The sequence below is a fragment of the Camelus ferus genome, chromosome X, assembly GCF_009834535.1.
Source record: "Camelus ferus isolate YT-003-E chromosome X, BCGSAC_Cfer_1.0, whole genome shotgun sequence".
In the NCBI taxonomy this organism is placed as follows: domain Eukaryota; kingdom Metazoa; phylum Chordata; class Mammalia; order Artiodactyla; family Camelidae; genus Camelus; species Camelus ferus.
This window is the reverse complement of record NC_045732.1, coordinates 51,949,499-52,021,587: the sequence shown is the minus strand read 5'-3', so window position 1 is coordinate 52,021,587 and position 72,089 is coordinate 51,949,499. Positions and strand designations below refer to the sequence as shown.

Here is a 72,089-nt window from a genome sequence, read left to right as displayed (position 1 = left end):
AACAGAATCAGATTAATTCTCTTGCCAAAGGTCACAATGCTAAGTGTTTGAATCTGGATATAAACTCAGGTCTTTTAGGTCTAAAATTTATACTCTTTCCTGTATGTCACTGATGGGAAACAACTTATCAGACATATATAAACCTCTACCTTTCATTGTGTGACTGTGATGTTTTTCTACTTCCAGATGGTATTAATAAATTAGATTATGAAGTCTCAGAGCTTTGTTCTGGTTGGCTTATAGCGATAAATAGGCATTTATATAAATAGAATACTCCTTAATTTACAGGAAATTAAAGAAATTGAATATTTAAGTAAAATAAAAACTATTCTTGAAGAAACCAACTCAGAAACATTATACAAATATAAGTTTATATAATTTATGTAAAACTTTGGCACATGTGTATAGTCTAATAATTTTGGCTTAATAAAAATTAGCCATGTCTTCTCTGATTTATCAGTTAAGTGTAATACAAGCATATGCTTTTATTCTACTATTATTCATACATGTTATTGGACTTTACAGGTTTTCTGATCAATTAAACTAGCATTACTTTTATTTGATGCTTAAGATTGTGAAAAAAATATATGTTTACATTGAATCAATTGGAATAATTATTCTAATTAACTTTATTTTGGTAGTATTTGTGGTTTGCCATATGTCAGCTTGAAGATAATTTTGGAGATCTTTAGGTAACTTAAAATCTTGGGCTGATAGTGAATTGAGTTAATTAACGGACTAATCATTTCTAAGTAAAATGAAACTGATTTCTAAGCATAAATTTATATTTATATGGTTTTTTCATATTTTAATATTCATAGTTACAACTTTGGATCATGGTAATATGTTCATTTTTGCCACTTTGAGAGATTGTATATGGAATTGTGTGGCTGTAAAAAGTTGTATTATGTGTCTTCATGAGCTCTGTTAGTATGCTAAATGCTGGTCTGTGATAGGCAATTCTCAATTACCCACCCCTCAGTTTTCTTTGTGAAATAGAAGTTACAGTGGTTAAAGTTATAATTAATATAAGTGGTTTGACTATATTTAAGAACACTATATTTGGAGAAATATAACTGTGTTCATGCTTTTGTTTTTCAAGGACAAGAGTGATTTTATCATGAAGAAGCAGTGGGTTTTCAGGGTGTTTTTGTTTCATTTTGTCTTATCTTTGTCTCCAAGCCTCTTTAAACACTTCAAATGTATTGAGGACTGACTCCAAAGAGCTTTTTTCAAAACAAAATTATTTATTTATTTTTAAAGTCTTTTTTAAACTTTTTTTTAACAGAGGTACTGGGGATTGAACCCAGGGCCTTGTACATGCTAAGCACACATCCTACCACTGAGCTATACCCACTCCAACCAAAGAGCTTTTGTTGGTTATATGTATCAATATTTATAATAATAGAAATTGAAACTGGGACTTTTTTAATGTTTCTTCATTGATTAATTTGAATATACCAATGATAAATGTACTGCATGTTAATAACATCTTAGTAATATTATGAAATTTGTCCTGAGCTCACAGAACTCCTGAGATAAAGTATCATCTTTTTCCACAATATAGACAAGCATAATGAAGGACAAAACTTGGAAATAAATTTTTTCCTTGATTTATAATACCAGAGTCTGAAAAGATATGAGATGTGTTAACATCTTAGCAAAGTTTACTTTGTTTTGATTAGCTTTTTTCCTTGGTTTACTGTTTATAGTCTTTGATCTATAATATGGAGGATTTCCCACTTCATCTCCTCTCCCTGCTCATGTACTCTCTCTAGATAGCAAAGCTTTTGTGTCTGGCTGGAAAAAATTTCTGATTTATTTTGACTCTGTTGCCTTGATTACTTAAGAAGACAAAGATTTCTCACTTAGCAATGAACTAAGGTTCTTTTTTTTAATTGATTTATAATCATTTTACAATGTTGCATCAAATTCCAGTGTAGAGCACAATTTTTCAGTTATACATGAACATATATATATTCATTGTCACATTTTTTTCTCTGTGAGCTAAAATAAGATCTTGTGTATATTTCCCTGTGTTATACAGTATAATCTTGTTTATCTATTCTACAGTTTTGAAATCCCATCTATCCCTTCCCACCCTCCACCACCTTGGCAACCACAAGTTTGTATTCTATGTCTGTGAGTCTGTTTCTGTTTGGTATTTATGCTTTGTTTGTTTGTTTTTTAGATTCCACATATGAGTGATCTCATATGGTATTTTTCTTTCTTTTTCTGGGTTACTTCACTTAGAATGACATTCTCCAAGAGCATCCACGTTGCTGCAAATGGCATTATGTTGTCAGTTTTTATGGCTGAGTAGTATTCCATTGTATAAATATACCACCACTTCTTTATCCAGTCACCTGTTGATGGACATTTAGGCTGTCTCCATGTCTTGGCTATTGTAAATAGTGCTGTTATGAACACTGGGGTACAGGTGTCATTTTGAAGTAGGGTTCCTTCTGGATATATGCCCAGGAGTGAGATTCCTGGGTCATATGGTAAGTCTATTCCTAGTCTTTTGAGGAATCTCCATACTGTTTTCCACAGTGGCTGCACCAAACTTAATTTCCACCAGTAGTGTAGGAGGGTTCCCCTTTCTCCACAGCCTCTCCAGCATTTGTCATTTGTGGATTTTTGAATGATGGCCATTCTGACTGGTGTGACATAATACCTCATTGTTATGTGACCTTCTATGCTTAGTTTAAAGTTTCTTATTGTCATTTTTAAATGGGGGAGACAAGTATCATTTCCTGGGCATTCATAACCCTATCTGAAATGTTCAACTTTCCTGACTTTTGATTTTTGTCTCTCAGAAATTGAGTATTAAATGTAAAATAAATTAAAATGAAAATCTGATTTTTTTAAAAAATTCTACTATCCTAGCAAAATTCAATTATATAATACAGTGTCATCAACTATAGTCACCATGTTTTACATTAGATCCTCAGATCTTATTCATCTTATACTTGAAAGTTTATGCCCTTTTGCTAACCTCTCCCAATTTCCCAACCACCTAGCCCACAACTCACTTTCCCACTGTCTATTTCTATGGGTTTTTCTTTTTAGATTCCACATATAAGTGATACCATGCAGTATTTGTCTTTCTCTGTCTGGCTTATTTCTATTAGCGTAATACCCTCATGTCCCATCCATATTGTTGCAAATGGAAGGGTTTATTTATTTATTATGACTGAATAATATTTAATTGTATATATGTACCACATCTTCTTTATCCATTCATCTGTTGATGGACACAGTCTGTTTTCATATCTTGGTTACATGTTCAATGAACATGGGAGTAGAAATATCTCTTTAATACTCTGTTTTCATTTCCTTTATATAAATACCCAGAAGTGGGATTTCTGGAACATATGGTAGTTTTGTTTTTAATTTTTAAAGGAAGTTGACTTCCACAGTGGCTGCACCAATTTATACAGTCTCACAACAGTGCAAAAGTATTTGCTTTTCTCCACATCCTCAACAAAACTTATTACCTCTTGTCTTTTTTTTAACAAAGTAAATCAAAATATTTCAACAGGTAACCCATACTAAAATATGAGTGATATCCTTTACATTATTATTATTTTTTAACATTTTTAATTGATTAATAATCATTTTACAATGTTGAGTTGCAAAACTAGAACAAATCATAATAAATTTATATGGAACCATCAAATACCTAGAATTGCCAAAGCATTACTGAAGAAAAAGATAGAGGCTGGAGTAATAACTCTCCCAGACTTCAGACAATACTATAGAGCTACAGTCATCAAGACAGCATGTTATTGGTACAGAAACAGACATATAGAACAATGGAACAGAATAGAGAGCCCAGAAATGAACCCACAAACTTTTGGTCAACAAATCCTCGACAAAGGAGGCAAGAATATACAATGGAATAAAGACAGTCTCTTCAGCAAATGGTGTTGGGAAAACTGGACAGCAGCATGTAGATCAATGAAGCTAGAACACTTTCTTACACCATACAAAAAAATCAACTCAAAATGGATCAAAGGGTTTAACATAAGACAAGATACAATAAACCTCCTAGAAGAAAATATAGGCAAAACGTTATCTGACAGACATCTCAAAAATATTCTAAAACAGTCTATCCAAGCAATAGAAATAAAAGCAAGAATAAACAACTGGGACCTTTTGAAACTTACAAGCTTCTGCACAGCAAAGGAAACCATAAGTAAAACAAAAAGACAACCTATGGAATGGGACAAAATTTTTGCAAATGAAACCGAAAAAAAGGCTTGATCTCCAGAATATATAAGCAGCTCATATGACTTAATAAGAATAAAAGAAAGAACCCAATCCAAAAATGGGCAGAAGACCTAAACAAGCAATTCTCCAAGGAAGACATAACAATAAACAGGCATACCCCTTGTCTTTTTATTGTTAGTCATTCCAACAGATGTGAGGTGAGATTGCACTGTGGTTTTGATTTGCATTTCCTTGAAGATTAGTGATTTTGAACACCTTTTCATGTACCTGTTGGCTATTTGTATGTTTTCTTTGGAGAAATGTTTATTCAGTCCCTCTGTTCTTTTGTTTAAAATCAAATTGTTTTTTTCTATTGAGCTGTTTGGGTTCTTTACATATTTTGGATATTAATCCTTTATGATATATATGATTTATAAATATTTTCTCACATTCTGTGAGTTGCCTTTTCATTTTCTTGGTGGTTCCTTTTCTACAGAAGCTTTTGTAGTTTGATGTAGCCCCAGTTATTTATTTTGGATTTTGTTACATTTGCTCTTTTTTTCCTCCCCATTGCCTCCTCCTCTCAACCCCTGGCAACTACCATTCTACTTTCTATGACTTTGACTAAGTTCCTCCCTGACCAGCTCTGTTCTTGCTTTCTTTCTCACTTTGCCTTTTCTAGGTCATCTCATCTATTCCTAAGGCTTTGTTTACTCTGCACTGCATGCATCTCAATATTTTTTCTTATCCCTTGACAATTTTATAATTATTGAAAGAGCTCTTTTAGCCTTAAAAATAGATTTTTTTTCAAAATCATGTACTGTTTTTGTGAATATAAACAAAATCAGTTGATCCAAGTTTTTCTAAAACTTCTTCACATTAGGATTGTGACTTTCCACTTAGAGTTGTCAGAAACAATAACAAAAAATATTAATCAGTTGATCTAAGAAAGAAATGGAAAATTTTATTCAAACCAAATTGAGAATTATAACTTGGGAAAAGCCTCTCAGAAAGCTCTGAGAACTGTTCCATCTGTTAGAGGTCAAACCACAGTTATATAAGTTGTTGAGAGAGGGCTGTACATTAGATGACATATTATTAACTAAGTTTACACAATCCAGATATATGCATTCAAAGTGAGTAATGGATCATGGGTCATAGTGGCCTTTTACAAGCTTAAGAAGGAAGGTTATCTCCTAAGGAGTTGTGACCTTTGATAAGATTAAGAAGGAATGTTATCACCTGAGGAGGTCTAGTTAATGCAAATGCACAATACCCACTAAAAAGGAGGGAAGAGACCCAAACTGGAAAAGAACAAAATTAGGTTTAAATTTTCTTGTCTTGTCATACAATATGAATTTTATTTCATCAGAGTCAATGATGTCTGTACTTTCCACAGAAGATTGCCATAGATTCCAGCATTTCTTAGAAGAGTCCATAAAAGAACCAAAAGTCATTGACTTTGAGTTCTTAAGCTGCCCTTCAGCTCCTTGCTGCTCAAAAGCCAATACTCAAAAGCCAAGAGACAAGTTTTGGTTGGAAAAGAAAGATTGCTTCATTCATAAGATCAGCAACTTGGGGATAAGACATACCCGTATCCAAAAATCAACTCCCTGTTGTTTTTCTTTTGATGTCAAATCCAAAGAAAATATTGCCAAGATCAGTGTCAAAGAGCTTAATGCTGATGTTTTCTTCTACGAGTTTTATGGTTTCAGGTCTCATGTTCAAATATTTAATTCATTTTTAGTTGATTTTTGTGCATGGTGTAGGGCAGAGGTTCAAGATATGTTTTGTACCAAAAACTGTCTCAGATATTCTAAGTCAAACTCAGAAAAGATCTGTTTTCGTTTTTTTTTTTTAATTTTATAAAAAGAGAAGGACTAGAAATAATTGTGGTTATTTGATATGTTACTGACAGAGATGTGCATGAGAGTTGTCAAATCCAAAAATATGCTCAGCTTTCCCTAGATTAAGTTCCTATGGGTAAAACATTATTAACATTAGTATTTAAGAAATTATTTGTACCTCATGGAAAGTCCCTGGAGATTTGTCAGTGCCTTCCGTTTCACTAATATGTTTTGCTACTTCACTAATACATTTTAATGCCTGGGAAAACACTGAAATCATATTTAAAATTATTTTGATTTTTCCTATATCTATCAGAGTCCTGAAAGTGATTTATTGTTGTTAGGCCATAATTAAAATGTTTACTTGTTCTCAATCTTATTTCTTCTTTTTTTTTTTTTTTTTACAGTAACCATTTTTATTAGTCTGCTGTGAATCCTTTCAGTATGCATTTACACAAGTAAAAACAAATACAAATATATATTATTCCCTCCCCTTTTCACAAAAGATAGCATATATGTGTATATATATATATATATATATATATATATATATATATATATATATATAAAAAACTATGCACCAGTTTTTTTAACTAAATAAATATATCATAGAAATCCACCATATCAGTACATAATGAGCTTCCTCATTCTTTTCTACAACTGTATACTCATCCTCTGTATGTGATAGATTATTTAATCAATTTCTCATATGGACATTTGGGTTCTTTTCAATGTTTTGCTCTTTCAAACAATGCTGCAATGTATAACCTTGCACTTATGTCATTCTGTGTGTCTGTAGATATATCTGCTGGATAAACACCCAGAAGTGGGATTGCTGGGTCAACGGTACCTGTGTCTGTTATTTTAAAAGATATTGCTCTCTATAGGACTTTTACCATATTGCACGCCCACCAGGAATACATAAAATGTACTATAGCTCCACTGTCTCACCAATGAGTGTCATTTGACTTTTGAATTTCGCCATTCTGATGGGAAGGAGAGAGTATCTGTGTTTTAATTAGCTTTTCTTATTATGAATGAAGTTGAACAACTTTTCATATACTTAAGAACTGTTTGTATCCCTTTTTTAGTGTGCTAGCTGTTCATGTCTTTCACCCAATTCTCTACTGGGCTATTTTTCTCTTTCTTTTTAATTTCTAGAAGCTCTTTATATTTAGGGAGATCAGCCCTTTCTTTACGATATGAGCTGCAAATAGATTTTCCCAGTTTGTCATTTGTCTTTTGACTTTTGTCATGCATATGTTTTCTATTGCAGCTGAATTTACCAATCTTTTCTTTTGTGACTTCTGGAATTGTTTTTTCTTCCTTTTAAAAAAATTTAAAAATTTATACAATTTCTAAAGTTTACTTTCCATTTAAAGTTATTACAAAATATTGGATATATTCCTCACGTTGTACAATACATCCTTGAGCCTGTCTTACACTCAATAGCTTGTACTACCAATTCCCCGACCCCTATATTGCCCCTCCCCCTTCTCACTACTGGTAACCACTGCTTTGTTATCTATATTTGTGAGTCTGCTTCTTTTTTATTATATTCACTAGTTTGTTGTATTTTTTAGAGTCCACATATAAATTCTATCATACAGTATTTGTCTTTATTTTTGCTTTTATTTCCTTTACTTTGGGAGAGGAATCCCCCAAAATGTTGCTGTGATTTATTTCCAAGAGTGTTGTGCCTACCTTTTCCTCTAGGAGTTTTATAGTGTCAGTCTTATATTTAGTTCTTTAATCCATTTTGGGTTTATTTTTGTATATTGTGTTAGAGACTGTTTTAATTTTATTCTTTTGCATGTAGCTGTCCAGCTTTCCCAGTACAACTAATAAGTTTTGCTGGGAAAGTTAAAGAGACTTTCTTTCTCTGTTGTATATTCTTGCCTCCTTTGTCGTAGATCAATTGACTATAAGTGCATGGGTTTATTTCTGGACTTTCTATCTTGTTGCTTTGATCTATGTGTCTGTTTTTGTGCCAGTACCATACTGTTTTTATGACTGTAGCTTTGTAGTGTAGTCTGAAGTCAGGGAGAGTGATTTCTCCAGCTCCGTTCTTCTTTCTGAAGATTGTTTTAGCTATATAGGGTTTTCTGTGTTTATATACAAATTGAAAAATATTTGTTCTAGTTCTGTGAAAAATACCATTGGTATTTTGGTATGGTTATTTTAATAATATTGATTCTTCCAGTCCAAGAACATAGTATATGCTTCTATCTGTTTGTGTTGTCTTCATTCTCTTTCACCAGTGTCTTAGAATTTTCAGAGTACAGGTTTTTTTGCCTCCTTAGGTAGGCTTATTCCTAGGTATTTTATTCTTTTTGATACAATGATAAATGGGATTATTTCCTTAATTTCTCTTTCTGATAGTTTATTGTTAGTGTATAGATATGCAGTAGATTTTTGATGTTGAGTTGTATGAGCTGTTTATATATGTTGGATATTAATCTCTTATTGGTCATATCATTTGCAAATATTTTATTTCATTCAGTAGGTTGTCTTTTAACTTTGTCAATGGTTTCCTTTGCTGTGCAAAAGTTGTTAAGTTTAATTAGGTTCCATTTGTTTATTTTTGACATGACACATAAACAACCAAATTTCCTTGTCAGTTTGATTATCCTTGCTATTAACTTTCATCAGGTCTTTCGCTTTTGAAAATTATGTGTAGTAAATTAGCCACAGCCATTTTAAGTCTCTGTCATCTACAGATATTTTTGTTTTACTCTGATGCATCAACTGTAGTCCAGAATTAATATCTTCAACTGAGGGAAAATATCTCAGAGCTCTGTGGAAAAGAATTGTATTAGGTACTTCAAAGTGTTGATGTCTTAAAGAGAATGCTCACAGAGAAAAAAAATGTGACAATGAATATATATATGTTCATGTATAACTGAAAAATTGTGTTCTACACTGGAATTCGACAAAATATTGTAAAATGATTATAAATCAATGAAAATGTTAAAAAAAGAGAAAGGACTTATATATTTGTGATATCTCAGTTACTGGATTCTCATGACATCTCTTTTTTCCCCTCCCTTTTCAGTTTTATTAAGTAGAATAATTACAGTTCAACTGCACATACACACTGTATTGCTTGCAAATACATATAAACAGTATACTGTACATTTTTTAGTTTACATATTAAGTACTAATTACTGTTTCTAAGAATAGATTAGATCTTTAGCTTTTTAAACTTACATAGTTATCAAAGGAATAAAGCCAAACACAAAATAAGAATCAACAGAATGTTGTAATCCAATCACAAAGGACAGTCAAATGTGCTTACAGATATTCAAGAAATCAATCATCTTAGTTATAAATAATAAGTAGTTCATTTGTGTCCTTTTTACTATTGTTATTATTTTTTAGATTCCTCATATAAATGATATCATATGGCATTTTTCTTTATATTTCCATCCCATTTCACTTTGAATGACAGTCTTCAGATCCAGCAATATTTCTGCAAGTGGCATTAGTTTATTCTTTTTTATGTCTGAGTAGTGTTCCAATGTATATATGTACCACATCTTCTTTATCCAGTCATCTGTTGGGGGACATTTGGGTTGTTTCCATATCTTGGCTGTTGTAAATAGTGCTGTTATGAACTTTGGGGAGCATGTGTCTTTTAGAATTTTTTTTTTTTTTCTGGATATATGCCCAGCAGTGGGACTGCTGGATCACATGGTAAGTCTATCTTCAATTTTTTAAGGGACCTCCTTACTGTCCTCCACAGTGGCTGCATCAATCTACATTCCCACCAACAGTGTAGGAGAGTTCCCTTTTCCCCACACCCTCTCCAGCATCTAATATTTGTAGACATTTCAATGATGGCCATTCTGGCTGGTGTGAGGTGATACCTCATTGTAGTTTTGATCTACATTTCTCTGATGATTAGCAATGCTGAGAACTTTTTCATGTGCCTTTTGGACATTTGTATGTATTCATTGGAGAATAGCTTGTTTAGGTCTTCTGCCCACTTTTGGATTGGGTTGCTGGTTTCTTTGACATTAAGGTGTATGAGCTGTTTGTATATTTTGGAAATTAGTCCTTTGTCAGTCATTATTTGCAAATATTGTCTCCCATTCTGTAAGTTATCTTTTCATTTTGTTGATGGTATCCTTAGCTGTGCAAAAGCTTTTAAGTTTAATTAGATCCCATTTGTTTATTTTTGCTTTTATTTCCAATACTACAGGAGCTGGTTCAAAAAATATGTTGCTGTAATATATGTCTGTGAGTGCTCTGCCTATGTTTTCCTCTAGGAGTTTTATATTATCTGGTCTTACATTTAGGTCTTTAATTGATTTAGAGTTTATTTTTGTGCATGGTGTTAGAGAATGTTCTAATTTCAGTCTTTTACAGGTAGTTGTCCAGTTTTCCCAGCACCACTTACTGGAGAGACTGTCTTTTCCCCGTTGTAAATATAAAGGGATTGTTCCATTTTTTAAAATAATTTTGTTTTAGGTGGGTAATTAAATTCATTTATTTATTTATTTTAATGAGGGTATTGGGGATTGAACCGAGGACCTTGTGCATGCTAAGCACACACTCTACTCCTGATTTATACCCTCCCCCAGGATTGTTCCATTTTAACTGTCATAAAAACACCTGGTGGTAGCACTAATTTTTCGAGTTTACCTAATTGATCTGTGTATCAGGCTGAGGAAGGAAGATAGTTGAATTGATCCTAGATTAGGTATTTTTTAATTTTAATTTTTTATGGAGGGATAATTAAGTTTTTTATTTATTTATTTATTTATTTATTTATTTATTTATTTATTTATTTATTTAATGGAGGTATTGCGGATTGAACCCAGGACCTTGCACATGCTAAGCTTACATTCTACCACTGAGCTATGCCCCTCCACCCCCTATCCTAAATCAAGTTTTTATCATGGTAGCCTCAGAAAAAATATAAACAAGAAATGAAGTTGAAGGAGCTGATGAGAGTGGCTGACTTCATATACTGTGGGATCTAGTTTTATCTATTCCCCGTACCCACTTCTAATCATTTTGAAGCAAATCTCAGAATCATGTATCATCCATTATTTTTCTTTAAAAGATAAAAACTATATTTAACCTACCAAAATACCTTTATCACACATAAAATGAACAATTTCTTAATATGATGAAGTATCCAATGTCAAATTTCCAATTATTTCATAAATATTATAATGCTATTTTAGCAGCTGTTTATTTGAATCAGGATCCAAATAAGGTCCACATGTCGCAATTGCTTGATATATCTCTTGTCTCATTTAATTGGTAGAGTTCTGCCTTATTTCTTTTTTTTCCGCTTGCAATTTATTTATTGAAGAAACTAAGTCATTTGTCTCATAGAATTTCCTAAGGTCTGGATTTTAATGACTGCATCTCAGAGGTATCATTTAATATGCTCCTCTGCCCTCTGTGTTTTCAATAAATAAACAGCTGGATGTAAAGTCTTGAGCTGATTCAGGCTTAACTTTTTTCAGGAGGGGCAAGAAAACTTACTAGTTTCTTTTGCATTTTTCCATCAGGGTCATACATTATATGTCTGGCTGTCTCTTTTTGAGATGTTAGTAGCCATTGATGTTAAATGTCTAAATCCATTAATTAGAGTTGCAAAATGGTAGTATTCTAATTGTAACATTTTGTTTTTACTTTTTATCTGGAATACTTCTTTAATGAGAAACGTCACTCCCACCTACTATTTGTTTACCCTTAGGCACACTTTATTTAAGAGAGGCAGGGAAAATATTGATTCTTTCTCTTTATTTACCAACTTTCAAAATGTCTGTTTACTAGCATCCTCCATCTGTGACCAATTCATTTTTTAAAAACTTTCAGTATGATCCAATTGATTAATATATTTCATTCCATGACAGTTATCCTTATGGATGATCAAATTATCTCTCTTTGGCCTGTGGGAGTCTGTTCAAGTTGGCTCCTAAGTCCTTTTGACACAGTTCCCAGTAGTCTAATAATAGATTCTTCATTTCTGGTATGACAAGATGTTCCAGGGTCATCTTGTACACTTTTTTCCCCAAACCTTGAATTTCTCCAGCTAATACTGCTGCATTTTAGAGAGAATTGTTTTTTCAAGACCACAATCTGTGTACTAGGAATGCTCCTTGTTCCTGGTTTTGTCATTATTTCTTGGTATTTTCAGTAGACAGAGCTAAGAATATATTTTAATGATCAAATACTTCATGAGTTCATGCTGATATTTAAAATGCAAATCCCAGACCACAGGTTTGAAATTAACCTCCTTGATCTTATAGTTGTATGTGTTTTCTCCAATATTGAGAATCCCAATTCTCAGTCACCAGAAATTATAAAATTAAGAATTGTTTGCATTTCTCTTTATGTGAACTGACTGTTCATTTCTCTAGTCCATTTTTAAAGAGTGGTTGGTCTCTTTCTTCTCTATTTTTAAAACATTTTATATATTAGAAATGTTAACCCTTTGTTGATGCTGTAAACTTAATTTCTTCTTTTTCCAGTTTTGCCATATGTCTTTTTTTCCTTTCCTTATGGAGTGTCATTTGTCATGCTAACTCTAAAAAAAAAAAAAAAAAACAAATAAATTCATATATGTTTTCCCTTATTGCTTCTGGCTATCAAGTTATAGTTAAGAAAACTTTCCCCTACCCCAGATTAATATAATTTACCTATAAAATTCTTCTAGTACATGTATGACTTAATTTTTTACACTTAAAATATCTGATCTTTATACAATTTGTCCTATTGTATTACCCTTACATCAAAAGTCCATCTTTTCTCTGCTGACTTGAGCTCTGCCTAAAGTAGAAGAAGTTGATGCCCTGTTGATATCCACTTGGCCTTATCACTTCAGTGCATACCAAGAGGATTTCCAATTATCATCAGCTACCTTTCTTTACCTGATGATTTGCTTTGGCCACCAGAACTATTTTTTGCCAACACACTGCAGGCTGGACGTACCTGGGAATTAACATCCCTTAGAGCAGCCTACAATCAATGACTAACCAAACTGCTGGCAAAATAATCTTCAAGGGGGATAACTATGAAGCACATCTTCTTTCCAGAGTTACCCAGCAGGAGTTAGTTGAAGATAGCCACAGAGGTAATTGCTCGATAACAAATGCTTTATTGGCTGCCTCCCTTTTCCTGTTTTATTTCCTCATCCCTTTCTGGTATTTCTTAGGATCACTTCACCAATAAATATTTGCCCTCTAATCTTTGTCTCAGGCTCTCCTTCTGGGGGAATCCAAGCTATTACACTTTCTTTATCACATGCTAAATTTGCATATTTTATTGGATTTTTCACTTTCATGAATCTAATTATTCATACTCAGACACTGTATTGTTTTAGTTATAGGGGCTTTACAGTTAGTGTTAAGATATGGCATGGACAGCTCCCCTTGCCCTTTTGTCTGAGTTGTCATAGTTATGCTTAAATGTTTAGTCTTCTATATGAGCTTTATAACCATCTTGTCTACCTTTGGGGTGGAAAAAACCTATGGCATTTTTATTGAGATTGCATTAAATTACTGATTTAAAGTTAATTGAAATTATTTCCTTTTTCCTTATTCAGGAACATGCTCTGTTTTCCATTTACTCAAGTCTACTTTTGTGTTTTTAAAGAATATTTTATAGTTTTCTTCATAAAGGTTTTGGACATTTCTTGATAAGTTTATGCCTAATTATTTAATTTTCCTTTATCTTATCAAAAATAGGGTATTCTCTTCCATTATATCTTTTATAACTTTTGTATGTGTATATATATGTATATATATGAAATTATATATATATATGAAGTGTATATATATGAAATCTATTTTTTCCATATATGAATTCTATAACTTGTTAATTAAGTTCTCTCATCTTTCATAGTAGTTTTTTTACATTGGTTCTTTGAGTTTTCCAGATATTAAAGTATACCTTCTATAAATATAAATCGTTTTACTTCTTTCCAATTCTTATGCACCTAAGGAATTTTTTTGTTGTATCATAATAAGGAAATAGCCATAAATTATTTTTTAAAAATTCTTCTTAATATTTTTAGCATGATTGAGTGTTAGATTTTGTGAAAAGCCTTTTCTGCATATATGGATATTATCATATGACTTTTCTTTTTATTAATAATGTGAATAACATTCATGGACCTCCTAATATTGAACCACCCTTTCTTTCCTGAAATAAGCCTTACTCAGTTGTGATATATATCTTTATGTGGACTGTAGGATTCCTTTTCCCAATATTTTATTATATTTTAGTAAATATCTTTGCAGCAACATTCAGGAATGATACTGGTCTATGATTTTCATTTTTGGTATAATCTTTGTCAGATTTGGGGATCAATGTTACACTTTGTAAAATTAATTTGACAATTTTCTTTCTTTTTGGGTGCATTGTTTAACTTACATTGAGATAATCTTATCTTTAAAAGTTTACTAGGATTCTTAGAATTCCCCTGTAAAATATATGGGCTGGTTTGTTTTTTTGTTTGTTTGTTTTCAGAGGGTCTTTTTAACTATTTTATCTATTGTATAGTACTGGAACTGTTTAGACTTTCTCCACTAGTGTCAATTTTGGTAAGTTGCATTTTTTAAAATATAATTTTATCTCAATTGTAATTATTCGCACAGAGTTATGCTAAGTAGTTTCATGATTTAAAAGGAATTCCTCTATGTTGGTAATTATTTTCCCTTCATCATTTTTAATTGTGTATACTTGAGTTTCTCCCTTTTTTCTTGATTAGGTTAATGATGGCTTGTATTAACATATTTTGTTATTTTTTTCAAAAAATTATATTTTAGACTTGTCTATTAATTCTTCTGTTTTTTATTCTAACTCATTGACTTCTTTTACCTTTTTGAATTCTTCCCTATTTCTTTTATTTCACTTTGCTATTCTTTTCTAGGTTTCATGAAATATGTATTTAATTATTTTATTTTTATCTTTATTAATGTATGTGTTTGTTGATAGTATAAAATTGATCTAATGATTTAGCTGTATTTGATAAATTCTGATATTTTGTGTTTATCATTAAATTTAATAAATTGTCATTTTATTTTCTGTTCCTCACTTAACTCAATAGTTGTATAATATCATATTTGTTTGTTTAATTTTGCAGGCTGAAGGACCTTTTTTGTGGGGTAGGGATGCTGTTAATTTATATTTTGTTGAATTATAGTCAGATAATGCAGTTTGCATAATTTCTTTTTTTTCCAGTTTTATTGAGATATATTTGATATATATGTATTATTTCTATTTGATGAAATTTATTGAGATTTATTTGGAGATAAGATATGGGAAATTTTTGTGAATGTTCCATGGAAATTTGAAGAGAAACTGTATTCTCTATGAATGGGGTTCATAGTTCAATATCTACTTACTAGATATATGATATTAAGTTTTTAAATTCTATATTGTCACAATTTGTTTTCTCCACTAGATCTGTATTCAACAGAATGAGGTATGTTAATGCCTGCTATTATAAATGTGTTTATATATGTTACTCCTTGCATCACCAATACTTTCTGTTTTATTAGAATTGCTGCTCTTACTGGGTACACAAATATTGGTAATAACTATTATAACATTATTGCAACTTTTATGTTAGATATATTGAAATTATCCCACTTCTTCTCGATGCTCTATTCTTTCTAGTCTTTTTTTTTTTCCCCTGTGCATTTCAGTTTTGTTATTTCTATAGCTGTATTTGGGAGTTTTATTATGTTTTCCCTCCCTGCATTACAGCTTGGAAACACTCTCAAGGCTGTACACTGGGGCAGTTGTAAGGATCACCTCATTTGTTCCCCTTCTTTCAAGGATTACTATTAATATATGCAAAATGCCTCACATATGATTCCCCTTCTCTCAGGGAATAGTATTACTATAGACATGATGGTCCAAATCTTGGAAACCATTTGTTCATATATTTTGATCAGTGTTTTAATTTTAGTTGTTTCATGCAGGAGGGTAAATCTAGTTTTTGAAACTTTATCTTAACCTAGAGGGGAAGTTCTCCATAAAAACTGTTTTATCAACTTATTGATGTCTACAATTCTAATTTTGATCAGGATTTTGATTAAATATAAGGATCAATTCCTCATAATTAACATCCTACCAATATTGAGCCTTCCAACTCAAAAACGTGGTCCACTCACCATTTATTTAGGTCTTCTTGGAGTTCTTTCAAGTATTTTGAAGTTTTCAGCATACACTTCCTGCACACATTTTAAAAAAGTTTATTCCCAAGTAGTTAATCTTTTTGGATAATTTTCTAACATATTGTGCTTAGTGAAAGAAGCTAGATTCAAAAGTCTAAATCCTTATGACCTTTTTTATTTGACAGTTTGGAAAGGGTACAACTATAGGGAGAGAACAGATCAGTAATTGGCAAGGGCGAAGGATGTGTGATGGAATTGTCCTGTATTTTGATTGTGGTAATGGTTACATGACTCTCTACATTTGCCAAAACTAACAGAACTCTATACCAAAAATAATGAATTTTTTGGTAAGTAAAATAAAAAAAAATTCACCAGAGAACATTTATTTGTTTTACCAAGTGATCAACCCAGTTAGGGTCAGATTGTAATTTCTGTCTCACCTTCTGTGTCAGTAGATTTATAAAAGGCTCTGCTTTAGGTCTTTACCACAGTCATGTAGCTCAAGGATGACACCAGTTATTTGTGGGTTCATACACACTATTAGGGGATTCCCTTCTTTTAGTCTCTCCTTTATAAAAATTTCCCCCACTGTCTTCAGCCTATAGGGGCTGCTTTTCCTGGTACTCTGGCCAGAAAGACAGTATTTCTCTCAGAGTTTTAGCTGCCTAAAGTATTCCTGGAATATTCTGCAAATGGGGTTCCCCTTTTGGGTCAAATTTACAAGAGAAAAGCAGAAAAAAATGGATAATTTCCCCTGCATGGATCACATCTCCAGGTTTTGACATACCCTAATCTACCTGCCTTTGTTTGCTTTTGAGAGTTTTCATGTAAATGCTTTTTGTTGTTGCCATTCAGAGGTTTTACTTATAATCAGTAGGAGAAATAAGCTGTATTGAGCTTATGCTTGAAAAATCTGACCATTTTATCTTTCACTTAAATGTAATTTAGTGTTTTTGCTTCTTATCCAAAGTTTTCTTCTTTTTCTTTAAAGCCTGTTAGGTTTACCAAAATATGGGTTAATGCTTATCTTTCTGGGACTTCTATCCCAAGTACATGGTGTGCCCTTAATGCATAGTATCTTTTTTTTCAGGAAAATATTCTTAAAGTCTTTTTTTTTCCATATAAAAACTTTATTGTGATATTGTTCACACACCATGAAGTCCACTAATTTAAATGGTACAGTTCAGTGGCTTTTAGTATGTTCACAATTGTCCAATCATTATTATTCCAGAACGCTTCCATCACTTAAAAAATAAACTCCATACCTGTTGGCAATCTCCCCTCCTGTAGCCCTTGGCAGCCACAAATTTAATTTCTGCATTTGCATATTTTGGGTATTTCATGTCAGTGGAATCATACAACATGTGGCCTTTTGTGTGTGGCTTCTTTCACTTCACATGACATTTTCAACTTCATCCTTCAAGGTTCACCCATGTCAAAGCAGTGTCAATACTTCATTCCTCTTCATGGTTGAGTAATATTTTATTGTATGGCTAGAACACATTTTGTTTATACATTTAGCAGGTAGTGGACATTCATGCTGTTTCCACTTGTTGGCTATTACCAGTAAGACTGCAAGGAACATTTGGTTACACGTTTTTGTGTGGGCATATGTTTTAAATCTCTTTGGTATCTACCTAGGAGTAGAATTGCTATTTACATGGTAACTGTATGTTTAACTTTTTGAGGAACTACCAAGTTGAAGAAATATATTCTTGATGTTTTAATCTTTGGATTTGGTTAGTCTCAGACACCAGAACTGCCTCAGTGCCAGGGCTCATTTCATCAAATTTGCCCTTTTTTTTTTATTTTTTTTACTGAGTTATAGTCAGTCTACAATGTGTAAAATTCTGGTGTACAGCACAATTTTTCAGTCATACATGAGCAGACATATTTTCATTGTCATATTTTTTTTCACTGAGCTACTACAAGATCTTGTATATATTTCCCTGTGCTATACAGTATAAACTTGCTTATCTATTCAATATATAGATATCAGTTTCTACAAATCTTAAACTCACAGATTGCTCCTTCCCACTGCCACACCCAGGAAAGCACAAGTTTGTATTCTATGTCTGTGAGTCTGTTTCTGTTTTACGTTTAAGTTCTTTTGGTATATATTTTTTTTAGATTCCATATATGAGTGGAATATTATTAAGTCATATGGGCTGCTTATATATTCTGGAGATCAAGCCTTTGTCAGTTTCATTTTTTGAAAAAATTTTCTCCCATTCCATAGGTTGTCATTTTGTTATGTTTATGGTTTTCTTTGCTGTGCAGAAGCTTGTAAGTTTCATTATGTCCCATTTGTCTATTCTTGCTTTTATTTCTATTGCTTGGGAAGACTGCCCTAGGAGGACATTTTTGAGATGTATGTCAGATAATGCTTTGCCTATGTATTCTTCTAGGAAGTTTAATGTATCTTGTCTTAGGTTTAAGTGTTTGATCCATTTTGAGTTGATATTTGTGTATGGTGTAAGGGAGTGTTCTAGCTTCATTGATTTACATGTTGTGGTCAAGTTTTCTCAACACCATTTTCTGAGGAGACTGTCTTTATTTCATTGGATGTTCTTGCCTCCTTTGTAGAAGATTAGTTGACCAAAGGTTTGTGGGTTCATTTCTGAACTCTTGGTTCTGTTCCATTGGTCTATATGTCTGTTTTTGTACCAATACCATACTGTTTTGATTACTGTAGCTCTGTAGTATTGTCTGAAGTCTGGAAGGGTTATTCTTTTTCTTCAGGAATGCTTCGGCAATTCTAGGTCTTTTGTGACTCCATATAAATTTTATTAATATTTGTTCTATTTCTGTGAAATATGTCCTGGGTAATCTGATAGCAATTGCATTAAATCTGTAGATTGCTTTGGCCAGAAAGACCATTTTAACAATATTGATTCTTCCAATACAGGAGCATGGGTTATCTTTCCATTTTTCAAGTCTTCTTTAATTTCCTTAATCAATGTTTTATAGTTCTCCATGTAAAAGTCTTTCACCTCCTTGGTTAGAATTATTCCTAGATATTTTATTACTTTGGGTGCTATTTCAAAGGGGATTGTTGCCTTACTTTCTTTTCCTGTTGATTCATCATTATTGTAAAGAAATGCAACTGAATTTTGTACATTAATCTTGTAACATGCTACCTTGCTGAATTCTTTGATTAGTTCTAGTAGATTTTGTGTGGACCTTTTAGGGTTTTCTATTTATAGTATCATGCCATCTGCATATAGTTACACTTTTACCTCTTCTTTTCCAATTTGGATCCCTTTATTTCTCTCTCTTGCTTCATTGCTGTGGCTAGGACTTTGAAGATTATATTAATAGGAATGGTAAGAGTGGAGAGCCTTTTCTTATCCCAGATTTTAGTGGGAGGGTTTTGAGTTTTTCATCATTGAGTACTATGCTTGCTGTATGTTTGTCATATATAGCTTCTATTATGTTGAGATATGTTCCATCTATACCCAATTTGGTGAAAGTTTTTATCATAAATGGGTGCTGAATTTTATCAAATGATTTTTCTGCATCTATTGAGATGATCATGTGGTTTTGTCCTTTCTCTCGTTGATGTGATGTATTGCTTTGGTTGATTCACATATGTTGGAAGATCCCTGTGTCCCTGGGATGAACCACACTTGTTTGTGGTGTTTAATATTTTTCATGTGTTGTTGGATTATATTTGCTAACAGTTTGGTAAGGATTTTTGCATCTATGTTCATCAGTGATGTTGGTTTGTAATTCTCTTTTTTGGTAGTGTCTTTGCCTGGTTTTGGTATCAGGGTGATGGTGGCTTCATAGAATGAGTTTGGGAGTAGTTCCTCCTTTTCAGTCTTCTAGAAGAGTTTGAGAAGGAGTTGTATGAGTACTTCTTGGTATGTTTGCTAGAATTACCAAGGGAAACTGTCTGGTCCTGGACTTTTATTTGTAACTTTTTTATTCTTATGGCAAATTTGATTTCATTTCTAGTGATCAGTTTGTTCAAGTAGTCAGTTTCTTCTTGACTCAAGTTTGGTGAACTGTATGTTTCCAGAAACTTGTCCATCTCCTCTAGGTTATCCATTTTGTCTCCATACAGTTTTTCATAATATTCTCATATGATATTTTGTACTTTGATGTTATTTGTTGCAATTCACCATTTTCCTTTCTTATTTCACTTATTTGTACTCTCTTTTTTCTGTTCTTCATGAGCTTGGCAAGAGGTTTGTCAATTTTATTAACTCTTTCAAAAAACCAGCTCCTGGTTTGATTGACATTTTTCTTTTTTTTAAACTCTATTTTATTTATTTCCTCCCTGATCTTTATTACTTTTTTATTCTATTGATTTTTTTGTTTTTTTTTGCTCATCAATTTCTAATTCTTTAACTGATGTGTAAGATTGTTTATTTGAGATTGATTTCTTTTTTGAGGAAGGCCTGTATTTCTATAAACTTCCCTCTTAACACTATCTTTGCTGTGTCCCATAAATTTTGTGTGGTTGTGTTTTCATTTTCATTTGTCTCAAGTTATTTTTTAAGTTCAACTTTTATTTCATCGTTGACCCATTGTTTTTCAGTAGCATGTTGTTTAATATCTGTGCTGTCATTTTATTCTCCTTTGCTTTTCTGTAGTTGATTTCTAGTTTCATGGCATTGTGTTCAGTAAAAATGTTTGAAATAATTCCTATCTTCTTAAAATTGTTGAGGCTTCTTTTGTGACCAAGTACATGATCAATCTTAGAAAATGTTCCATGTGCACTTAAAAAGAATGGATATTCTGTTTTGGGGGGTTGTAATGTTCTGAAAATATCCACCAAATCTAATTTTTCTATTGTATCATTTAATTTCTCTGTTGCCTTATTTATTTTCCATCTGGAAGATCTGTCTAGTGATGTAAATGTGGTGTTAAAGTCTCCAACTATGATTGTATTCCCATCAATTTCCCCCATTATCTGTGTTAGTATTTGCTTTATGTACTTAGGTGCTCCTATATTGTGTGCATATATATTAACGAGTGTAATATCCTCATCTTGTATCACTCCTTTAGTCATTATAAAATGTCCTTCTTTATCTTTCTTTATGGCCTTTGTTTTAAAGTCTATTTTGTCTGAAATCAGTACTGCTACTCCTGCTTTCTTGGCTTTTCCATTTACAATGAATATCCTTTTCCATCCTCTCACTCTAAATCTATATGTGTCCTTCTCCCTAAAGTGGGTCTCTTGTATGCAGGATATTGAAGGTTCTTGCTTTATTGTCCAGTTCGCCAATCTATGTCTTTTGATTGGAGCATTTAGTCCATTAACATTTACAGTAATCAATGATATATGTGTGTTTATTGCCATTTTGAACTTATTTTTGCAGTTGATTTGATATTTCCTCTTTGTTCCTTTCTTCTTCCTTTTGTGATTTGGTCATTTTCCTTTGTATTATCTTAAATTTTATTTAGTTTTTATGACTCACTTGTAAGTTTTTGGCTAGTGGTTACCCTTTTTTGTAAGTCTATTAGCCCATTACTATTACTGTTTGTATGAAACAGATAGTAATATAAGCTCAAACCCATTCTACTAAGAAAAAAAATTTAAAAAAAAAAAACTGTATTGTCTTGCTTCCCTCTCTTATTCTTAATGATTTAGATATCTTCTTTTACAATTTCATGTTTATTCTATTTGTAATTCATGGTAGTTATCACCTTTCCAGTTATAGTTTTCTCATTTATATAGCATCCTGCTTGTTTTGTACTTAGAGATACCTTTCAATATTTCTTTTAGCATGGGTTTAGTGTTGCTAAACTCTTCTAGTTTTTCTTGTCTGTGATTTTCTTTATCTCTCCTTCTATTCTGAAGGCTAACCTTGATGATTAAAGTATCCTAGGCTGCATCTTTTTTTCCTTCAGGACTTTGAATATATCTTGCCACTCCCTTCTGGCCTGTAGTGTTTGTGTAGAGAAATCAGCTGAGAGCCTTATGGGGGTTCCCTTGCAACTCACTCTTTGTTTTTCTCTTGCTGCCTTTAGGATCATTTCTTTATCATTAACCCTGGCCATCCTGATTATAATATGTCTTGGTGTGAGTCTGTTTGGGTTTTTCCTGTTTGTGACCCTTTGTGCTTCCTGTACTTGGATATCTGATTCCTTCTTTAGGTTTGTGAAGTTTTCAGTCATCATTTCTTCAAATACCTTTTCAATCCCCTCTGTTCTTTCTTCCAATTCTGGAACCCTTGTTATGCATAGTTTGGCACACTTTATGTTATCCCATAAGTCCCTTATATACTTTTCATTCATTTTTGTTTGTTTTTCTCTCAGCTGTTCTGATTGGGTGCTTTCTGTTGTCCTGTCTTCTAGGTCAGTTTTTCATTCCTCTGCATTATATAGCCTGCTTTGTACAGCCTTTCAGTCAGCTCTCATCTCAGCCAATGAGTTTTCCAGTTTTATTGGTTCCTCTTTATAGCTTCAGTTTCATTTTTGATGTATCCTGTGTCTCTAAACACTATTTATTTTAATTCTTCCAATACTTTTATCACTCCTTTTTTGAACTCTTGATCTAGTAGGCTATCCATGTCTAATTGATCATTCTTTCAGGAGATTTCTTTTGTTCTTTTAATTGGTTGTGGTTCCTCTGCTTCTTCATCTTGCTCATATCTCTCTGGCACTGTGGCTTATGGAGTATTAGCTATCTATTGTGGTCCTTAAGGAGTTTATTTATCTATCTAAAGCATATGCAGGAATAAAACTTAAGAAAAAAAGAATTTTAAAAGAAGGGTGGAAAAAAAATTGAAAACTGCGTAAAATCAATAACAGAAGAAAAAGTTGAAGCACAATAGCAATCAACTTGAGATGTTTTAAAACCCTAAAGAAAAGGAGAAAAGAACAATAAAAATTGAAACTCGTGTATAATCAATAACAGGAGATCAAAATCAAGAGAAATAAAAATGAAATGAGGTGGCTTTTTCATAATAATAATAAAATTTTAAAAGAAAAAATTTAAAGGGATTAAAACTCGAGACATATACAATTGTTTAATACATAAAAATTAAAAAGGTAATAGAAAATATAACAAATTAAAGAAAATAAAAAGAAAAAAGAAAGTGATATGTTCATACAGACTGTTCGCTCTTAATGATTTTATAGAGAGTTCTTTCTGTCCTCACCCTGCTTCGTGATCTCAGCTCGCTGCTTCCAGAGTGCTTCCATTGGTGCCCCTGGTCTGTGCTGCTCCCAGTGCCTGTTGGCAAGCAGATCACACTCCCTCCCAACACTGAGGTCATGTGCTGTGCTCTTACATGGTGGGCTGGCAGGTCACTCCCCATCCCAATGCCATGGTCAGATGCTGTGCTCCAGCAAGGTAGATGGGCAGGTTGCACCCCTTCCCAGCACTGTGGTCAGGTGCTCTTCTCCTGCCGGGAAGGCAGGTAGTCACCCACCGTCTCCCAGCACTGGTTTCTCCCTGGCTCTGTGCAGCTATCCACTCTGCCTCAGGTCTGTGCTCTGTTGCAGGCTCGGGGAAGATGGCAGAATGGCTCAGCCCCTGCTCCATGCCAAAACTCAGCTCCTTGTTTGTCTTTGAGGTGTGTGTTCTCAAGGGTACCAGGGCAGGATGATCCTATCTGCCTCATGCTGTAAACAAGTCTCCATCTTGCCTTTGAGACTGCTAAGCCCTTAGGGATAGATTCAGGTTTTGCCCCTGGCCCTGCCTGGGTGCTAAGCACCAGAGGATATGTTAGCTGTGGCTGACCCTGCCTCTCTTCTCCTGAAAACCTTTGGCGGGTTTTTGGAGATAGTGGGTATGGCACCCTTCCCCCCAGGGCACATCAGCCTTGTTTTATGGTTTTTGATTTTTCTTATTTTATGGTGGGCGCAGTTTGTTTTGCCGTGTGTACCCACTCATCCATGGCACACAGCACCCTGCAGTCCCCAAAGGTTGCCTCTGTGCAGCCTGCCCCAGTCCTCTGTTCATCTCGGGCAGCCTGTCCCATCCCTCACTTGATGCTTTGCCTCTAGGCCTGGGGGTTGTGGAGACCCTCTGTGCCCCTTTAACTTAATTCTGTCAGTCAAGGGGGGCTCCATATAGATCTGAGCCTTGGATGTTCCCCCTCCGTTCAGCTGACCTCTGCATTGGAGAAGGGGAGATGCAGTGAATGAGCACTATTCCTCCTTTGCCACTCCCTCCTCGCAGGACTGGTCCCACACTGTTTTGCCTTTTCTTCTTTCTTTTTTCCTCTTCTCCTACCAGATTTTTGGCATATTTGTCTTTTGAAGAGGGTGATGCTCTGTTGGAGTTTGGCAGGTGCTCTGGTTGGCTGAGTGGGTCCTTGGATTGAGTTTTGGTGTATTTGTGGGAGAGGGTGAGCTATGAGCATCCTTCTACTCCACCATCTTGGCCAGTTCAATGTCTGTGAAGTTCTTTATCTCTCCTTCTATTCTTAAAGGATAGCCTTGCTGGATAAGTATACTAGGTTGCATCTTTTTTTTCATTCAGGACTTGGAATATTTCTTGCCACTCTCTTCTAGACTGTAGTGTTTGTGTAGAAAAATCAGCTGAAAGCCTTATGGGGGTTCCCTTGTAGCTCACTTTACTTTTCTCTTGCTGCATTTAAGATCATTTCTTTATTCTTGACCCTGGCCATCTTGATTATAATATATCTTGGTGTGGGTCTGTTTGGGTTCTTCCTGCTTGGGACCCTCTGAGTTTCCTGTATTTGGGTACCTGATTCCTTCTTTAGGTTTAGGAAGTTTTCAGTCATGATTTCTTCAAATATCTTTTCAATCCCCTTTGTCCTTTCTTCTCCTTCAGGGACCCCTATTATGTGTTTGTTAGCATGCTTTATATTATCCCATAGGTCCCTTGTATTGTTTTTGTTGTTTTTTTATTTGTTTTCCTCTCAGCTCTTCTGATTGAGTTATTTCTGTTGTCCTGTCTTCTAAGTCAGTTATTCATTCCTCTGCATTATCTAGCCTACTTTTTACAGCCTTTAGCTGAGCTCTCATCTCAGCAAATGAGTTTATCAATTTTAATTTTCTCTTCTTTATAGTTTCAATTTCCTTTTTGACATATTCTCTGTCTCTAAACCCAAACTCTTTTAGTTTTTTTCAGTACTTTGATCACTCCTTTTTTGAAATCATGATCTAGTAGACTATCAAAGTCTATTTCATTGATTGGTTTTTCTGGTGATTTCTGTTGTTCTTTTTATCAGGAGTGGCTCCTCTGTTTCTCCATTTTGCCTATATCTCTGGCACTGTGGCTTATGGAGTATCAGTTATCTATTATGCACCTTAAGGAGTTTATTTATTTATTTAAAGCAGAAGCAGAAATAAAAGTAAAAAAGAAATGAAAAGAATATAAAAAGGTTTGAAAATAGAGTATAATCAATAGCAGAACAAGTCAAAGAAAAATAAAAATTGAGTTGAGATGTATTTTAAAAACCTTAAAAGTAGAAAAATTTGAAAACTGAGTATTGTCAATAACAGAAGAGCAAAACAAAGAGATATTAAAATCAAATTGAGGGAAATTTAAAAATAAAAGAAGAAAAAAGATTTGAAAACAGAGTATAATCAATACCAGAAGAACAAAATGAACAGAAATAACAATGAAATTGAGGCAAATTAAAAAATAATAATAATAAATTTGAAAAGAAAGTTTTAAAATGGATTGCAAAATAGAAACATAAAAAAAATTTAAAGTTTAAAATTTAAAAAGTAAAAGATAATTGAACAGAAAAAGTTAGTGAATTTGTTCCCGTCAAGTCTGTGTGCCACTTCCTGATGCCGTGATCAGGCTCTGCGCTTGTACATGGACAGTGGGCAGGTCATGCACCCTCCTGAAGCTGCATCTTGGTGCTGCACTCATGCAAGGTAGGCTGGAGGGTCACTCCCCTGTCTTTGCAGCTCCCTTCTCCACCTCAGTTCCATGCTCCATAGGCAAGCTCAGAGAATACGGCTGACCAGCACTCACCCCTGCTCTGTGCCAGAACTCCACTCCTTGTTCATTTGTCTCAGAGGAGCAAGTTCAGAGAGGCACCGAGGCAGAATGATCCTATCTTCCTGGGGCTGTAAACAAGTCTCAGCCCCGTCTATGAGGTTGCTGAGCCCCTAGGTAGGGATTCAGGTTTCAACCCCGCCTCTGTCTGGGTGCTGTGCTCCAGAGGATATGGTGGCTATTGTTGAGCCCTGCTTCTCTTCTCCCAAGAATGCACCAGTAATGATTCTGTGGGTCTTTGGAGACAAAGGCTTCAGCACCCCTCCCCTCAGGGCACACCAGCAGTGTTGCTTTGCTGTTTTTTTCATAGTTTATGGGGGACCCAGGTTGTTCTGCTCTGTATACCCTCCCAGCCACAGTGCACTGCTTTTTTGAAACAGTGTGTAAAAAATTACATGAGTAATAAAACACTGGAAAGTATAAATAGAAATGTTGTTTAATAATTATGTTATTTGATATGAGTCACATTGTGTACTGACTAAACTTTTCTTAAAGTCACATTGTGTATCCAAACCATATAAATGCTTAGTAAATCATGATAGTATTGAAATAAATATTCAAGATTCTTCTTCCTACTCAAGAATAGATAGTGATTTACAATTTTCTTTGAAAACTCAAAAAAAAAAAACAAATAAAAAGGAAAATTTCTCATCTTTGCCATTTATTTCCCAATATCACTCTTGGTTTTCTCCTAGTTTTGTATTTATTTCTAAAATAGTTTTTTTCTTCATTTCTAACTATTTCTTGAGTTCTATAATCTCATTTTCTGAGTTCTGGTTCTTATTTAGTTGTTATTTTATATTTTCTTTTTTTTCTTTATTTTGGCTTATTTTGAAATAATAGATTACAATTTTCATCTGCTTTGTGGGCATGTCTTTCTGGCATACTTTTTTATTTAGGTTCTTATTCTGTTCTTTATGTCTCTCTCTCTCTGTCTCTCCCTCTGTCTCTCTCTCTCTCGCACATACTCACACAATGTTGTATGGATTCAACCACAATAATTTTCTTCTCGTCATTATAAAATGCTGTCACTTCTCTAAGCTTTTGGTATCAAGGGTGGGTTATTTAGCTTAATGTCTTTAGTGCTACTTATGTTGTTTTCAAAAAGTGATTAATAATATATGGCCATCTTTCTGGTATCTTCTGTTTCTGTTCTCCAATTTTTCCAACGCATTTTTATTTATAGTATTTTCTTTCTTGCTCTATTTGAGGATTTCTCTTCTCAGCAGGTTTTTACTCAATGTCAGGTTTTGAATGGAAGGAAGTTTCAGATATTTAGTTTCAAGAATTCATAGGTCATAGACTGTTCACACCCCTTCAGTTTTTCTTTGGACCCCTTTACTTATCTGTAAACTGTAAACACTTCTAATCTCAGCTGCTATTCTCAAATTGGTTGGATGCTATTTCCAGTAACTGTAGGCTATTTTACGATTTTCCTGTTCTCATATCTGTTGGAAGTTCTATATTCTCCCTCTTCACAAATGTTGATATTTTATGCATCTAGCTACTGGTTGGTGGTTTGTTATCCCAAGTTGAATTTTGTAATTTGTGGGAGACACCTTGTTCTCTAGTTTTATTTGAGATATTGCCCATATTTCTTTTTCTTTTTTTAACCATCTTAGTTGTTCTGTCTGTTTTTATAAGTGATTTTGGCAAGTGATAAAAACCTGCTACTGCCATTGTTTTCCCAGAATTACCTCAACATTTTTATTTTTATATAAGATTTCATGATAAGGCAATTATATTTAGGTAAAAATTAGGTTTAAAAAATGGGGGGATGAAACAAACAACTGAAATCAGGATAAAGTTATCTTTGAAGAAAAAATGGTCTTAACAAATAAATAGTAATTTAATGAGTAGCACAGATTATGAGAATGTACAAAACTTTGCCTAGTGTGTACAGCTCAACAAGTAATTCTTCCTTTAGGTGTTTAATCTTGTGTTCATTGCTCTTTATCTAAGACACATTCCATTGTGTTCTTAAAAGCATTATTTCAATTGATATATTAATTTTGTAGCCAATTTTGATTGTCTTGACAAGTATTTATTCTATATATGCACATTCTAAGTTTTAATGTAGTTATCTCAATTTTATAGCTATTATTTTCCAAGACATTTTCTCCATATTTTCAATGCACAATAATACAAATACAGATTAAAATATATGTTTATCATATAATTTTTAATAGAGAATTTTAATAAATATATTAAAGATATCTGTTCTTAGTCACTGTGTTGAAGTCTTGACTCTAGTCATGTAACTGTGTAATACAGATTTTTTTCATTCTGGGTACTATCCTTTTGGAGATTCTGGACTTTTAATCTAGCTGTCACGATTTTGTTATGTGAAAAATAGGAAAAATAGTATTTATTTTATCTAATCTTAAGAAAAAGCAATCAAAATTAACTTTCATTAGCATAAACACTATAGAGAGTTTGTGATAAAACTAAAGAGAAAAGGGATTTCTGGTCAAGATGGTGGCATGGTAGGACCACAAGCTTGCCTTGCCTCACGACTACAATTAAACCACAACTGAATGCTAAACAACCATTAAAAAAAAAAAAAACAACAACAACACTGGAACCTAGCAAAAAAGATCTTCTGCACCTGGAAACATAAAGAGAGAACCACAGCAGGAAAGTAGGAGAGGTATGCTCACAATATAATTGGGTCCCATGCCCTCCTGGTGGGTGACCAACAAGCTGAAGATTTGTTAAGTCACAGAGGCCTTCCCACAGGAGTGAGAGCTCTATGCCCCACGTCAGGCTCCCCAGCTTGGGTCCTGGCATTGGGAAGAGAAGGAGACCCCAGGACATCTAGTTTTGAAAGTCAGGGGTGCTTGGCTCTGGAAGCCTCATGGGAGTGGGGAAATGGAGACTCCATTCACTTGAGAAGTGTACATGGAAACTCACATGCACCAGGTCCAAGGGCAGAGGCAGTGATTTTATAGGAACCTGGGCCAGACCTGCCTTCTGGATTTGGATGGTCTCATGGGGATGTTGGGGGTGGCTGTGGCTCACCCAGGAGACAAATGCTGGTGGTGGACATTCTAGGAATGTTCATCTACATGAGATGTCCTGGAGGCTGACATCTTGATTGTATCACTAGCACCAAGACCTAGCCCCACCCAATAGCCTTTATGGAAGCCTTAGGCAAAACAACATACAAGGTTGGGACATAGCCACAACCATCAGCAGACTTCCTAAACCATGAAGGCCTCTATACACAGCCCTATGCACCAGAGGTCCAGGACCAAGCTTTACCCAGCAGTGGGCAGGCATTGGCTCCTCCTGCCAGGAAAGCTGCATAAGCCTCTAGTTCAGCCTCATCCACCAGATTCAGATACTAGAAATAAGAAAACAATAATCCCAAAGCCTGTGGAAAAGAATTCACAAACACATAGAAAGGTAGATGATATGAGGCAGCAAAGGAATATCTCCCAGGCCAAGGCACAAGATAAAATCCCAGAAGAAATAAGTGATGAGGAGATAGGTCATTTAACTGAGGAATAGTTTAAAGTAATGACGGTGAAGATGTTCAGAGAACTCAAGAGGAATATAGAAGCTCATAGTGAAGTTTTAGCAGAGTTGGAAAATATAGAGAATACCCAGAGTTGAAGAATAAAATCAAAATCACTGAAATTAACAATACACTAGAAGGAACTAAGGGTAGACTAAATGAGGCAGATCAGTGAGCTAGAAGACAGATTAGTGGAAATCACTACTGCAGAACAGAAAAAAAAAAGAATAAAAAGAAATGAGGATAGTTTAAAAGAACTCTGGGACAACATGAAGCACTCTAATATTCACATTATAGGAGTCCCAGAAAGAGAAGAGAGAGAGTAAGGACCTGAGAACATTTTTGGAGAGAGAATAACCAAAAACTTCCCCAACTTCAGAAAGGAAACAGTGACCCTGTTCCTGGAAACACAGAGAGTACCACACAGAATCAACCCAAAGAGGAACACACCAAGGCATATAGTCATCAAATTGACAACAATTAAGGATAAGGAGAAAATATTAAAATTAGCAAGAGAAAAGCAATGAATAACATACAAGGAAATTCCCATAAGGTTATCAGCTGATTTTTCAGCAGAAACTACAGTCCAGAAGAGAATGTCATGATATATTTAAAATGATGCAAGGAGGAAACTTACAACCAAGAATACTCTATCCAGCAGGGCTCTCGTTCAGACTTGATGGAGAAACCCAAAATTTCACAGATATAAAAAGCTAAAAGATTTCAGCACCACCAAACCAGCTTTACAACAAATGTTAAAGGATCTTCCCTAGTCATCAAACCATAAGAAAAGAAAATAAAAAGAAGAAAGAGAGGGAAAAAAAAAGATTGCTTTGACTGTTTGGGGTCTTTTATGGTTCCTTATAAATTTTGGAATGTTTGTTTTAGTTCGGTGTGGAATGTTGTGAGTATTTTCATGGGAGTTGCATTGCATCTGTGGATTGCTTTGGGTCGTGTGGCCATTTTGATAGTGTTGATTCTTCCAATCCAAAAGCACAAGAAATCCTTCAATTTCTTTGCATCATTTTGGTTTCAGAGTATAAGTAACCTTCTTGGTTAGGTTTATTTCTAGGTATTTTGTTGTTTTTGATGTATGGAAAAGTTTCTGCCAGTTATAAAATTCTGGTTTTTGAAGTGGAAAAAAAAAGTGATTAAGGGCCACAAATGGCAAAATATCCTTCTTTTTATGGGTGAGTAGTATTCCATTATATATATTGCATCTCCATTATCTATTCAACTATTGATGTGCACTTAGGATGCTTCCATATCTTGGAAGTTATAAATAATTTTGTTCTTAATAGCAGGGTTTATGTATCTTTTTGAGTTAATTCTTATTTTGTGGTGGCTTTATTCCTTTGATAAATATGTAAATTTTAAAAGCTAAAGCTCTAAATGTTCTTAGAAACAATGAACAGTACATATATGTAAATTAAAAATATATGTGCAGTTAAAAAGAGGAAATGAACTATCAAACCATGGAAGAAACTTAAAAGACATATTACTAAATGAAAGAAACCAGTCTGAAAAGGCTACAAACTATGATTCCAACCAAATGACATTCTGGAAAAGGCATAGCTACAGAAACAATAAAAAGATCGTGGTTTCCAGGGGCTTGGGGAGAAGGAAGGAGGGAGGAATGAATAGATGGAGCACAAGGGATTTTTAGGACAATGAAATTATTCTGTATGATACCATAGTGGTGACTACATGTCATTTATGCATTTGTCAAAGTCCATAGAATGTACAACATCAAGAGTGAACCCTAACATAAACTATGGACTTTGGTTGATAATACTGCACCCATGTTGGTTCATTGATTGTACCAAGTATGCCACACTGATGAGGGATGTTGAGGGTAAGGGAGTATATATGTGTGGGTGGGGAGGAATATGTGGGAACTCTGTATTTTCTGCTCAATTCTGTTGTGAACCTGAAACTGCTGTAAAAGAATAAAGTCTATTAAAAATAGTTTTAAAAAAAAGTAAAGAGAAAAGACTGAGTGATAATTTAATCAATCAGAAGAGGTCCAGGCTACTTTTTACAAGATGTTTTACTTTGATTAGACTCACCACTTCTTCTTTTGAGCCAGGATTTCATGGCTAAAATTGCAAGCATTTTTATAACTCCTAGATTCTTTGCTATAATAATATAACTAGTTTGCATCTTTTTCACTAAAAATTTAGTTTTCAATAAGTTGCTTTGATTTTTCGTGGTTTGTTCAATTATGTGATTTGATTTTACTTCCCAAGGAGAAAATAATATTTACTGAGATTCCATTTATGCTTAGAACTTGTGCATTTACAGAAGGAGATCTTCACCAAGCATCACAATCCTGGACACAGATCAATTTTTCAGAGACCCTGAGAAGTTCTTCCTTATGTTTTTTCATCCCTTCAACTCCTTTAAACCTCTCTCACCCCATATTGGCTGATTTCTAAAAGTCAGAATACAAATGGTCTTATAAAAGTGAGTTCATTAACTTAAATTCACATTCAGTATCATATCAATAGGCCTTCCTGATTGTGGCCTAATTAATTGCAAGTGCCATAGTATCAGCTTAGAAAGAATAGGATCTGGAATTAGATCTTACCACTAGGCAGTGGTAGGTATTTGGGATCAGATCCAGCCTTAAGTATTGGAGGGAATTCGTATCTGGCAGTTAATTACCATATCTGATTGGCATGGCAACAGGCGGTCATTTACACAATTTGTTAACATGAGAGAATCAAATGGTAAGAAACAGTATGCTCCCTGAAGTAGGTCAGAGTACAAATCCATTGAATCAAAGAGAAGATGTCATTCAGGACACAGCCAAGAGGACTTAATTTAGCATCAGGAAATAGATCACCTGATAACAAAACAGCTTGAGATTTGAGGAAGATTACCAAGATTACCTAGATTCAAGCACAGGGAACAAGTTAGGCATTCAGCTACCAAATCTGGAGCAAAGTGGAAATGGGTCTTGAGAATAATGCAGAAGCCCAAATGGAAGATGCATTATAGAGCATGTAAACTCAAATGTCTACATTGACTAGGCAAACAGTACAAGTATGTAAATTGGGCCAAATCTATGATGCTAGATTAAAGGGGCCTGTGATGAATTAGAAACTGAATGTTTCAAAAGAAGATATTTAAATTCAAAAAATTAAAACAATATTTTCCCTACCAACAAATATGTCTGCTGGCCAAATTCAGCTTGCAGGCCATCAGTTCATGGATACTGATTAATATCAGAGGTATTCCTTAAAGAATGGAAGGAATGAGATAGGAATAAAAAGAGAACACAGGAGTGAGCACTGGATAGTCAAAAGGGCAGAACAAGAAGCTGAAACCATAAGACAGGTTTCATCTACTTCACAAATTTTGCCTTAGTCCAATCTTAGTCTTAAGGGTCTTAGTCTAGGTAATGAAAAAAATATACACGGAAGAAATGACTGCTTTAAAAAGCAGCTTATCAGCAAGTATAGATTAATTAGTGCTACAGAGATGCTGAATATATTTCTGATCAGGTTCATATGAGGTTAATCTAGAAAAATATGAATGGGGAAAATTTGAGGCCAGTTTTGAAATAAATAATGAGAAGACTGAAAGAAATGTTGAGAAAGCATAGGTAGTAAAAGAAATCACTTATTCAAAGATACAGAAAAAGAAACATCATGTAGTGGGAAAAACCCTTAAACTGGGAGTCAGAAGGGCCTGGGCTCTAGTCTTGGTTTTGCTACCAAACACTCTATGTGGTCTTAGGTAAGTCAATGTCCCTCTCTGTCTCCATTCCCCATCTGGAGTTCAACCAAACCATGCATCATAAGTGCAAATTTCTACAAGGGCCAAGTAGCTAAATGAATGAGTTATCTAACTAAAACATGTATGCCTCGTTTAAACAGACAGAAATAACAACTTCAACTGTTTGTGAATAAGTGAAAATGCAGATTCAACATTCTAATTTTTCTAGAGAATCTAACAGTTCTGATTTTGATGTGAAATCTTTCAATTTTTTATTGTTGACAAAGGATTTACAGTAAAACAACATGAAGGCCAAATAAAATATTTACATAGGCCATATTCTACCTGTGGGATACTAGTTTGCAATCTCTGGACTAGATGGACTCCAAGATTCTTTCCAGCTATTTTTGTTTGTGATTTTATGACACTAAAAATCAGATACAGTAAAATGGAAGAAGAAACTAAGTTCTTAGATTATACCTTATAGTAGAATGGCTAAAAGTATGAAAGTTAGACACAGTCTAACTTTGCTTAAGAAGTGTGTGACCTTGAACAAATTACATAACTTTTTCTGCACTTCAGTTTTATCTTCTGTAAAATAAGAATAATATCAGTAATTACATCATATTGTTATAAGGATTAACCAAGATGTTACAAGTAAATCACCTGAAAAAGTACCTGGCTCATAGTAAGTACTTAGTGGTTAGCTATTACTAGCATGAAAATGGTGTTTGTGATAAACTACTTTGCCAAGTGAATGTAGGATGAATTAAATTCAGGGAGTTGAACTAGGAGGATTACCAATGAGATAAGTATAAATAAGTAGCTATAAAAAGGGAAGGAAAATGCCAAATATGAGAGACCTTATGAGGAGAATTGTTAGGAATTAATGATAGATTGAATATAGAGATGTTATATAATGTTTTGCATATAATTTTAAAATTCTAAACAGTTTCACTTTTCATAGCTGATGCCTTTCTTGTTATTTGATGGAATTTTTTCTTATGTTTTTTCCAGTTATATTATGTAGAATTATTACAGTTTGACTGCATATACACATTATATTTCGTGTAAATACATATAAACAGTATACTGCACATTTTTCAGTTTTTACATCTGTACTAATTATTGTTTCTAAAAACAGATTAGATATTTAACTTTTTAAATTTACATAGTTATAAAAGGAATAAAGCCAACTACAAAATAAGAAATAACAGAATGTGGTAATCCAATCATAAAGGACAGTCAAATGTGCTTACACATATTAAAGAAACCAAAATAATAATTAATTCATTTGTGTAATTATTATTATTATTATTATTATTATTATTATTATTATTATTATTATTATTATTATTATTATTTAGATTCTTCATATAAATGATGTCATATGGAATTTTTCTTTCTCTTTCTGGCCTGCTTAACTTCTTATGACAGTCTTCAGGTCCATCCATAGTGCTGAAAGTGGCATTATTTTATTCTATTTTATGGCTGAGTAGGGTTCCACTGTATATACATACCACATCTTCTTTATCCAGTCATCTGTTGAGGGACATTTGGGTTGTTTCCACTTCTTGGCTGTTGTAAATAGTGCTGCTATGAACATTGGGGTGTATGTGTCTTTTTGAATTTTATTTTTCTCTGGATATATACCCAGGAGTGGGATTACTTGATCACTTGGTAAGTCTAGTTTCAGTTTTTTTAAGGAAACTCCGTACTGTCCTCCACAGTGGCTGCACCAATCTACAGTCTCACCAACAGTGCAGGAGGGTTCCCCTTTCTCTACACTCTCTCCAGCATCTATCATTTGTAGACATTTCAATGATGATCATTCTGGCTGGTGTGAGGTGATTCCTCATTGTAGTTTTGATCTGCATTTCTCTGATGATTAACGATGCTGAGAATTTTTTCATGTGCCTATTGGAATTTGTGTCTTCATTGGAGAATTGCTTGTTTAGGTCTTCTGCCCATTTTTGGATTGGGTTGCTTGTTTCTTTGATATTAAGGTGTATGATCTGCTTGTATATTTTGGAAATTAGTCCCTTCTCAGTCACATTATTTGCAAATATTTTCTCCCATTCTGTAAGTTATCTTTTCATTTTGTTGATGGTATCCTCAGCTGTGCAAAAGCTTTTACATTTAATTAGATCCCACTTGTTTATTTTTGCTTTTAATTCCTATACTCCAGTAGCTGGTTCAAAAAATATATTGCTGTAATATATGTCTGTGAGTGCTCTGCCTATGATTTCCTCTAGGAGTTTTATATTACCTGGTATTACATTAAGGTCTATAACCCATTTTGAGTTTATTTTTGTGCATGGTGTTAGAGAATGTTCTAATTTCAGTCTTTTACAGGTAGCTGTTCAGTTTTCACAGCATCACTTATTGAAGACACTGTCTTTCCTCCATTGTTTATTCTTACCTCCTTTGTCATAAATTAATTGACCATACGTGCGTGGGTTTATTTCTGGATTTTCTATTCAGTCCATTGATGTATGTGTCTGTTTTTGTGCCGGTACCATACTGTTTTGATTACTGTAGATTTGTAGTATGGCCTGAATTCAGGGAGCATGATTCCCCCAGCTTAATTCTTCCTTTTCAAGATTGTTTTGGCTATTTGGGGACTTTTGTGTTTCCATAAAAATTTTAACATTTTTTTGTTCCAGCTCTGTGAAGAATGTTGCTGGTAACTTGATAGAGATTGCATTGAATCTGTAAATTGCCTTGGGCAGTCTGGTCATTTTGACAACATTGATTCTTTCAATCCATGAACACGGTATATCTTTCCATTTGTTTATGTCATCTTCAATTTCCTTCCTTCAATTTCCTTATAGTTTTCAGCATATAGGTCTTTTGCCTCCTTGGGTAGGTTTATTCCAGGGTATTTTATTCTTTTTGGCATGATGGTAAATGGAATCATTTCCTTAATTTCCCTTTCTGCTATTTCATTGTTAAGTGTATAGAAGTGCAACTGATTTCTGTATATTAATTTTGTATCCTGCAACTTAACCATATTCATTGATGAGTTCTAGTAGTTTTCTGGTTGCTTCTTTAGAGTTTTCTATGTATAGTATCATGTGATCTTCAGACAGTGACAGTTTGAATTCTTCATTCCCAATTTGGATTCCTTTTATTTCTTTTTCTCCTCTGATTGCTATGGCTAAGACTTCCAAAACTATGTTGAATAAAAGTGGTGAGAGGGGCATCTTTGTCTTGTTCCTTATCTTAGAGGGAATGTTTTCAGCTTTTCCTCACTAAGTATGATGTTACCTCTAGGTTTGTCATATATGGCCTTTATTATGTTGAGATATGTTCTATCTATGCCCACTTTCTGGAGAGTTTTGATCATAAATTGATGTTGAATTTTATCAAAAGCTTTTTCTATGTCTGTTTAGAGTATCATATGGTTTTTATTCTTCAAGTTGTTTAAGTGGTGTATCACATTGATTGATTTGCATATATTAGAAAATCCCTGCATTCCTGGGATAAATCTGACTTGATCATGGTGTATGATCCTTTTAATGCATTGTTGGAGTCAATTTGCTAGTATTTTGTTGAGGATTTTTGCATGTATATTCATAAGGGATATTGACCTATAATTTTCTTTTTTGTGATGTCCTTACCTGATTTTGGTATGAGGGTGATTATGGCCTCATAGAATGAGTTTGGAAGTGTTCCTTCCTCTGCTTTTATTTGGAATAGTTTCAGAACGATAGGTGTTAACTCTTCTCTAAATGTTTGGTAGAATTCACCATGAAGCCTTCTGGTCCTGGACTTTTGTTTTTTGGGAAGTTTTTAATTACTGATTCAATTTCAGTACTGATATTTGGTCTATTCATATTGTCTATTTCTTCCTGGTTTAGGCTTGGCAGATTTTTCCTTTCTAAGAAATTGTCCATTTCTTCTGTGTTGTCATTTTTGTTGGCGTATAGCTGCTCATAGTATCCTCTTATAATTCTTTGTATTTCTGTGATGATGTTTGTAACTTCTCCTTTTTCATTTCTAATTTTGTTAATTTGGGCCCTCTCCTTATTTTTCTTGATGAATCTGACTGAAGGCTTCTCAATTTTGTTTATCTTTTCAAAGAACAAGCTTTTTGTTTCATTGATCTTTTCTATTGATTTTTTACTCTCTGTTTCATTTATTTCTGCTCTAATCTTTATGATTTCTTTTCTTCTACTAACTTTGTGGTATGTTTGTTCTTCTTTCTCCAGCTGCTTGAGGTGTAAGTTTAGGTTGTTCACTTGTGATTTTTCTTGCTTCCTGAGGTATGCTTATGTCACTAAAAATTCCGCTCTGTGAACTACTTTTGCTGCATCCTAGAGGTTTTGGATTGTTGTGTTTTTGTTTTCATTTGTCTCAAAGTATTTTTTTAATTTCCTCTTTGGCTTCTTCCATGATCCACTGGTTGTGTAGTAGCATATTGTTTAGCCTCCACATGTTTGCAGTTTGGTATGATTTCAATTTTCTTAAATTTGCTGAGGCAAGCTTTATGGGCCAGCATGTGGTCTTTTCTGAAGAATGTGTATTCTATTGTTTTTGAGTGGCATGCTCTATAAATATCATAGGCCCATCTGGTCTAATGAGTTATTTAGGGCTTGTACTTCCTCATTGATTTTCTCTCTTAATGATTTGTCCATTGGTGTAAGTGGGTGTTAAGGTCCTCCACTATTATTGTGGTATTGTCAATTTCTCCTTTTATGTCTGTTAACAATTGCTGTATATATTGAGGTGCTTCTTCGTTGGGTGCATATATATTTATAATTGTTATATTCTCTTCTTGGATTGATTCCTTAAGCATTATGTAGTGCCCTTCTTTGTCTCTTGTAACAGTCTTTATTTTAAATTCTATTTTGTCTGATATAAGTATTGCTACTTCAGCTTTCTTCTGGTTTCCATTTGCATGGAATATCATTTTCCATCCCCTTACTTTCAACCTGCATGTGTCTCTAGCTCTGAATTGGGTCTCTTGTAGACAGCATATATATGGGTCTCATTTTTGTATCCATTCAGCCAGTTAATGTCTTTTGGTTGGAATGTTTAATCTATTTATATTTAAGGTAATTATTGACAGGGGTGTTCTTACTGCCACTTTGTTAATTGTTTTGAGTTTGTTTTTGTAGGTCTTTTTTCTCTCTCTCTCTCTTTCTTCTTTTTGTTCTCTTTCCTTGTGCTTTGACCACTAGATAAGGTCCTTTAACTTTTCTTATAAAGCTGGCTTGGAGGTGCTGAATTCTTTCAGCTTTTGTTTATCTGTGACACTTGATTTCTCCGTCACATCTAAGTGATAGCCTTGCTGGATAAAGTATTCTTGGATGTAGTTTTTTCACTATTAGCACTTTAAATATATTGTGCCACTCCCTTTTGGCCTGAAGGGTTTCTGCTGAAAAATCAGCTGATAACCTTATGGGAGTTCCCTTGTATGTTATTTGTTGCTTTTGTCTTGCTGATTTTAATATTCCCTGTTTATCCTTAATTTTTGTGAATTTGGTTAGTATGTGCCTTGATGTATTCCCCTTTGGGTTGATCCTGTGTGGGACTCTCTGAACTTCCTGGACTTGAGTGAGTGTCTCCTTTCCCAAGTTAGGGAAGTTTTCAGTTAGTATCTTTTCAAAAATTTTCTCAGGTCCTTTCTCCTTTTCTTTGTTTTCTGGGACCCCTATAATGCAAATATTAGTGTGCTTCATATTTCCCAGAGTTCTCTTAAATTATCCACATTTGTTTTCACTCTTTTTTTTTTTTTCTGTTCCACAATGGTGGTTTCCACTATTTTGTCTTCTAGCTTACTATTTCATTCTCCTTCCTCACTTATCCTTTTCTTGGTTCCTTCTAGTATGTTATTCACTTCAATAATTTTGTTCTTCAACTCTGTTTGGGTATTCTTTATATCTTCCAGCTCTTTGCTAAAAACTTGACTCTGTGCATCTAGAATTCTCTTGAGTTCTCTGAACATCTTCACCATCATCATTTTAAACTCTTTCTCAGATAAATTGCCTATCTCCTCATCACTTATTTCTTCTTCTGTGATTTTACCTTCTGTCTTGTCCTGGAGGGTATTCCTTTGCCACCTCATTTTGTCTGTCTTTCTCTTTGTGTTTTTAGATGGGCTATGATTCTTGAATTTGGAGAAGTGGCCCTCTGTGGGAGATGTCCTATGCACCCCAGCAATACACTCCTCTCTTGTCACCCAAGGGACAGGGTTGAGCTTGTCCCAGTGTAGAGTCTGGCCTGTGTTGGTGGATTCCTTCCACAGGCTTGGGGCTATTGTTTTCTTATTTCTGGTATCTGCCCCTTGGTGGATGAGGCTGGGCTACAGGTTTATGTTAGTTTTCTGGCAGGAGGGACTTGTGTCTGACCACTGCTGGGTGAAGCTTGGCTGCACCTCTGGTTAGTAGAGCCCTGACTAGATGTGTCTGCAGCTCAGAAAGTGTGCTGATGAGTGAGGCTGTGTTTTCACCCAGTATGTTGTTTGGCCTGAGGGTTCCCAGCCCTTAAGCCTACAGGCATTTTGGTGGTCCTGAGTCTTGGCCTGATTAATCCAAGCAAGATGTCAGTCTTCAGGAAAGATGAACACTCTCAGAATGTCTGTCACCAGCTTCTATGTCCCCTGGGTGAGCAGCAGCAGTCCCCTAACTCCTCAGGAGAACTTCCTAAACCAGTAGACTGGTCTGGCCCAGGTTCCTATGCAATCACTGTCTCTGCCCCTGGAGCTGGTATACTCAAGATCTTGTCCGTGCCTCCCAAGAGAGTTAAGTCTCTGTCTCTCCCAGTCCTGTGAGGCTCCTGAAGTTAAGCCCCACTGGCTTTCAAAACCAGATGACCATTGGGTCTGCTCCTCCCACTGCCAGAACCCTGGTCTGGAGAGCCTGACATGGGGCTCAGAACTTTCCCCTCATGGGAGCGCCTCTGTGCCTTAATTGTTCTTCATCTTGTGGGTTGCCCACCCAGAGGGTATGGGGCCTGACTATATCATGAGCACACCCCTCCTACCTTCCTGTTTTGGTTATGTCTCAATGTTTCCATTTGAAGCAGATCCTTTTTGCTAGACTTCAGTCTTTTTTCTCAATTGCTGTTCAGAAGTTGGTCGTGGTTTTGTTGTAGTTGTGAAGAGAGTCGAGTTCATGGTCCTATTGCTCCACCATTTGGAGTCAATCTCTGATGGAATTTAATTATCTTGAAATTCTAGTCTCTTTTTTGTGTCTGATACATCTTTGCCTAATGAAAAAGTGCTTCTGGTATACAATGTCTTGTTAAAAAGTCCATTTTTTGTGAAAATAAAAATAAAATAAAACACCAGGATTAGGTCTGGTTATCATATTCTTATTATAAATTAGTCTTCATTTGTGGTTGTTAAATTTCAGGTGATTTTTAATGAATTAAAATTGTTTTATTTAGAATATTAAACATAAATGCAAGATAAAAATGTTAAATTTCATAACTGATGTAATAGATGTTATACTATCTGCAAGATGTTTCTATGTCTTTTCAATATTCAATAGAACTTCACTACCCACAACCCTACTCCATCTTCTTATTGATATAGATATTCTCCCTGCCCTTGGACCTTTTCTCCATGGGGAATAGATCTTCTGTCTACTCAAATACATGTCCCTGGCCTTCTCTTCTTTGCCAATTGCTCTTGTGGATCAGTTCTCCTGATTTATCTCTCTTAATGTTCTTTCCTTCCTCAGCTCATTTTTTGCACCTAAGTCCCTTAACTGCTGCCATGTATCAACTTGAACCTGTAACCTGTAGAAGACAATTTTTATTTAAACTCAAGCTGACTATTAACACAAAAGCCAATGTACAAGAATAAGTGAGAATATATGATTTTGGAAACAGAGGTACTATGAAAAGGCAAGGAAGGAGGAAGAGAGCAAGGAAGCTATATTTAGCAAAAAAGAAAGATACTGAAGACAGAAGAACCCAAAGATTGAGATTTGAGAAGGATAAATAGAATTAGAAGGAAAGGGGGTTTATTGCTGACAAGAGAGCAATAGTAATTTATTGTCTCTTTTATGTATCTTGCTATATAATTTGTAAAGATGTTAAATTGAATGTTCCCTGAGAGGAAGAACTCTGTATTAGTTATCTTTGTGTCCTTAGAGTTCTTAGCAGTTTATAATGCAAAAAAATAAATGTATAATGAACATTTGGCAAATAAACAAAAAATTTAATATTTCTGCTGTCACATTTCTCCCTGTTACAAAACACCCAGAAGATGGAGATTTAGCCCAATTCCCTTTTAGTTTATTTTATGATAATTATTAACCTTTATTGAGTGCTTATTAGGTATCAAGCATGGGGTAAACACTTCACAATTATTATCTCATTTAATCTTATAACAGTTCTGTGAGTTAGGGAACATTATTATTCCTGAGTTTAGAGAGATTAATTGACTTGCCCAAGGTCACACAACTAAATAAGTGATGAAATTATCAACCCATTTTGATCTGACTCCATAGCATTTACTCTTTGGTTTTCACTTGTTAAACTCTGTCCCTGAATATTCCTATTAGACTTTAGACCAAAAAAAAAAAAGGCACAAATATTTCCATAAAACTTTCTCTTTTCATCATAGACCTAAATATTACTAGTGATTCTCTAAAAATATATTAAGATTTTCACAATAAAACATCCTTTGTTCATTGGTTTTAATATAAACTCTTTATAATCAGTTATTCAAAGCAAAATCAAATTAAGAAGACATCAGAATATCCTGTTTGGGATGTGCTGGAGACACAGAAAGGGCAAAAAAGGAGAAAAAAGATGACAATAAAATGAAAAAATGAAAAAAAGTAGAAAAGTTTTCTGAAATAATGAGGGGATTAGGTAGTTAGGAAGGGTATTAGTAAGAGAATGGTGAAAGGACAGGTGACTGACAAGTAAGCTAAATTACCACCAGATGTTAATTTTTCATTTATCATACAAGTGTAAGTGGGATGTGTCACTTGGCTTCTTTTGGCTGTATCATCTTACACAATGTACACATAGTTCTTTCTGAAAAGTACTCAATATCAATGTTTCTCAATCTTATTTAGGTCATAACCCCTTTGAAAGTCTGAAGAAAGCTGTAGACCCTCTGTTCAAATGCACATATACTCCAAATGTTGTGTACAATTTTCAAAGACTTCCCAGATCCTCTGAATCCCATCTGTAGATCTTAGGCTAAGAATCTGTAACTTTACTAGTGTTATGATTCCCACTCCAGATGGCTAACAAGATAAAGGGAGCTAATTGAAGGAGTATGAGAGAGAAAAGATAGTAGTTTCACAGCTCAAACCACAGAAATGCCATTATACATAACGTACTTCTTAAAATTATTCCCCAGGGTCTAAAATGCCTAGTGGCAAAGGACCTCTAAAGATAAAACTGTTGATTGTTGTCTACTGATGCAATCAGAATTAGGGATCTACTCATTAAAAGGATATTGTACAGTATTAGCAGCAGTTATATGTTGATAAATCTTTAACAACTAGCTCTCAGTGAGATAGGGATTGCAGAGTGAGACGGAAGCTCTAATTCATAGTATTTGCTGATTTCCATAGTATAAATAATCCAACCAAAGCCAATTTTAAGCTACCAGTGAGCAGTCAACCAAACACAGAAGCACATACTTATTTATTTCCAACATACAGATAGATATAAATGACCTAAAGACATAGTAAAATGTAGTAAAATAAAGAGGAAGTTATGAATTTTGAGTATTAATTCACTTTGCTTTTAATATTATTTAATTACAAGTTTATAATTTATTTTTAAATAATGGTTGTGTTTAACAACCCTGACACTCATATTTTTAAAACATTTTTTATTTTGAAATAATTTTGGATTTACCGAAAAGTTGCAAAGATAGTACAAAGAAGTCCCATTTCCCCTTTTATTAACAGTTTCCAGTAATGTAAAATGGAGTATTTGTCAAAACTAAGAAACCAACTTTGGTACATTACTATTAACTGTACTTCAGACTTCATTTGGACTTCCTCAGGTTTTCCAGTAATGTCTTTTTTTTTTTTTCTTTTCCAGGATACAGTCCTATATATCACATTGCATTTAACAATTATGCGTTTTTAGTCTCCTTTGGCCTGTGAAAATTTCCCAGTCTTTCTTTGTTTCTTTTGACCTTAAGAGTTTTGAAGAGTACTGGTCAGATATTTTGTAAAATGTAGCTCAATTTGGGTTTGTCTGATATTTTCCTCAGGCCTAGACAGATGTTATGGGGTTTGGAGAAAAATACCACAGAGATGAAGTGCCTCTTCATATTATATCTTATAACAGGGATATATTAATACCAACATGTCATCGTTGGTGATGTTGATCTTGATCACTTGCTTAAGGTGTTATCTGAGGTTCCTCCACTGTACAGTTATTACCAACTCAGGCTGCTATAACAAAATACTATAGACTAAGTGGCTTAAACAACAGACATTTATTTATCAGAATTCTGGAGGTTGGAAATTCTAAGACCAGGGTGCTGGGAGTTTCAGTTCTTGATGAAGGCCCACTTCCTGACTTGTAGATGGCCATCTTCTTGCTGTGTGCTGACATAAACTCTTCTTTGTGTATACACTGAGAGTGGGATCTCTGTTTTATTCTTCTTATAGCAGCACTAATCCTATCATGAGGGTCTAACCCTTTGACCTAATAGTCTGAATCTATTACTTCTTAAAAACCCCACCTCCAAATACCATGACATTGATGGATAAGGCTTCAATATATAAAATTTGAGTCAGACACAAACATTCACCCTATAACCCATATTTATTCTGTTTTTGGAGGGAGTCACTAAGTTCAGCTTATACCCAAGGGTGGGAGTAAGCTCTATATCCTTGAGAAGGGAAGGTATCTATATATATCACTTGGAATTCTTCTGTAGGGAAGAAGTGTCTCTGCTTCTCCATTATATTTATTTATTTAACTATTTATTTATTACTAGTAACTCATGGATATTTATTTTATGCTTTGGGTTATAATCTAATGCTATAATATCTATTTTGTTGTCCAAATTGTTTCAGATTTGGCCATTCTGAGTCTTTCATACTGGCTCTTATGTTGTTTTGACATTCCTTATTTTGTTTCTTGAGCACTTCTTTACTTTCTGGCACTATAAGATGCTCTAGGCTCATTGTGATGGTTAATTTGTGTGTCAACTTGACAGTGCAACAGGGTGCCCAGATATTTGATCAAACATTATTCTGGGTGTGTCTGTTAGGGTGTTTTGGTATGAGATTATTATTTGTATCAATAGACTACAATTACTTATAAAATATATTGCCCTCCCATATGTGTGTGGCCATCATCCAATCAGTTGAAGCCCTTACTAAATAAGACAAAAAGGCTGAGTAAGAGGGAACTCCTCGTACCTGACTGTCTTGTGTTGGAACATTGGTCTATTCCTACCTTCAGACTCAAGCTAAAACATCAGCTCTTCTTGTGTCTCAAGCTTGCTGGCTTTCAGACTGGAACTTACATCACCAACTATCCTGCTTTTCAGGCCTTCAGAGTGGAACTGGAACTACACCATCAGCACACCTGGGTCTCCAGCTTGATGACTGTAGGTCTTGGGACTTCTTAGCTTCCATGATTGCATGAATCACTTCCTTATAATAAACCTCTATCTCTCTCTCCTCTCTCTCCACACACACACACACACACACACACACACACATACACACACACACACACACTAACTGTTCTGTTTCTCTGGAGAATCCTTATGATATACTTATATTTTTCCTGCCACATCCCTAGGATCCACCATTTCTCTAAGAAATCCTGGTTCCTGTAATTGGAGAATGACATTTAGAAATAAAGATCCGGGTATTGCTCCACTATTTTATCTGTACAAAATGCATAGTTTAGTTAAGCATTCCAAAAATTTTTGACGTACAAATTACCTCATTCTTTTGCAGCTTTTCAGTGCTGAAAAATATATTGCTGTAAATTAGTTAATAAACCTGTAAATTAACCTGTAGTTTCCAAATTTTGTGTAAACTTGTAATAATGATTATTTCAGTTTTAAAAAATAAAACTTCCTGAGATTTTTCTTTTGTGACCTAAAGTGTTTACCTATGACCTGTTCCCTGGAGGAATCAGAAATGATATCCTGAAAGTTTAAGCCTATGGAAACTTTGATCACTGTGTGGACTGACACCTTGAAAAGAAACAGAAACAATCTTAAAAAGGTAGTGAAAATAAAAGATGTTCTTATTTAATTTCCATAGATCATAATTGATCTTATGGTGATTTCAATACATATATTGCTTTGTTAAATTAGTTTATCAAAGTATGAAGCATGAGGTAGGTAGTAATAAAGGTACATGCAATAGCATGAATCCCAAAGCATCTCTCCTATTATATGAAGAAACATATGGCCCTAAATTTTATAGTTTTCTATTTATAGCAGAAGAAAAAAGTAGTGTTATAGATTATAAGAGGTGAAACTTTGAAGAGCATATAGTCCAGCCTTTACATTTCTCTGATGGAGAAACTGGAGTCAGGAACGAGGAAGTGAAATTTTAAATGTCTGAAATAAGACTAATAATTTTCCACAATATTCTCCTTATTCCTTATTATCAATCTCAGTAAATGGAATCACAGTTCACCTAGTCTTTCACTCTAGATATCTTACAGTTATTCTCACAATATATCAAATAATGGCAGCTCAACCCAAATCTGGGCCCTCTCTATCTAAGCTTTAAATTGAAACTTCACCATATTTATCTAGAACTATTCAACAGATTCCAAATTAGTCTTCATAATGGACTCTGGTCCATTCTCTATTCAGTCTACATTTTTAAAATACACTCTCTATGCAGTTTAAAACAGCTTTATTTGTAAAATATTTTTATCACACCATTCCTTTTTAAAAATATTTTATTTCATGTATGTAGGGTTTTTTGTTTTTGGGGTGATACATAATTAGGTTTATTTATTTGTTAAGTTACTTTTTAACAGAGGTTCCGGGGATTGAACCCAAGAGCTCATGCATGCTAAGCATGTACTGTAACCACTAAGCTATATCCTCCCCTCCTTTATCACATTATTCTTTCTAACAAAAGACTTAATCAACTTCCTATTATATACAAGGTGGACTCCAAACTCTTTATAAAGACAAACAGTCCAGGTCAAACTACTCCTTTATCTTTAATTTTTGCCACACTGCACAGAGGGAGTTGACTTTTAATAGTATATTACAATTCTGCCAAATAACATATAAAGTATGGGAATTCACATAAGATCACTGATTAGAAATGAAGATGAGGGGCAAGATATTTTGAAGATTAACATGATTTACACTTTCTAGAGTAAATTTTAATTTTTCAAAAAAAGCCATTGTAATTTTTAATTGTCATGATCTTGTTTCTAAGGTGGTGATAATAGTGGTGATGGTGATGTCAGAGGTGAATTCTAGATCTAATCTGAGAGGTGCTAGTAAAGAATCTAGGTGAATCCAAAGTCAATTATTATAATTCTCTGTGCTGTCAGGACATCCCACAGATATATCTAAACTGCATATAAATTCTTTCTGAACCCAAGGGCAGTAGCTAAATCCATGTTATCTAGCTGATGGTCTACTTAGACTTTTGAATATTAGCCTCCTGAATCCCTTTTTTCTCTACTCAGCTGGCCTGTTGGGAATTACCATTATCTTACAGCAGATAATCTCATATTCACCATTCTTAGACTTTAGTATGCATAGCAATTACTCGGGTATGCATTAGAATTGCAGATTACTGTATTTTATGATCTGAGATTTTGATTCATTGTGTTTGGGGTAAAGCCAAGCACTTTTAATTTTTAACAAGCTCTCTTGTTGATTCTGATGCCAGTGGTCAGGAGACCATACTTTGAGAAACATTGTAACTTACAATTATGGTTTGCCATGGAAATGTGTACTATTGTCAATTGTTATATTATTTGAATGCTACTTCACTTCTGAATTGAACTTCACAGAAATCTAAAGGGCTGGATCTTTATTCCCTGCCTGTCATACCTGATGGCTTCTACTTGTGAGGTATGCTGAGTCCTCAATGACTAGTTTCTGCATGAAGTAGTAAACTAAAGATGGACAGGACCAGGCTCAGATCCTAAAAGAAGGATGGCTTGAAGTTGAAATCACACTTTCCAAGGGTGCATAATGAATGAACTTGATTTGAGTGTGATCTGATGGGTGGTGGAAGGTAGCAGTAGCTTCAGAGTAGAGATAACATTTGTGTTTGAGCATGAGATGGCAACCTTAGGATTTTTGATCAGCTGTGCAGATTGGAGGAGACCCCCAGGCAATAGCTGAGGGTATAAAGAAAAAGGTCTAGCTTTTGGAAAGAAAAAAATGTCAAGAACTGGTAGGTATTCAAGGCCAAGGGAAATGCTCAAATGACAATGGGGAAGCTGGAAAACATTCAGCATAATAGAGATTTGTTGGTTTTGGTTGTCCAGTATAAACTTCCTTTTCCTAGTTAGTATTTTAATTTCATTATGAGGAGTTACCTCTTCTCTACTGCATCTGTCTGTAATCAGGTCCCACTTCCTCCCCTAAACACGAGATGAACAAGTGATCTTAATGAGGCCAACTAAATACTATTTTCTTGGAATTTAAAACTTGAAGAGAGTTGCAAAAAGACTGAAACAAGTTTGACCATATTCTATTCCAGCAGAGAGTCTAGTGCATACTCTTTTTCTACAAGAGCATTCTTATTTCTATAGTTACATCTTCTTAGCTCTCCAAGAGCTGCCTTGGTTCTTGCCAATTTCTTAACCTGGTTCTTCTCCCTTCCAGTCATTTCTATGAAGAAACAATATATTTTCAATTAACTTTACTTTGCTTAAGTTAGCCAGATTTACTTTTTGTTGCTTGTAAACAAAGAATGCCAACTAATATATTCAGGAAGATAAGACAAAAACCACATCAGAAGGACTGGAAAACTATGATATGAGCTTGGGAGAAGAGGATTCTCTGAAGGGAGAGCAGAATTTGGGAAGACTTATTGGGCCCAGAATCTGGCTTAGTTGTAGGACTGAGATTAAAAGAATCAGTTCTAGATCCTACCTGTCAGTGATAATGGGTTACTAATGTATTGAACAGGGTTGAGCCTGAAATTTGAAGTTATTTTGTACTTATAGAGAGAAGTATTTGGAAAAGGCAGAGACTTACAGCATCTGACATACCCCAAAGATAGCTCCAGAGCTAAATCTAGGCCTTCCCAATCATCTTGATCCACTTCTGTAAACCAAGCTATTCCTGACTGTGTACTAAGATATGACTCTAAGAACAAGCAGAAGATTGTGTTGGTCAAGATAAATACTGGTTCAGATCCTTTAATTTATCCCTTTCCACATGTATATCACATATAATAATTTGTATTGGTGGGGATGGAAGTAAGGGTAAAGAAGAGACAGATGGTGAAAAGTATGTTTATATATCTATCTTGAAAATAAAACATTTCTTTACATGCCATCTTGTTATGGTAGGAAAAGAAGGCAGAGCCAGAGATTGATGAGTCTTAAGCTGTGATTTGATTGTAGGTGGATAATTCCCACCTGGACAGATAAGAAATGTACAAGAAAACTGTTAACTGATTCAGCATAGGGAAGTATAAAAATATTCTATATGTGATTCTAAAATTCATATACCACTCTTCTTTCTACTAAGACTTTACTTATAATATACTTTCTCAGTTTTAAGCTATTTTATTTTACAGGTATTTTACAGTAAACATGTATATGTATTTCAAGTGTTAATGTGAGTTTTATCCCTCATTGAATTATAAAAATGAAAAAAAGATTGTCCAGAAAACTTTTCCCACCTATAAGCATTGTGTGGTATTAAAGGTCCAAGCATTACTTATATTATAAATACAGCCTCTGCTCTAAGGACATCCTATCCAAGTGCACAAAGCCAGAGAGACTGAAGCACAGGAAACAGGATATAGTTCTTGGGCACTTCAGAATCTGAGGGGTTTGATGTATAAAGTGGCTTGAATGGTGCTTGCTGCTCAGTGATAAGAAGTCAAATTTGCCTTACTATCAGCTTAATTTCACTGCTTCTGATCTAGTCAAGCCTGGAGTCAGACATTGAAAAATATAATGTTTCAGAGTCTCACCCTTGTCTTTGTGATATCTGCACTTCTATAGCTTTGGTTCCTAAGGCCTCCAGAAATTCATTGGATATACATGGCAATAGCACTAGGTCTACATTTCTCTCTCTCTCCATCTCTCTCCCTTTCTTCCAAAGAGAAAATGATAACCTAAATTCTTTTGGAAAAATGTTCCTTTCTAGAACCTTTAATCAGGCAACTGTGATTAAAGGGAACCTTTTCTGAACAAAAATAAAATAAAAAGGAAGTGGAATCTGGTCTTATTTAACACACACACACACTATCATACAACATAGGCAGCTGCACAGAATTTTTGTTCTAAGTGGACAATGTAATGAGTTTTCTCAATAAATGCTATGATGAATAAAAGTCTAGATCCTAAAATAATCCAGGCTTTGGATAAAACTCAAATTTTAGCTTCAAGCAAGTACAAAATTGAGCCAGATTTGAAGTTTTACCTTGCAAGGCATGTCTTATTTAAGAGAAGGTTAACATAGCTTAGTTGGAAATTACTGTCTTCAAATGTCTCTCTGTTTAGTCATGTTCACTCAATTAAAAAAATGCAATAATATTGTTGACTGAAATAAAATCACACAACATGAGTTGTGGGTTAAGTTTTATTTGGGGCAAAATGAGGACCAGGAGACAGCATCTCAGAAAACTCTGAGAATGTGTTCCAGAGGCAGGGGTAAAACTTAGTATTATATATGATTTCAGTGTAAGGGGGATGTTCAGTCAAGCACAGGTTTAGGCAGAGGCTTGCTTGTAGTCACGAGGAGCAGATATCACTGTTAATGATTTTAGTGCTTTTCTAGACATGAGGAGATGTCTCAGAAAAGAATTGGGCTCATAAAATCTTCTCCTGAAAATATCTATCTAAAGGCCTGTTCAGCCAGTTTTTCCAGAGCACAGAGTGCCTCATTCCTGATCTCCTTTCTGAACTCCTTTTAGGGTATGTTTGAGGTCAGTGGCTGCAGCAGCTTGTGATTTAATCCAAGCAGAGGTAGATGGCAAGTGCCAAAGTGATCCAATCCTTGTAGAGGCAGATGGCAAGTGGCAATTTTTAGTTAGCAATATCTAGTCCTCCAAATCTTACTCTGCAGTTTCCTCTTGCCTTCTGCCATTTTTATTTGGTTTGGTTTGACAGGAAATATTTTCCAAAAGTTTTGGTGGAGATTGTGCAGTTTCATTAGCTTTTGGAATTATCACACAAAGATATGGCAGAATAGGTCAATGACTTATAGTTATAGATAATTTGATTTGGGTGATAAAAATTAAGTGATTTTAATCAGGGATTATTTGATGTTTAAGGCAATGCAGACAGCTTGATGGTGATCAGAAGGTATATAAGGTGACATATATATATGTGTATATATATATATATATACACATATATATATTTTATTTGAGAAATTTGGTTATTTCTAAAAAGCTATATATGTGTCATTATTTTTGTTCACAAAATAAGGATAATTTTCTTGTCTATATTTTTCCTCTAAGAAATATAGTATTGAGAGAAAGCAATCAGATTAGTATGTTTGCTTTATTTAGTTTGATCCATTAATTATTTCATCCACAATTTATTTAATCTCTTAAACTTTTAATTTACATATAATAAAAATAGAGTCTGACTCCTAAGCTCAAAGACTGATAGTGAACTCTCCTGGCTCTGTGCCAGGTTTTTCTGCATTACGATTGCCTTTCTTTTACTAAAATGAAGACAATCAGGTTTGGAAAGCTGGAGCTGGTATTTGGGCCAATATATGGCTTTATCATGAGAATGTTTGCTGAAGGCTCATATCCCACAAGGATGTGTAAAATCAGTCAGCAAGGAAATGGTTCAGATTAGCTTCTTTTGTATCTTGGGCAGGTTAGCCAAAAATCCCTCCCCAAAACCCAAAAAGAAAATTTCAAATATGAATGTCCCCTGGCCTTAAGTAGGGTACCTGAGAAAGGAACTAACCCAGTTAATAAAACACTACATCATTTTAATTGCCACATAATTGCTAGAGCAAGTGAACTTTATAAAAAGTATGCTTCATAGTTATATCACATTTTATATATTTCACTATACTCTCACTAACATTCTGCTTGCACATCTTGCTAGGGGACTTCACAACTCGGGTTTCAAAGGCAAAGTTGTAGTGATAAGAATATGGGAAAAGGTTAAAGTATGAGTTAGTGGAAGTAAAGACTATGTCTTATTCATATTCATATCCATGACATCTATTACAAAGTTGTCATATAACAGGCATCAAGTAAAAAATATGTAAATGAATGAATAAACTATCAGTGTGATCTTCAATAAATGCCTTCTACTTTCTGTGCTTCAGTTTCCTCATCTGTAAAATGAGAGAATTGGCTGACCTACCTTTTAAGTCTAACAATGCATTCTAAGCAGATGTAATATAACCTCTTCTCCAATTTTTTCTTCAAGCTTTTCAAAAATTTTCTTCTACCTGGTCAGAGCTATTAAAAAATTATCATGATCTGTAGTGTAATACTGAACGATGGAACAGAGTTCTCTAGAAGGAAACAATCTAGAGTGAGAGACTTGGATACTTTGGGGATAAAATTACTTTATCAAATTAAACATGAAGTCTTAAAAATACTTAGATACTACAAGGAATGGGGAGCACTCATGAGGCTCAATATAGTGGCTATTTACCAATTAATACAAAAGTGTTTCAACATTTTAAGAACTAGTATGGGCTGTACCGGTGCATAACTGTTGAAAGGCAGCCCTGGTAGTTCAAGTTTCAGGTATCAGGGAAATTTTAGCCAAAAAAATGTGAACATCTCTTCCATTGGCCCTCTCACCATGTGTAAATAGTTCCACCATAACCAACTCTTTATCCTTTGAAAAAATAATGTTTGTATCCTTTACCAAATATAAAATTCTGCTATATTCTTTATATTATATGATCCTTACTTTATACTCTGGTCTATAGGTCTACATTGAATGGCTCCTGCTTCCTAACAATTAGTTCTCTACTCAGCAGCCAGCCAAAGCTTTTAAAACATTACTAAAATCCTACTACTTTCCTGATGAAAATTCTTCAATAGCTTCTTATCCCACTTAAAATGTGATTCAAACTTTGTATTATCATCTCTTAAGGAAACAACCATGCAGCGACTGACAAAACCCAGTACCTGTTTATGTCTAAAATTATTTTGCTCATCTTTCTGTTTATTAACTTGTCATTAATAAGTTCATGGAAGCAGGAATCTTACTTATCTTGTTCATTACTGCAAATGCTTGGAATGTAATCGTCCAGTAAATGCTTATGGAGTTGATGACACAAATATTTTCCTCATTTTATGGATGAAAAACTGATTTTATAAAGAAGTTATTAGCTACTGAAAACTAGCCCTTTTCAGATATTCTCCTTTAAAATGGAATCAAACCTAAATAATAATAAATAATGATTTTTAAGCATATACTCTATGCCAGGCATTGTTCTAAGTAAGTGCTTTACATGTATAGCCCTATTTGATCCTCACATGAAAGGAGGAACAAAGGAAGAAAAGATACTCTGTCTTCAGAACCTACATTCTTAACTACTAAATATTACTGCCTCTCATGGTAGATTTGATAATGTAGTATGATAAAAAGTTGACTCTACAACAAAACAGACCTAGATTGAAATTTTAGTTCCAGTACTTGTTAGTTGTGTGACCTCAGGCAATTTAAAAAATTTATGCCTAAGTTCCCTTATCTGTCAAAAGAGGATAATAACCTGTTTTTCATGGTTGTTGTGAAGATTAAAGATAATGTATGCAAAGTATCTGGATAATAATAGTTGTTCAACAAAATAATAACTATTATAACAAATTAATAAAAAAAAACTTTTATTTTTGACTGAAGGGGACAACACTGGTTCTTGAGGGAGCATATAGAGAAAGGAGAGGTTTGTAACAATTTTATTATGATTCAGACATGTCTGTGAGACCAAAAGGTGGTTGAGACTTGTAATGGAATAGTGGTCGTGCTTTACCACTATTGTTTGCTTTACAAGTTTTCCTAGTATGGGTGCTAGGTCCATATGGCTTTATGCTTTTTTGTTTGTTTTGTTGTTTTTGTTATTATTGTTGCTTTGACAGCAAAGAAAGATTTGACTAAAATATTTGCCTAAAGGCAAAGCTTTTCTAAATATGACACCAAAAGTACAAGTAACAAAAGAAAAAATAAATTGAACATCTTTAGAGTTTAAGTTTTTGTGCTTCAAAGGCCACACATCAAGGTAATGAAAATTCATAGAAGAGGAGAAAATATTTTCAAGTCATAGATCTGATAAGAGAGTTGTATCTATAATATCTGAATGACTCTTACATCTCAACAATACAAAGACACTGACACATTTTAAAAATGGACAAAGAATTTGAATAGAAATTATTTCATGGAAAATATGCCAACAAGCTCATGAAAAGATACTCAACATCATTAAGTAGAAAGAGACTATTTTCTCTACAACTCTAGCAGAAAGTCAACAACACTAAGAATTTGGTCTAGCTGCCTGGAGTTTGACTAGGCTGTCAAGTGCAAAGGACACTAACAACAGATTTGCAAATTAGTTTGCAGCAATATGTTCCCTAATGCAATTATCCCTACCCTTCCTAGTGGAAAGTTATGTGTGTTCATCTAGTTGTCTGCTGGCTCTTTTCTTCTTTCACCAGACCTTGTCCTATACTCTATCAATGGAACCACTAAAAGTGTAAACAAAGCAGTAGCCAAATTTCCACATCATCCATTGTAAAAATGGGTCACCAAATCTGGAAGCAGCTCCTGAATAGGGTTTCTGAAATGCTTTGAGCAGTGAAAAAATAGTTTTAGTAGTATATCATATCCCAAGGCAAAAATTTTGAAGGAAATAACACTCGTTTAGATATAAACCTGATTTTTTAAAAAATTTCGTGTTACTTTTCAGTCACAGCATGTACATTTCTCTGTCATTGTCATCCTATGTTCTCTGACATAATGTGAACTTCATATATGAGGCATTGCTTGAGCTGTTAAATGTTTACTTTGATGAAGCTTAATCAAAGACCCATGCTGAATTGGTCCATAGTGCCTGTAGGTGATAGTTTGAAAGTATAATTGCATTTTTAAAAGTTATAATTGTTCTAAGATATTCAGTTATTTCTTTAATACATAGTAAGTAGTTATTTATTAAATTATCTTGCCTTATATGGAATAATACTTTTTAATTTAAAAAATAAATTTCAAAGTAAAATTCATATGGTTTTTACTGCAATTTTTTAGTTTCATTACTTTAAATATAAATTTGCTTATTGGTGATATTTTCTATGAACAGCATGAAAATTACTATTGGACTATCAATTCTATATTGATTTAGTTTTGTTGTGTGTTCAGTTTGGATATGAAAGGGTTATTTGTTTCCAGAGATATTTAAAACTATTGTTCAGGTTTGATTTGGTTCAATGGGAATATTACTCACCTTTCTGCATTGTATTTAATGATGTAGGTGTATATGTCACAGCCATTTCTTGGTTATTCATGCTAACAGAGGGAAACAGTGACTTAGATAATCCAAAAACAATGTCTATATACCTTTGGGATGTGATTTTGAATTTCCATTCAATTATGAAAAGTTTGTGCTCTGGGACTATTTTTAAAAATAATTAGATCACATCTTCATATTTCATCCTGTACTGGCATTTCTTTGCCAGTTCATATATCATTATTGATAGAGAAAAGCCTTTTTATTCTAGCTTCTGCTATCATAAAAATAATTGATTTGGTAGAGTGACCTTTTTTTTCATTTTCAAGCAATTGTTGAGCTCTTATTTTGTATTAGGCACTCTGCTATGTACAATAAGGGATACAGAGATTAAGAAGACAGTACCTGCTTTGAGAGAATCGTAGTCAAATAAGAAAGACAAGACATTATACACAAATCTATAATGATTAGAGAAGTATAAAGTGCAGAAGATTTATTTCTAATTTGGATGAGCATGAAAGGGAGCTGAGAAAGACATTTAAGTGGGGTTCTGAAGGACAGTAATATCCAAGTGTCTGAGTATGGGAGAAAGTATCTTTCCTGACTAGGGATATTTTGAAGCATGTTGGGGATGTGATTGAGTCATCACAAAAAGGAGTAGTGACAAATAAGTTTGGAAAAATAATTGAAAAGCACTTTGATTGTGTTAGAATATGATAAAATTATAGTGGCTAGTAACACGTGTATGTGAATAAGAGTTGAATATTCTAATGTTCCAACATTTATTGAGATGATCTCATCAGTAACTATATTAAGCAGATGCATTAATATTTTATTTCTGACCTTTTATGTTACATTTGAAATATAACAAAAATTTCATTTGAAAATGGGCAATAGAAAACCTAAGGAGGTTTGCTAACTCATACATTAAATTTTGTACAGTTACAACAATCTAGACAAACTAATAAGGATATGGAGTGGGAACATTTTTGTAATTGCATTAATTAAAAAGAAAGTCATTATTTTGTAGTTATTTTATTTATTGAAAAATTATTTTTAGCAACATTGATTTTTGCAAATTTATAATAAATTTAATAAACTCATTATTGAAATCAGGTCACAAAGGGAAACCTGCTCTTGTGAATGAATGGCTGGTCAAAAAATGATTTCTGCCACTGATGCTCAAGGGGCTCATTTTTCCCTGAGAAAAATTATTGATTTATTTGGCTTTCAGCCCTCAAGTCTGAATCCAAGAATCAGCACAGTCCAGTAGAAAAAGGGCTGAATGAACAAAGATTTAAGGTAGTATTTGGCTTAAGTTTCACTTCTTGTAGAATGTATTTCTTTAATGATTGTGTTTACATAAGGAATGGATCAAATTGGGATGATAAACTTTAATACACGGTAACACAATATCAAGTATACCAAGTTAAAACAAATATTCCCATACTTCACAAAATGAAAGCTAAAACAAGACAGAAGGGAGGAGCTAATGCACAAATGTAGCTCAGCTTTTATAATGGTTGTGTCAGCTATTTAATTAATCACTAACAAGCTTTGTTCCCCTAAGGGAAAAAAGAAACGTTGTGACATAAAACATACCTCACATCTGATTTCAGAAATCTTTGCATGTATAAGTAAGTTAAATTATATCTGCATAAGAAATGATGGCTCTTTTGAAGTACACGCTGATTGTGACTTAGAAGTTTGAATATAGCAAAGAAATGAACATTTTTTCTTGCTTGAATTTCCCACTCCCCTGGTCAAGTGGCAGTATTTACCCTATATTATATACTTGTTAAGCAAAAGCTTTAGTGAGAAAGAACATATTTCTCATTTAGAGTAGAAATGTCAGGAGACATCCAATTTTTGGAATCAGGTATTTCTTTTTTTTTTTAATTCTTAAATACATATTTTTATTGAAGTATACAGTTTACAATGTTGTGTCAATTTCTAGTGTACACCACAATGCTAAAGTCATACATGAACATACATATATTCATTTTTATATTCTTTTTTACCGTAAGTTACTACAAGATATTGAATATAGTTCCTTGTGCTATACAGTATGAACTAGTTGTATCTCTTTTATGTATAGTAGTATCTGCAAATATAAAACTTCCAATTTATCCCTTCCCACCCCTTCCCACACCCCTAGTAACCATAAGTTTTTTTCTATGTTCATGTGTCTGTTTCTGTTTTATAAATAAGTTTGTTTGTCTTTTTTTTAGATCCCAGATATAAGTGATATCACATGGCATTTTTCTGGTTTAATAATTTTCTTTTGTATTAGCTTGGTTTCTTTTTGTTTTTTTGTAACTCTGTTGTATGGTTTTGAATTGTGGTTACCTTGTTTGTCAAGTATGTTAACCCCTTATATACCTGTTTGCTTTAGACTGGTAGTAATGTAGGCTGAAACACATCCTAAAAAGAATGAAGGAAAAAAAAAGAAAAGAAAGAAAACAGAGAGAAAAAATCTATATTTTCTTGCTCCCCTCTCCCCTTCTCCCACCTTTTGTTTATAATTTTGAAGTTTTGGGGTTTTTTTGTTTGTTTGTTTTTTGGGGTTTTTTTTTGCATCTTCTTGTTTATTCTCTTGCAACTCATCATATTTATTGCTTTTCCACTTATGGTTTTCTTGCTTCTGTAGCTTCCTGCTTCTTTTCTATTTAGAGTAGACCTTTCAATATTTCTTTTAGCATAGGTTTAATATTACTTAACTCTTTTAGTTTTCACTTGTCTGTGAAATCTCTCCTTCTATTCTAAAGGATAATCTTGCTGGATAGAGTATCCTAAGTTGCAGCTTTTTCTCATTCAGGGCTTTGAATGTATCTTGCCACTCCCTTCTGGCCTGCAGTGTTTGTGTAGAAAAATCAGCTGAAAGCCTTATGGGAGTTTCCCTTGTAACTAACTGTTTTTCTCTTGGTGCCTTTAGAATAATTTCTCTTTAACTTTGGCCATCTTAATTATATTATATCTTGGTATAGGTCTGTTAGGGTTCTTCTTCTTTTGGACCCTTTGTGCTTGCCATACTTGGATATGTTTCCTTCTTTAGTTTTGGAAAGTTTTCAGTCATGATTTCTTCAAATACATTTTCAGTCCCTTTTTCCCTTTCTTCTCCTTCTGAGACCCCTATTTTACATAGGTTGGCATGCTTTATATTATCTCATAGGTCCCTTATATTGTTTTCTTTGTTTTTTACTTGCTGTTCTGATTGGGTGACTTCTGTTATCCTGTCTTCTAGATCACTTATTTGTTCCTCTGCCTTACCTATTTTTGACTGCCTTTATCTCAGTTCTTATCTCCACCATTGAGTTTTCTATTTTTAATTGGTTCCTGTTTATAGTTTCTATTCCTTTTCATAGTGTTCTCTGTTTCTATTCATAGGCTCTCTTATTTCCTTCAGTGCTTTTATCACCCCTTTTCTGAAGTCATAATCTAGTAGATTGTCAAGATCTATCTCATTGTTTGTACTTTTGGGGGATTTTTCTTGTTCTTTTAATTGGGAATGGTTCCTCTGCTTCTTCATTTTGCTATATTTCTCTGACTCTATGGATTTAGGAGTATCAGTTATCTACTGTGATCTTGAAGGGTTGTTTTTTGTTTGTTTGTTTGTTTGTTTTTATTTAAAGTGGGAGCATTCCTGTGTAGACTGTGTGTATCTAATAGTTTTGTCATGAGGGATGTTCTTAATGTGGATGGTTGCCATGTCTTTCTTCTGTGTGTGTTGGTTATTAACTCTTTGATTGTGGGTGTGGTTGGTGTTGTGGTGATCAGAGCCTGCCCTGATTGTTGTTGTTGAGTGGGGCCTTGTTTTTTGTTCTGTGGTTGTCACAGCCTTGACAGGGGCCAGATCTGCTCCCCTGTTGCTGGAATAGAGGCTTCTAGACCCATTTCTGAGCTGTGGTGTGTGGTAGGCAGGGTTGGAGTGCTTCAGCTGGGAAGAAGAGTCACTGAATGTACCTCCACAGAGGATGTCCCCTAGGAATTGCTCTCTGTAGTTTTGCCTGTCACTTGTTATTGGGCTTAGAAAGTGCTCTTTGTTGATGCTGCCTTTGTGCTTGCCTAGCTGTAGGAATACTAGCCACCCACTCTGGTGTTTCCCAGGTTCTGAACTCTAGGAACCATCAGGGAAGATCCACCAATGTCAGATGCTAGGGCCTGTCATAGTGAGCATGCAGTCATACACCTCAATCCATGGTGCACCACAAGGTCAGCACAGACCTCAGCCCTGCCTCCATGTAATGTACTGTATGGTTCCCTGGCCTGTTGTAAATACCTGTATTTGCCCACACTAAGCACCAGAACTCCTCTCATTGTCTGCCCATCCCAGAGGTGTGAGTACACAAAGGGTCCAGAGAGAGCAAATCCATCTACTCTGTTTTGGGCTGTAAACAAATCTCAGTCCAGCCTGTGAAGTTGCAGGGCCACTGGGTATGGATTCAGCTGTCAGCCCCACCTCCATACAGCAGCAATGGCTATGACCAAGCCCCACCTCTCTTCTTGAGATAACACACCCACAATGGAGCCAAGAGGAGATAGGTGCTATGGCAGAGATGCATTGCAACCCTCCCCACATGTGTACCAGCAGTGGTGCTTTTTCATGAGGGTCCCATGCAGTTCTGTTCCACACACACCCCCAACCAGAGCTCACAGTGCCCTGTAGTCCCCTGAGGCTGCCTCTGTGTAAGTGGACCCCAGCCCTCTGCCTAGGATCCTCATTCATCTCCAGCAGCCAGTCCTGGCTTGTCCCTGTCAGTTCACATCTAGGGCTGGGGATCACAGGCAACCTCCATACCAGTTTACCTTAGTTCTGTCTGCCAAGTGACTGCCACTTTTCCTTCCAAGCCTTGGAAGATCTGCTTCTGTCCCTGCTGACCTTCCATTTGGAGAGGGGGCATCCCAGTGTGAGGGTGCCTTTTTTCCTTTGCTGCTTCCTCCCTGCAGGACCAGTCCCACACCATTTTTTTCTTTTTCCTTTTCTTTTTCTATCTTACCAGATTTTGTGAGAATCCTCCTGTATTTCAAAGTGAGAGACACTGCCAGAGTTTGGCACATGTTCTGTGTGATCCAATGGGTTTGTGGATGTAATTCTTATTGTATTTGTGGGAGAGGGTGAGCTATGTGTCTCTCTACTCTGCCATCTTGGCAACAAATCAGGTATTTCTATAAATGAATTAATCATTAGGGCATAAAAAGCACATTTGTATAAAACAACAGTTCAGAGTATCTTCATATCAATTTTATTCTCTATTGTTAATTATTTTTAACATCTTTGTTAGGTAGGAATCATAGATAAAATTATTTACATATTACTGTGGAGGAAACTTTAGTTCAGAGAGTTTGACGTTGAGAGCTCAGACATCATCTCCTGACACTCAGATCAGAAGTTTTTTTTTTATTCTTTTAATTTTGAAATAATTTTAGACTCATATAGAACTTGCAAAAATAGTATGGATAAATCCTGTGCACCCTTCACCCAGTTTCCCCCAATAAGATCCTACATAACTATGGTACAATGTCAAACCAATAGTATGATATCCTACCCTCTATTTCTTCCTTGATTTATTTTTGGTGTACAGTTCTATAAAACTTTATCACATGTAGAAATTTGTGTAATCACCACTACAATCAAGATACAGAACTGTTCTATCATCCCAAAGGAATTTTCTTTAAAGTTAAATTCTTTCCAAATATAATCCTTGGCAATCACCAATTTATGTAGATACAAGTCCTTTACAAGATATGTGATTTGAGAACATTTTTCCCATTCTGCAGTCTGTCTTTTCATTCTTTTCTCAGAGTCTTTCACAGGGCAAAAGTTTCTAATTGATCGACTTTACCATTTAAGAATTATTCTTTTGTTATCAAGTTGACAGACTTTTTGCCTAGCCCTAGATCCTGTTGATTTTTTTCTCTTTTTTTTTTTAAAAATTGAAGTACAGTTGATTCACAACATTGTGTTAGTTTCAGGTGTACAGCAAAGAGATTCAGACATGTGTATATATTTCACATTATTTTCCATTATAGGTTATTAAAGGATATTGAATATAAGTACTTGTTCTATATAGTAAATCCTTGTTGCTTACCTATTTTATGTATAGTGGTTTGTATCTGTTAATCCCATACTATGAATTTATCCCTACACACCTCCTTTCCCTTTGGTAACCATAAGTTTGTTTTCTATGTCTGTGAGTCTGTTTCAACTTTGGATATAGATTTTTTTTGTGTTACTTTTTAGATTCCACATGTAAGTGATAAATATGTCTTTGACTTACTTCATCAAGTATAATATTCTCTAGGTCCATCCATGTTGCTGCTGGCAATATTTCACTTTTTAATGGCTGAGTAGTATTCCATTATATATATGTACCATTTATTTTTAAGCCAGCTGTCAGTTGAGGGGCATTTGGATAGTCTCCATGTCTTGGCTATTATGCATATTACTGCTGTGAACATTGAGTGCATGAATCTATTCTATTTAGAGTTTTCATTTTCTCGAGATATATACCTAGAAATGTGATTGCTGTATCATACGGTAGCTCTATTTATAGTTTTTTTAAGGAATCTCCATACTGTTTTCCATAGTCGCTACAACAATTTACATTCACACCAATACTGTAGGAGGGTTCCTTGTTCTCCACATCATTTCAGTATTAATTATTTTAAGATTTTTAATGCTAGCCGTTCTGACCTATGTGAGGTGATACCTCATTGTGGTTTTGATTTACCTTTCTCCGATAAGTACCAATATTCAGCATCTTTTTATGTGCCCATTGGCCATCTGCATATCTTATTTGGAAAAATATCTATTTAGGATTTCTGACTGTCTTTAGATTTGATTCTTTGTATTTTTGATATTGAGTTATATGAGCAGATTATATATTTTGGATCTTGATTCCCTTTGTCAGTCACATCATTTGCAAATATTTTCTCCTGGTCCATTGATTATCTTTTCATTTTGTTGATGGTTTGCTTTGCTGTGCAAAAGCTTCTAAGTTTGACTCGTTCTGATTTATTTTTGCTTTTATTTATTTTGCCTCAGGAGACTGACCTAAGACAATATTGCTATGATTCATGTCTGAGAATGTTTTGCCTAGATTCTCTTCTAGGAATTTTATGGTGTCATGTTTTATATGTAGCTCTTTAAACGACTTTGAGTTTATTTTTGCATATGGGGTGAGGGAGTGTTCTAATTTCATTATTTACATGTAGTTGTACAACTTTCCCAGCACCACTTGTTGGAGAGATTATCTTTTCTCCATTGTATATCCATGCTTCCTTTGCTGTAGATTAATTGATGGTAGATGTGTTGGTTTATTTCTGGGCTCTGTATTCTGCTCCATTGATCTATATATCTGGTTTTGTGCCAGTACCACACTGTTTTGATTGCTGTAGCTTTGTAGGATAGTTTGAATTCCGGAAGGGTTATGCCTCCAGCTTTGTTCTTTTTACGAAGTATTCTTTGGCAATTCTTGGTCTCTTGTGAGTCTATATAAATTTTAAGATGTTTGTTTTATTTCTGCAAAAATATTACAGGTATTTTGATAGGGATTGTTATAATTCAGCAGATTGCTTTGGATAGTATGGCCATTTTAATCATATTAATTCTTCCAATACAAGAGCATGAGATATCTTTATATTTCTTTGAATCATCTTCCATTCCTTTTATTGATGCTTTATAGTTTTCAGTGTATATGTCTTTAACCTTCTTGGATATATTTATTCCTATGTATTTTTTTATGTGATTTTAAGCAGGATTATTTTTTAACTTCTCTTTCTGATATTTCATTGCTAAGTGAAAAGAAATGCTGTATATTAATCCTGTATCCTGTAACCTTGCTGAATTCATTTATCAGTTATAATAGTTTTTGTGTGGAGATTTTAGGGTTTCCTATATAGAGTATCGTGCCATCTGCAAGTAGTGACAGTTTTTCCACTTCCCTTCCAATTTGAATACCTTTTTTCTCCCTTTCTATTGTCTGATTGCTATGGCTAGGACCTCCAGTACCATGTTGAATAGAAGTGGTGAGAGTGAGCATCCTTGTCTCATTCCTGACTTTAATGGGAAGACTCTCAGTTTTTCACTGTTGAGTATTCTGCTGACTGTGGGCTTGTCTAAAATGGCTTTTATTATGTTGCCATTAAAAAAATTGTGCTGATATTTTCCCCCATACCCACTTTTGTGAGCATTTTTATCATGGATGTGTGTTGAGTTTTGACAAATAATTTTTCTGTACTTATTGAGATGATCATATGGATTTTGTCTTTCCTTTTGTTAATGTAACATATCACTTTGATTGACTTGCTTATGTTGAACAATCCTTGTGATCCTGGAATGAATAAAACTTTATTATGGTGCATGATCTTTTAATGTATTTTTGGATTCAGTTTGCTAATATTTTGTTGAGGATTCTGGCATCTATATTCATCAAAGATATTGGCCTGCAATATTCCTCTTTTGTAGTGTCTTTGGTTGTAGTATCACAATGGTAGTGGGTTCATAGAATGATATTGGTAGTGTTCCCTCTTCTTCAATTTTGTTTAAACAGTTTGTTATTTGTGTATTTGATAGAATTCCCCAGTGAAGCTGTTCGGTACTGGATTTTTGTTTGGAGGGACCTTTTTCTTTTATTACAGATTCTATTGCACTTCTAGTGATCATTCTGTTCAGGTTATCTGTTTCTTCTTGTATCAGTTTTGGTGGATTGTATGAGTCTAGAAACTTGTACATTTCTTCTAGGTTGTCCAATTTTTTAAAATATAACTGTTTATAGTATTCTCATGATTTTTTATACTTCTGTGGTATCAATTTGTATTTGTTCTCTTTCATTTCTTATTTCTTTTGGGTCCTCTCTCTTTTCTTCTTGGCCAGCCTGGGTAGAGGTGTATTGATTTTCTTTATCTTTTCAGAAAAGCAGCTCATTGATCCTTCATGTTGGTTTTTTTTTTTTTTTGACTCATTTTAATTTATTTCTTTGATGATCTTTTTTATTCCCTTCTTTCTGCTAACTTTGGGTTTTGTTTTTCTTTTTCTAATTCTTTAAGTGTTTTGTTAGATTGCTCCTTTGAGATTTTTCTTGTTTCTTGAGAAAAGTCTGTCTCTATGAACTTCCCTTTTAGAACTGCTTTTGCTGCATCCAACAGATTATGTACAGTTATGTTTTCATCTTCATTTGTCTTGATATATCTTCTGATTTCTTCTTTGATCTCATCATTGACCTATTTTTTTAGTGACATGTTGTTTAATTTCCATACATTTGTTCTTTTCCCATTTTGTTTTCCCTGTGGTTGATTTCTAGTTTCATGCTACTGTGGTCAGAAAAGACACTTGAATTAGTTTCTATTCACTTAAATATGTTGAGGCTTATTTTATGACCTAGTATGTGGTCCAGGTTAGAGAATGTTCTATGCACACTTAAAAGGAATGTGTATCCTGGTGTTTGGATATAATGTCCTGTAGGTATCTGTTATGCCCAACTGTTTCATCGTGTCATTTAGGATCTCTGTTGCCTTATTGATTTTTCTGTCTAGATGATCTCTCCATTGATGTCAGTGGGATGTTAAAATATCCCACTATTATTGTGTTATTTTTCATGTCTCCATTTATGTCTATTAGTATCTGTTTTATATATTTAGGTCCTCCTATATTGGGTGAATATATGTTAAGTATAATATCCTCTTCTTGTATTGAACCCTTTAATGTTATATAATGTCCTTCTTGTCTTTCTTTATGGACCTTTATTTAAGTCAAATTCATCTGATATGAGTATTGCTACCCATACTTTCTTGTCATATCCGTTTACATGAAGTATCTTTTCCATCTCTTCACTTTCAATCTCTATATGTCTTTTGCATTGAAATGAATCTCTTGTAGGCAGAATATTATAGGTTCTTGCCTTTTTAACAAATCAGATCTGCCATTATTTTTCATTTAATTGGAACATTTAGTCCATTGGCATTTACAGTAATTATTGATAGGAGAAGGCCAAGATGGTGGAGTGGTAGGACACTCGTAGCTCACCCTCTCCCACAAATACACCAAGACTCACATCCACAACCCACTCAGCCAACCAGCGCACTTGTGGAACTCCAACAGAACACTGTCCTCTTCAAAAGATAGAGATGCCAAAAATCCGGTAGGAGAAAAGGAAAAAAGAAAGAAGAAAAGGCAAAACAGTGCAGGCCAGGTCCAGTGGGGAGGAAGTGGCAAAGGAGGACTACCACTCCTTCACTGGGTCTACCCTTCTCCAAAAGAGAGGCCAGCAGGATGGAGGGGGAGCCTCCGAGGCTCAGATCTGTACAAAGCAGCCCTTGACAACAGAACTAAGTTAAACGGGCACAGAGGGTCCCCACAACACCCAGCCCAAGACACGAGCTGGCAGCTGGGGGCCAGGCTGGGCCGGGCTGCCCAAGCCAGGCGGAGGACTAGGGCAGCTTCAATGCAGGAGCCCGGAGGATTGCAGGGTTCTGCGTGCCGTGGATGATTGGGTGCACAGGGCAGAACAAACTGGGCCCTCCATAAAACAGCATGACTGATGTACCCTGGGGGGAAGGATGCATACCCCCATCTCTGAAAACCTGCGGAAGGTTTTTGGGTGAAGAGAAGTGGGGCTAAGGCACAGCCACCATATCCTCCAGTACTTACCACCCTGGCAGTGGCGGGGGTGAAACTGGAGTCCGCACCTGGAGGCTTGGCAGCCTCAAAGGCCAGAAGGGACTTGTTTGCAGCCTGAGGCAGATGGGTTTCTTCCGCCCTGGTGCCTCAGAGAGCTCACGCCTCTGGGACAGACAAGGGGCTGGATTTTCACATGGAACAGGGCCAGGGCTGTTCCGAGGTCTTCCTGGAACTCTCCTGTGGAGCACGGCCCAGGGCAGAGTGGGTGGCTGTACAGAGAGAGGTGCCAGGAGAGGGCAGGTGGACCCCGTCTTCCCGCAGGAGTGCAGCAACTGACCTCGGTGCTGGGAGGGGGCGTGTTCCGCCCACCTACTTGACCAGCCTGCAACATCTGATTGCGGCATCCGGAAGGGCAGTGACCCGCCCACCCAGAGCTAAGGAGAGTTGCGACTGACCTAGTGTTAGGAAGGGGCACAATCTACACACTGACAGGCACTGGGAGCACCACAGATGAGGGCGCCAAAGGAGGGCCTCTGGAAACAGCAAACTGAGTTTGCAAAACAGCGCGAAGACATAAAGATATCTCATTAAGAGCACATAGTCTCCAGGAGACCCCCCCTTTTTTTTACAGTCTGTTTTTACTTTTTCTATTTTCTATTAACTTTTTCTAATTTTTTTAAACATTTTTTATTGATTTATAATCATTTTACAATGTTGTGTCAAATTCCAGTGTTCAGCACAATTTTTCAGTCATTCATGGACATATACACACTCATTGGCACATTTTTTTCTCAGTGAGTTATCATAACATTTGGTGTATAATTCCCTGTGCTATACAGTGTAATCTTGATTATCTATTCTACAATTTTGAAATCACAGTCTATCCCTTCCCACCCTTCACCCCCCTGGCAACCACAAGTCTGTATTCTCTGTCTATGAGTCTATTTCTGTCCTGTATTTATGCTTTGTTTTTGTTTGATTGTTTGTTTGTTTGTTTTTGTTTTTTTAGATTCCACATATGAGCGATCTCATATGGTATTTTTCTTTCTCTTTCTGGCTTACTTCACTTAGAATGACATTCTCCAGGGACATCCATGTTGCTGCAAATGGCATTATGTTGTCGGTTTTTATGGCTGAGTAGTATTCCACTGTATAAATATACCACTTCTTCTTTATCCAGTCACCTGTTGATGGACATTTAGGCTGTTTCCATGTTTTGGCTATTGTAAATAATGCTGCTATGAACATTGGGGTGCAGGTATCATCCTGAAGTAGGGTTCCTTCTGAATATATGCCCAGGAGTGGGATTCCTGGGTCATATGGTAAGTCTATTCCTAGTCTTTTGAGGAATCTCCATACTGTTTTCCATAGCGGCTGCAACAATCTGCATTCCCACCAGCAGTGTAGGAGGGTTCCCCTTTCTCCACAGCCTCTCCAGCATTTGTCATTTGTGGATTTATGAATGACGGCCATTCTGACTGGTGTGAGGTGATACCTCAATGTAGTTTTGATTTGTATTTCTCTGATAATTAGTGATATAGAGCATTTTTTCATGTGCCTTTTGATCATTTGTATGTCTTCCTGGAGAATTGCTTGTTTAGCTCTTCTTCCCATTTTTGGATTGGGTTGTTTATTTTTTCTTATTGAGTCATATGAGATGCTTATATATTCTGGAGATCAAGCCTTTGTCGGTTTCATTTGCAAAAACTTCCCCCATTCCGTAGGTTATCTTCTTGTTTTATTTCTGGTTATCTTTGCTGTGCAGAAGCTTGTAAGTTTCATTAGGTCTCATTTGTTTATTCTTGCTTTTATTTCTTCTAGGAGAAAATTTTTGAAATGTATGTCAGATAATGTTTTGCCTATATTTTCCTCTAGGAGGTTTATTGTATCTTGTCTTATGTTTAAGTCTTTGATACACTTTGAGTTGATTTTTGTATATGGTGTAAGGGAGTGTTCTAGCTTCATTGTTTTAAATGCTGCTGTCCAGTTTTCATAACACCATTTACTGAAGAGACTGTCTTTATTCCATTGTATATTCTTGCATCCTTTCTCGAAGATTAATTGACCAAAAGTCTGTGGGTTCATTTCTGGCTCTCTATTCTGTTCCATTGGTCTATATGTCTGTTTTTGTACCAATACCATGCTGTCTTGATGACTGTAGCTCTATAGTATTGTCTGAAGCCTCGGAGAGTTGTTCCTCCAGCCTATTTCTTTCTCTTCAGTAATGCTTTGGCAATTCTAGGTCTTTTGTGATTCCATATAAATTTTATTATGATTTTTTCTAGTTCTGTGAAATATGTCCTGGGTCACTTGATAGGGATAGCATTAAATCTGTAGTTTGCCTTGGGCAGTGTGACCATTTTAACAATATTGATTCTTCCAATCAAAGAGCATGGAATATCTTTCCATTTTTTAAAGTCTTCTTTAATTTCCTTCATCAGTGGTTTATAGTTTTCTGTGTATAATTCTTTCACCTCCTTGGTTAGTTTTATTCCCAGATATTTTATTACTTTGGGTACTATTTTAAACGGGATTGTTTCTTTACTTTCTTTTTCTGTTGATTCATCATTAGTGTAAAGAAATACAACTGATTATTGAACGTTCATTTTATAACCTGCTAACTTTCTGAATTCTTCAATTTGCTCTAGTAGCTTTTGTGTGGACCTTTTAGGGTTTTCTATATATAGTAACATGTCATCAGCATTTAGTGAAAATTTTAATAATTCTTTTCCAATTTGGATTCCATTTGTTTCTTTCTCTTGCTTGATTGCTGTGGCGAGGACTTCCAGGACTATGTTGAATAAGAGTGGTGATAGTGGGCATCCTTGTCTTGTCCCAGATTTTAGTGGGAAGCTTTTGAGTTTTTCACCATTGAGTACTATGCTGGCTGTAGATTTGTCATGTATAGCTTTTATTATGTTGAGATATGTTCCCTCTATACCCACTTTGGCAAGAGTTTTTATGATAAATGGGTGTTGAATTTTATCAAATGCTTTTTCTGCATCGATTGTGATGATCATGTGGTTTTTATCCTTTCATTTGTTGATGTGATGCATTACATTGATTGATTTGCGTAAGTTGAACCAGCCTTGTGTCCCTGGGATGAACCCCACTTGGTCATGATGTATAATCTTTTTTATGTGTTGTTGGATTCTATTTGCTAAAATTTTGGTGAGGATTTTGGCACCTATGTTCATCAGTGATATTGGCCTATAATTCTCTTTTTTGGTAGTGTCTTTGCCTGATTTTGGTATCAGGGTGACGGTGGCTTCATAGAATGCGTTTGGGAGCACTCCCTCCTTTTCAATCATCTGGAAGAGTTTGAGAAGGACTGGTATGTGTTCTTCTTTGTATGTTTGGTAGAATTCCCTGGTGAAGCTATCCGGTCCTGTCCTTTTATTTCTAGGGAGGTTTTTAATTGCTATTTCTATTTCCTTTCTAGTGATCAGATTGTTGAAGTGTTCAGATTCTTCTTGAATCAGTCTTGGTAGACAGTATGTTTCCAGAAACTTGTCCATCTCCTCTAGGTTATCCAGTTTGGTTCCATATAGTTTTTCATAATATTCTCATATGATAGTCTGTATTTCTATTTTATTTGTTGTATTTTCTCCATTTTCCTTTCTTATTTTGCTAATTTGTGCTCTCTCTTTTTTCTTCTTTGTGAGTTTGGCAGGAGGTTTGTCAATTTCATTTACTTTTTCAAAAAACCAGCTTTTGGTTTGGTTGATTTTTTCTATGGTCTTGTTAATCGCTATTGTATTTAATTCCTCTCTGATCTTTATTATTTCCTTCCTTCTGCTGCTTTTTGGGGCTTTTTGTTCTTTTTTTTCTAATTCATTCAGGTGGTGGGTTAACTTGTTTATTTGAGATTTTTCTTCTTTTTTGAGGAAGGCCTGTATCACTATAAACTTCCCTCTTAGCACTTCCTTTGCTGTGTCCCATAGGTTTTGAGTGGTTGTGCTTCCTTTATCATTTGTCTCAAGGTATTTTTTAATTTCAGCTTTGATTTCCTCTTTGACCCATTGTTTTTTCAATAACATATTGTTTAATCTCCAAGATTTCCTTTTTTTTCTCCTTTGTTTTTCTGTTGTTGATTTCCAGTTTCATGGCATTGTTGTCAGTAAAGATGCTTGAGATAATTTCTATCTTCTTAAAATTGCTGAGGTTTCTTTTGTGCCCAAGTACATGATCGATCCTGGAAAATGTTCCACGTGCACTTGAAAAGAATGTATATCCTATTTTTGGGGAGTGTAATGCTCTGAAAATATCCACCAAATCTAGTTTTTCTATTGTAGTATTTAATTTCTCTGTTGCCTTGTTTATTTTCTGTCTGGAAGATCTGTCTAGTGATGATAATGCAGTGTTAAAATCTCCAACTATGATTGTATTCCCATCAATATCCCCCTTTATCTCTGTTAGTAATTGTTTTATGTACTTAGGTGCTCCTATATTCGGTGCCTATATATTAACGGGTGTATTATCCTCATCTTGTATCACTGCTTTAATCATTATAAAACGTCCTTCTTTATCTTTCTTTATGGCCTTTGTTTTAAAGTCTATTTTGTCTGAAATCAGTACTGCAATACCTGCTTTTTTGGCTTTTCCATTTGCATGGAATATCCTTTTCCATCCCTTCACTCTCAATCTCTATGTGTCCTTCTCCTTAAAGTGGGTCTCTTGTATGCAGCATATTGAAGGTTCTTTCTTTATTATCCATTCTGCCGCTCTATGTCTTTTGACTGGAGCATTTAGTCCATTATCATTTACAGTAATTAATGATAGATGTGTGTTTATCATTTAGTCCATTATCTTTTACAGTAATTAATGATAGATGGCAATTTTGAACTTATCTTTGCAGTTGAATTGGTATATCCTCTTTGTTCCTTTCTTCTTCCTTTTGTGGTTTGGTAATTTTCCTTTGTATTATCATGGATTTTATTTAATTTTTGTGACTCCCTTGTAAGTTTTTGTCTTCTGGTTACCTTTTTTTGTAAATCTATTAGCCCATTACTATAACTGTTATATTAAACTGATAGTAACATGATCTCAAACCCATCCTACTCTTAAAAAAATTTTTAAAAAGAAAGAAAAAAGTACATTCTATATTTCCCTGCCTCCCTCTCCCACTCTCAGTGATTTGTATGTCTTCTTTTATAATTTCGTGTTTACTTTATTTATAATTCATGAGTTATCACCTTTCCAGTTGTGAGTTTCTCATTTCTGTAGCATCCTGCTGCTTTTCTATTTAGAGTGGACTTCTCAATATTTCTTTTAGCATGGGTTTAGTGTTGCTAAACTCCTGCGGCTTTTTTTTTTTTTTTTTTTTTTTTGGTCTGTGAAATTATTTATTTCTAAGGATAACCTTGCTGGATAAAGTAGCCTAGGCTGCATCTTTTTTTCATTCAGGGCTTTGAATATATCTTGCCACTCCATTCTGGCCTGTAGTGTTTGTGTAGAGAAATCAGCTGAAAGCCTTATGGGGGTTCCCTTGTATCTTACTCTTTGCTTTTCTCTTGCTGCCTTTAGAATCATTTCTTTATCCTTGACTCTGGCCATCTTGATTATGATATGCCTTGGTGTGGGTCTATTGGGGTTCTTCCTGTTTGGGACCCTCTGAGCTTCCTGTACTTGGATATCTGATTCCTTCTTTAAGTTTGGAAGTTTTCAGTCATGATTTCTTCAAAAACCTTTACAATGCCCTTTGATCTTTCTTCCCCTTTTGGAACCCCTATTATGTGAAGCCTGGGACACTTTATTTTAGCCCATAGGTCCCTTATGCTATTTTCATTATATTATTTATTTGCTTATCTTGTAGCTATTCTGAATGGGTTCTTTCTATTGCCCTGTCTTCTAGGTCACTCATTCGTTCCTCTGCATTATCTGGTATGTTTTGTACAGCCTTTAGATCAGCTTCATCTCAGCAAACGAGTTTACCAAATCTACTTGGCTCTTCTTTGTAGCTTCAATTTCATTTTTGACATATTTTATATCTCTAAACACTATCTCTTTTAATCCCTTCAGCACTCTGATCACTCCTTTTTTGAAATCTTGATCTAGTAGGCTATCAGTATCTATTTCATTGATCTTTCTTTCAGGGGATTTCTCTTGTTCTTTTAATTATGAAACTTTTCTCTGCTTCTTCATCTTGTTCATACCTCTCTGGCGCTGTGTTTTTTGGAGTATCAGTTGTCCATTTTGGTCTTTAAGGAGTTTATCTTTCTAATGCCTATTTAGGAATAGAACTTAGGAAAAAAAAAAAAAGAGAGAGAGAGAATTTTAAAAGAAGGGAGAAAGAAGTTTTGAAAACAGTGTATAATGAATAATAGAAGAGCGAGTTGAAGCAGAGTATTAATCGGGTTGAAATGTCCTTTTAAAACTTTAAAAAAAAAAAAAGGGGGTGGAAGATGAATAGATGTATTTGAAACCTGTGTCTAATCAATAACAGGACATAAAATCCAGGAGAAGTAGAAATGAATTAAGAAGTAAAAATTAAGAGGGTAATAGAAAATAGAACAGGTA

The 72,089-nt window shown here is 34.7% G+C and overlaps 1 long non-coding RNA gene across 1 annotated transcript; it reads left to right on the top strand.

Moving 5' to 3' along the window:
- The first annotated feature begins 23,548 nt into the window (after positions 1-23,548).
- On the top strand, positions 23,549-37,918 carry LOC116662131. The gene is made up of 3 exons (XR_004318115.1): positions 23,549-23,560; positions 27,970-27,977; positions 37,842-37,918. It is a non-coding gene; the product is annotated as an uncharacterized LOC116662131 (long non-coding RNA).
- The last annotated feature ends 34,171 nt before the right edge of the window (positions 37,919-72,089 follow it).